The 72,089-nt window shown below is 36.9% G+C and overlaps 1 protein-coding gene and 1 non-coding gene across 2 annotated transcripts; one reads left to right on the top strand and one right to left on the bottom strand.

The window, feature by feature from the left end:
* Window positions 1-12,957: 12,957 nt before the first annotated feature.
* On the top strand, window positions 12,958-13,063 carry LOC125495290 (small nucleolar RNA R71). The gene has a single exon (XR_007271929.2). It is a non-coding gene; the product is annotated as a small nucleolar RNA R71 (small nucleolar RNA).
* Window positions 13,064-17,694: 4,631 nt separating this feature from the next.
* LOC104883570 (pectinesterase 2) lies at window positions 17,695-30,933 on the bottom strand. The gene is made up of 5 exons (XM_010668114.3): window positions 30,797-30,933; window positions 24,161-24,509; window positions 20,431-20,637; window positions 19,918-20,159; window positions 17,695-17,854 (listed from the first exon to the last, which is right to left on the bottom strand). Exons 1-5 carry the CDS (start codon window positions 30,931-30,933, stop codon window positions 17,695-17,697), a joined length of 1,095 nt encoding a protein of 364 aa, XP_010666416.1.
* Between the last annotated feature and the right edge of the window lie 41,156 nt (window positions 30,934-72,089).

Genomic DNA, 72,089 nt, shown 5'->3' with positions numbered 1-72,089 from the left:
GAATCACAAACTATGATCACTAATCTCAATTATCAATGGAAACTAAAGTGTTTTCTCTCTAATACAAAACCCTAAAATATTCTCTGAAAATAGAATGAAAGCGTAAGTCTAAAACTAAAAAGAGAAAAGGGTTTAATGAACGAATTTAATCCGAACGCAGGTGCGGGCGCACCAAAAGGAGGTGCGGGCGCACCATGCTAGGTGCGGGCGACCAGCTCAGGTGCGGGCGTACCTGAGTCTTCTGCTTTTTGTAAAAGTGCTCATAGATGGTGCGGGCGCACATGAACAGGTGCGGGGCACCATTATGGTGCGGGCGCACACATGTCAGGTGGGGCGCACCTATGTCTTCTGCCTCAGTCCAATTCCTCCGTCAAAATGTGCGGCGCACATGTAGTTGGCGGGCGCACCAGACGCAGGTGCGGGCGCACTGTGCTTGTCGCGCACCTTGTGCTTGGTGCGGGCGCACCAATGTCGTCTGTTTGTGCTCCAAAATGGTCGATGGTGCGGGCGCACCAGTAGCGTGGCGGGCGCACCATCGTGTGCGGGGCATACCAAGCGCACCTCAGGCTACTCTCATCCTCTAGCTCGTTCCCTTGTGCCATGTCTCGCATTTCCGGCCCCAAAAGGGTCATACTGCAATAGAAACACGAGCAAACATGGTGAAAGCATATGTGCTAGAAATTCGATCAAAATGATCGAAAATCTAGCAAAATTACACTATTATCAAGAATGAACAAGAATGAAATAGAAGAGAAAAGTGAGGAGAAAGAGGAAGAAAAGGGGAAAAAGGGAGCCAAAATAAGCCAAAAGAAAGTCATAAAGTGCGTTAAGAACGCACTTATCAAACTCCCCAAGCTTAGCATTTTGCTTGTCCTCAAGTAAACCAAGAATGAGAATGAAGGAAAGAAGAAGAAAAGGAGAATAAAAAGAAAGGGAAACATGCAACAAACTAACCTATATGCTCTAAATGCAAGGTTACAAGCATGACATGCAAGCTAAATGAGTTCATAGCAAGATTTAGGAGACCAACCAAACACAAGAGGGAAGATGATTAGGAAGCACAAGAGTGACTCTAAGGTCTCAATCCACCGATCAACCGAGTCTTTTTGAAAGAAAGCTTTCCAAGAATGATTTCTCACTCTTCTCCACTTCCAAGACCCAAGTTTGACTCCTCCCTAGGGATGCTCAACCATAATTGCTCGCCTCTACCACGTTTTGATGACCCTCATCATGACTTGCACAAAATCTCGCCCACTACTAAATAGATCAAGTCCAATCTAGAAGTCAAAAGGGACTTTGTTAAGGTTGTAACGGGGCTAGGTTAGGGGTGTGGATTATATTCTAGGAATGTGGTGCAAAAAGGGTAAGTGGAGTACAAACTAGGGGTAAATACTCCCCCAAGCTAGTCCTAACACTATTCTCAATTAAAGAAATCTCACACATAACCTTGAATTTCACTTGTTTCTTTTTCACTTTGTGAACTTTTTCATTTTTCTCATCAATTTGATCTTTCTTTCTTTTCATTTTCAATAATAAACCAAATCAAACAATAAGAACTTTCTTTCTTTTATTTCTTTTGTCTTTCTTTTTCACAAATTTTTTTTCAACTTTTGCTATCATACAAGCACATTAACTCACTTTCAACCAAGACTTAATATCAAAACAACTTAACTCAACACAAACTACACATGCACTCCACTTTGGGGAAAGTTTGGCCATGACTCATTATGTGGGTTAAGCAAAAATAGGATAGAAAGGCTCAGATGGGTTGAGAAGCGAATATTATGCAGGTATTCAAGCTTTTGGTTTTGTAGCTCCTATTACTAGCAAAAGAAACGCCCTAAATCATTCTCCTAGAGGCTCGTTCTTATGTAATCTTGGGGAGCTAAAATGCAAGTCACAAGTTAGGCGATCAATGGTGAGGGTTGTGAGTGAGTCTTACGAGGTTCTTGGCCCTCCTTCGGGATTCATCGCACAAGGGGCAAGGCAATCCATTCATCCAACTCGCCTAATTTCAAAGAGACTCTACCAAAAGTTATCGTTTCAAGAGACGCTTAAAGTCACAACAGGGCTTCCAAAATCATCAAGTCTAATATAAGGAAGGTCTTCAATCGAAGACAGAAACTTTAGCCACAAATCATGCATGCAACCAAGCTATCCTAAATGCAGAAAAAGAAGAAGAAAAAGAATAAAAGAGGAAAATGTTTTTTTTATTATATAAAAATTGCAAAGCAAAAGCAAAACAAAACTACCAAAGCAAAGCTTATACAGGTGAAGAGAAGTCAGCAGGGGTGGGGAAATCAAAGCCAACAGACAGGAACAATCACCAACTGATACCGAAAACCAATGAGACCCCTAATTCTAACCATCAAGACCCCAAAACTCCCAAAGATATAGACATACATGCAAGTCCCCCAAGCTTAAGCAAAACTCCGCGCTCGGAGTTGCAAAAGGAGGGAGAGGGAGGGGGTTATGAAAAGCTCCTAATAGTTCCCACCATTACCCCCATCGGGAGGGGGTAAGGAGGGAAATACCCACCAGAGTACCCATCAGGATAGTAGGATGGGTAGTGGGGTAAGGCGGAAAGAAGGCTCCTCAAACACGGCCCTTCTTGAGGGTCGAAAGAAGGAGGATAGTGGGGATGGTTAGGGAAGGGAGGCTCATGTCCGGATGGACATTGGCGAGGTGAGTGCGCCAAGCCACCCTAGACACATGGTCGAGGTCGGTGCGGATACCGGCAAGAGTAGCAGTAACCGCACGGTGATTGGCCTCCTGAGAGGCCTGCATCTGGGCTATGGCCGCCATGACGGAGCCCATGTCGAAGGATTGAGAGGAGGAAGCTTCGGCCACCTCACTCTCAGGAATGCGGTGGTCGGGCCTCGGACCTCTCGGAACGCGTGGAATGCGCTCCGTAGGGATGGGCTCAGGGATAGCCCGTGGGGTGTCATGGGAAGGGGGAACCCGCCAACGGTTTTCACAGTTAGCGGGGAGGTCCCAAACAAAGTCGGGCCCTATAAAACAGTAAGGTCGCCCCCCCACAAGCCAGATGCAGTTTTCCTTCTTATAATTGCGCAGAAATTTCATCTGCTGCAGACTCGCACCATCCAATCTGTTGGACTGACCAACAGTAGGCACGCTAGCTTCCAAGCGAGCCAGGTCATCGTCCAACTCGAGGTAGGACGCTAACTGGGTGACCATTCCACCACAAAGGATCTTCCCAGTCACCGTAGTACCCCCCGAATCTCCTGCAGTCGGTGAAGGAGGAGCGCAGCAAAGTTAATTCTGGCTCTATGGTGGGCCCCGTCAGTGGCCAACCAAAGAACCAGCAACTCGTCCTTCCTCAATTGTCCTACTTCCTGTTTAGGAAAGATGGTGTAAACCAACATCCTATGGAAGTAACGGAGAGCAAGATGGATGATCTCCGACGCTTTGGACGAATTCGTCCGAAACGGAGTCGTGCCATTGGTGATTTTGGCCCACCATTCTTGCTCATTGTATCCCTGCCAGATGGTGCCCAAAGGGGATCACAGGGAGCTCGAGAATCCATCCCGAATGCCTCACAGAATTCGTCGAAGGAGAGTGCTCTAGCTTGATTAAACATACGAAGTTGAATAGCTAGAGCACCCGTGCCCGGCTCCTTACTTATGTTCAACGTACTCAAAAATTCGAGAGTGAGTTGATCATAACTAGGTGCATGGACGTCAAGAAAGTCCGATAACCCGACATTACCTGATCTCCCTTATCATCGATTCGATGTTAAGGTAGTTGCAGGTAGTGTAGTCATAGAACTTTGTGGGACGAAACGTGCGCTCAGAAAGTTGTTGAAAAATTTGTTTATGAGCGGCATTGGGAAGTTTCACAGCATAGAGGGGAGGGGGATTAGGCTGGGAGGGTCCTTGTGAAGAGGACCCGGTCTTTGCTCTCTTAGACCTAGATGAGCTTACCACTACTTCTTCCCATGGTGGTAAAGAATTTTTGTTTTGCAAAAGAGGAAGGAGAAGTGATGATCTGCTGCAATGACAACCACAAAGCGGACTTTCCACACAAAGAAACACTCAAAAAGAAAAATCGGAAACACACAAAGAAACACACAAAAAGAAAAATCAAAAACTACTCCTAAGATCTACCAGCTAACCAAACCACAATTAGTAGCAACCAAGTTGCTAACAATCAAGAGTATCACCACTTACAAGAGACTTTCAAGACAAAATTCACCAAATCAACCACAATTGTGCACAAGAATCAACAACACTAGAAATTCATGCAATGTAGTTCAAAAAATTCAGAGAATCATGAAAAATACCACAATAACATGAAACACTTGTTCACCACCACATCAAACACAAAGAAGGGCAAAGTTCATGAATAATCAAAAATTATGGAAAACAAGCATGCAATCAAAAGAAAACACACTAGAACTCCAAACTACTAGATTATTGATGAAAAAGCAATGATTAGAAGAGAGTTACCAACATGGAGATGAAAATCCCCAATTTCGAAACCCTAGAAAGAAAATCCTTGCAAAACCCCAATTTTTGTGCTCTTGAATGGTGTAGAGAGGAAGATGATGAAGATTCTGGTGATAAAAGTCGTCGGAAGTCGCCGGAAAAGTGTCGTGGTGGCCGGATCTAGAGAGGAGCAAGAGAGAGAAAGTGAGTGAGCTTGAGTATTTTCGAAAAATATGAGGAGAAATAAGGAAGGAGGGCCGAAATTTTTTTACAAAACATGCGATTTTTTTGCCCAGCCGTGACGGTGCGGGCGCACCTCCTTCAGGTGTGGGCGCACCAATCGAAAAAAAAAATTCAGAAATCGTTTGGTGTGGGCGCACCAGGAAGAGGTGCGGGCGCACCAGACCCTTATGTTTTTTTCTAAAAAATTTCGCAGGAGACGGTGCGGGCGCACTAGTCGCATAAATAATTTCTGGATGGTTTGGTGGGGCACCTATAGAGGTGCGGGCGCACCAAAGTCTTCTGTTTTTTTCAAAAACTCGAGGATTTGGTCGGGCGCACCATAGTTTTTTTCGAAAATGTTTTCTTGGTGCGGGCGCACCTTGAGGAGGTGCGGGCGCACCAAATCTTTGTTTTTTTTCTGAAAAAGTTTAGAGAAAGTGTGGGCGCACCTACGAGATGTGCGGGCGCACCAAACTAAATTCAAAAAATTAGACATTGTGCGGGAGCACCTAACCTTCTGTTTTCTCACTCTTTCTTTTCAAACACTCATTTCACTAACTTTTCAATAAAACTCAGATTCCAATGTAGCTCTCATGGCTAACTGATAAATAAAATCTAACTAACAAAAAAGAAAAAAAAAAAAAAAAAAGGAAGAAAAGAAACGGGTTGCCTCCCGTGTAGCGCTTGTTTTAAGTCCTTAGCTTGACTAAAAAGGATACTCCATCATAAGAGTCGCTCAGGTGAGCGAAGAATCAAGCAACCAATTGAACCAACGGCATGAGAATCATGTAGAGCTTCAACTTTGACCGTTACCCAAATGGACCGTTCTCACCCATAACTTCATAAGCTCCATATGGAGTAGTCTTCAACACAGAGAAGGACCCGACCACTTGGACTTTAACTTTCCGGGGAAAAGCTTTAGTCTTGAGTTGAACAACAAGACCTTGTCCCCAACCCGGAATTCTCGTTGTTGAATCCGGTGATCGTGCCATTTCTTCGTTTGCTCTTTTATAGTCTAGAATCTCATAGCGTCAAAACGAAGTTTTCCAGCTCACTACCTTTCTTTTCGAGCTTCTCCGCCAAGTGAAGATCCATGTTGAGCTCCTTAACTGCCCACCAAGCCTTGTGCTCAGTTCAACCGGCAAATGACATGCTTTGCCATAACAAGGCGGTAGGGAGTAGTGCCTATTGGTGTCTTGAAAGCCGTGCGAAGAGCCCAAAGGGCATCATCAAGCTTCAAAGACCAATCCTTTCGTGTCCTATTGACCACTCTCTCAAGGATGTTCTTGACCTCTCGATTCGAGACCTCAACTTGGCCTTGGGTTTGGGGGTGATAAGGAAGACCTACTTTGTGATTCACCCCGTATTTCTTCAATAGAGCTTCTAATTGCTTTTTGGCGAAGTGTGAACCGCCATCACTGATCAACACCGGGGCACCCCAAATCGAGGGAAGATGATCTTCTTCAAAAGCTTGGTGACTACCTTATGGTCATTGGTAGGAGAGGCAATGGCTTCAACCCATTTTGTCACGTAGTCGACCGCAACAAGAATGTATACATTCCCACAGGAAGGAACGAATGGACCCATAAAGTCGACTCCCCAGACATCAAACGGCTCAACCTCAAGAATGTTCTGTTGAGGCATCTCGTGTCGCTTTGTGATGCCACCACTCCTTTGACATCTATCACAAGCCACCACAAATTCCCGGGCATCCTTTTGCAATGTTGGCCAGAACATACCACATTGGAGCACCTTAGCAACAGTTTTGCTTGCTCCACCGTGCCCTCCACATGCCAAAGTATGACAATGATCAAAACAGAGGTCATCTCATGATTAGGCAACACACGCCTAAACACTCCATCAGCACACTTCTTAAAAAGGAGCGGGTCATCCCATAGAACCTGAAACTCTTTGAAAAACCGCTTCCTTTGTTGGGAACTAAAACCATGAGGCTCAATCCCACAAGCCAAATAATTCGCATCGCGAACCATGGAACCTCATTATTCAGAATGGCGAACAATGCTTCTTCTCTCAAATCTTCCTCGATAGGAATCTCCTCCAGATTATCAAGAGGGAGGCGAGAAAGATGGTCAGCTACCACATTCTCCGTCCCCTTCTTCTCTTTCATCTCAAATCAAACTCCTGAAGAAGCAAACCCACCTAATGAGCCTAGGCTTGGCATCCTTCTTACTCATCAAATACCGGACCGCAGAATGATCCGTATACACCACCGCCTTATTACATGTCAAGTAGGAACGGAACTTTCAAAAGCAAAGACCACGGCCAACATTTCCTTCTCGTAGTTGCATAGTTCCTTGAGCATCATCCAGAGTCCTACTTGCATAGGCTATCACATGAAGCCTCCCTTCCTTGCGTTGCCAAGAACAACTCCCACTGAAAAGTCACTAGCATCGCACATTAGTTCAAAACAAGCTCCAATCCGGAGCTTGCACAATGGAGGCAGAAATAAGGGCTTTTTTAAGAGTTTCAAAAGCCTTAGTACAAGACTCATCAAACTCAAAATCAACATCTTTTTGGAGTAGATTCGTCAATGGTTTGGCTATTTGAGAGAAATCCTTGATGAAACGCCGTAAAAACCAGCATGTCCAAGGAAAGCACGAACTCCCGTCACCGAGTTCGGTGGCGGAAGCTTCTCAATAACCGAAACCTTTGCCGGATCTACTTCAATACCCTTTTTCGACACTTTATGCCCAAGGACAATGCCTTCCTCGACCATAAAGTGACACTTCTCCCAATTCAGGACGAGGTTCGTCTCTTGACACCTTTTTAAACACATTCAAGATTAACCAGACATGTGTCAAAAGACGAACCACACACACTAAAGTCGTCCATGAACACTTCAATGGAATCTTCTAGCATGTCAGAGAAGATTGCTGTCATACACCTTTGAAAAGTGGATGGGGCATTACACAAACCAAAGGGCATCCTTCGATATGCAAATGTCCCATACGGACAAGTAAAGGTGGTTTTCTCTTGGTCATCCGGATGAATGGGGATTTGAAAGAATCCGGAATAACCATCGAGAAAACAGAAGTGTGAATGACGAGCAAGCCTCTCCAACATTTGGTCAATGAAGGGAAGGGGGAAATGATCTTTCCGGGTGGATTTGTTCAGTTTTCTGTAATCAATACAGACTCTCCACCCAGTGAGTCCTAGTCGAGATTGTTTCTCCTTTCTCATTCTCAACTATAGTCATGCCTCCTTTTTTGGAACCACGTGAATCGGGCTCACCCACTTGCTATCTGAGATAGCATAGATGATTCCCGCGTCACGCAGTTTCAAGATCTCCTTTTTCACAACCTCTTTGAGGTTGGGATTGAGCCTTCTCTGATGCTCGATGGAGGAGGCATTACTATCGATGAGATGGATACGATGTGTTTCGGGTAAAAACTTGTAATATGATATTTAGGGAGTCGTCTCGAGCTGTGTCCCGTCCATTTCGAGCAGGTCTTTTTTGGTCGGCCATAATCCTGCAAAATAAGGAAACCTGCCCCGGGGGTGCCCCAGGAACTCCCCTCCGACGCTCAAGTCAGTAAATAACTTTGTGGAGGGAGAAAGTAGTGAGAGAAGTTCAAGTGATAGATATTAGATACCTTAGTTATGGGGATACGTTCCCTATTTATAGAGAGTTGGTTAAGATGTGAATTGCAACTTGTATTGCCTGCAGGGGTAGGTCTTTGGCCTCCATCTGGGCGTGAATTGCCCAGGGAGTTAGAGGTATGACACCGTAGCTCTTGACGGGTGTCGATCTCAGCGGCGGCGGTGGCCGAGATATCCCCCACTCGATCTGGGTGAGGTGCCTAAAGGTAGGTCTTTGGCCTCCATCTGGGCGTGAATTGCCCAGGGAGTTAGAGCTCCGGCGAGGAGAGGTTTTCGTAGTTGCGCAGTAAGTAGCTCGACCAATGGAGCGATTGAGTAGCTCAACCAAGGGAGCGAATAAGTAGCTCGACCAAGAGAGCGATTGAGTAGCTCAACCAAGGGAGCGAGTCAGTAGCTCGACCAAGGGAACGAATCAGGAGCTCAACCAAGGGAGCGAGTGATTAGCTCAACCAAGGGAGCGATTGAGTAGCTCAACCAAGGGAGCGAGTTAGTAGCTCCACCAAGGGAGAGAATCAGGAGCTCAACCAAGGGAGCGAGTGAGTAGCTCAACCAAGGGAGCGATTGAGTAGCTCAACCAAGGGAGCGAATCAGTAGCTCGACCAAGGGAGAGAATCAGGAGCTCAACCAAGGGAGCGAGTGAGTAGCTCAACCAAGGGAGCGATTGAGTAGCTCAACCAAGGGAGCGAGTCAGTAGCTCGACCAAGGGAGCGAATAAGTAGCTCAACCAAGGGAGCGAATCAGGAGTTCAACCAAGGGAGCGATTGAGTAGCTCAACCAAGGGAGCGATTGAGTAGCTCAGCCAAGGGAGCGATTGAGTAGCTCACCCAAGGGAGATAATCAGGAGCTCAACCGAGGGAGCGAGTGAGTAGCTCAACCAAGTGAGCGATTGAGTAGCTCAACCACGGGAGCGAGTCAGTAGCTTAACCAAGGGAGCAATTGAGTAGCTTAACCAAGGGAGATAATCAGGAGCTCAACCAAGGGAGCGAGTGAGTAGCTCAACCAAGGAAGCGATTGAGTAGCTCAACCAAGGGAGCAAGTCAGTAGCTCAACCAAGGGAGCAATTGAGTAGCTCAACCAAGGGAGCGAGTCAGTAGCTCGACCAAGGGATCGAATAAGTAGCTTAACCAAGGGAGCGAGTGAATAACTCGACCAAGGGATTGTAGGAGTAGCTCAACCAAGGGAGCAAGTGAATAGCTCGACCAAGGGAGCGAGTGAGTAGCTGAACCAAGGGAGCGATTGAGTAGCTCAACCAAGAAAGCGAGTCAGTAGCTCAACCAAGGGAGCGATTGAATAGCTCAACTAAGGGAGCGAGTAAGTCGCTCAACCAAGGGAGTGATTGAGTAGCTCAACCAAGGGAGAGAAGCAGGAGCTCAACCAAGGGAGCGAGTGGGTAGCTCAAGCAAGGGAGCGAGTCAGTAGCTCGACCAAGGGAGCGAACAAGTAGCTCAACCAAGGGAGTGAGACAGTAGCTCGACCTAGGGAGCGAATCAGGAGCTCAACCAAGGGAGCGAGTGAGTAGCTCAACCATAGGAGCGATTGAGTAGCTCAACCAAGGGAGCGAATCAGGAGCTCAACCAAGGGAGCCATATAACTTCGAGGGGAGTCTAATTGCCTTGTTGGAAGATCTTTTGTACTTAGAATATATTTCTTCAAGTAAGATGAATACATGGTTCTTGACCTTAACGAGGAGCTGATGGCCCAGGGGTCGAGGATCTGTCATATTGGAAGTCCTTAGTCGACTCGAGCGAGGCCATCTCGAACTTGCATGAATGTTCGAAGGCTGTATGAGGACCTCTACGAACTACGTTGAGGATGGACATACATGAACGTTCGAAGGCCATGATGAAAGGACCCTTGATGACTATATTGAGGGTGGACGTCCATGGGTATTTGAAGGTCGTATGAGGACCTTTACGAACCACGCACGTTGGAGATGACCAACCCCCGTGAGTGTTTGAAGGCCTTCATAAGAGTACCTCTTCGAACTACATTTTTTCATGTTGGCTGACTTGATAGCGGTCAACTTCGGTCTTGTATGAACGACGTGAGCACACTCAGGTAGTTTTGACCTTTTGTTTGACGATCCCCACAGACGGCGCCAACCTGTTTCGGGTAAAAACTTGTAATATGATATTTAGGGAGTCGTCTCGAGCTGTGCCCCGTCCATTTCGAGCAGGTCTTTTTTGGTCGGCCATAATCCTGCAAAATAAGGAAAACTGCCCCGGGGGGTGCCCCAGGAACTCCCCTCCGACGCTCAAGTCAGTAAATAACTTTGTGGAGGGAGAAAGTAGTGAGAGAAGTTCAAGTGATAGATATTAGATACCTGAGTTATGGGGATACGTTCCCTATTTATAGAGAGTTGGTTAAGATGTGAATTGCAACTTGTATTGCCAGCAGGGGTATTTTCATCCCTTAAGCGATTATGGGCCTAGCAAGGTTATGGACTAATATGTGAGGCTTTGTTCCCGGTGAGGGTATTTTCCCCTTGTTACATATTATTGGGATCGCCATATTTTGGGCCCAAACACGATGCATAACAAGAGAAGGGCTTATCCCCTTAAGGTCATCAATCGAATACCCAATGACATCTTTATATTTTTGCATAATTCCAATCAGTTTTGATATAGAAATGTCATCAAGACTCGAATTGACAATAACAGGATAAGTACATCATCATCAAGAAAAACATATCTAAGAGGGTGGGAAGGGGTTTGAACTCTACCTTGGGAGGAGGCTTAGAACACTCCTCTTTATCAGTGGATGATGTAGCTAGAACCTCAAACGCCTCATCTTGCGTTTCCTCTTCCATGTCCAAGCTAAGGGCGTCGGTAAAAGTAGCACATAACTCGTCCCCAGAATTATCCACACTCATGGCGTCCTCTACCTCATCTTCTACTAGGCTTACCCGACAAATTCTCTCCATCATAGGTCTCATCAATGTCTTAGAGAACTCAAACATTACCCGCTCATTAGCTACCTCAACCGTGATGGTGTCGTTTTTGCAGTTTATCACGGCACCCAAGTCTTTAGAGCTTCTCTTCCCAGAATAAGAGGAGTCTCAGGATCTTCCTCCATATCCATCACCACAAAGTCGCATGGTACAAACACATGCCCAACTTGAATCGGTATATCCTCCAACTCACCACAGGGACTCTCACAGTGCGGTCCGCCAATTGAATCGTTTTGCGCGTAGGATGAAGAGGAAATTTCAGGTTTTTTGCGATAGAAAGGGGCATCAAATTGACACTCGCTCCTAGATCGGCCAGTGCACCCTTAGGTTCTAAATCACCTATCTTCACCGGCAAGGTGAAACTCCCGGGATCTCTTTGCTTCTTGGGCATAGTTCGTTGCACAAGAGCACTCACTTGGTAAGGTAGGGAGATAAGCTCATCTTCAAGTTTTCGTTGTTGGAGAGAATCTCTTTCAAGAACTTAGCATAAGCGGCATTTGAGACATAGCCTCAAGGAATGGGATGTTGATTTGCAGGCTCTTCATCACATTAAGAAATTTAGTGAACTTGTCACTCAACTTTCTCTCTACCAACCTTGAGGATGGGAACCGGAGGCACATATGGTTTGGTTGGTGGAGGTGATGGCAATGGGTTTTTGTCACCAACTTGAACATGTGACTCATCTTTCTCCTCAACTTCCTCTTTTTCAGTTTCCTCAGCTCCATCCTCCTTCTCAACAACCTCAGCTTCTTCATCCTTCTCTAACTCCCCATTCGGCGTCTTAGGACCCGCATACTTGTTCCCGACCTCAAATTAATGGTTTTGGCTTGATGGGGGTTTGGGTTAGGAATGGTTTGCCCGAAAGTTGATTTGTAGGGGTTGAGGGATTTTTCTCAGCTACTTGGGCGATTTGGGTTTCAAGCATTTTGTTGTGGGCTTGTAACTCTTGAAACCTTTGCTCATGGTTTTGGAGAATTTGGTTCATGGATTGGAGTTGTTGGAGAATTTGGAGAGAGGTTGGATCGGAAGATGGTGTAGGTTCGGGATTTTGTTTGGGGAATGGAAGATTGGAGGGAGGTTTTGGGTTGTTGGTCCTTTGATGTGGAGCTTGGTAAGTGTTGGACCCTTGTGAGGAGGAACCACCTTGGTTATAGTTTTGGTTTTGGTTATACCCTTGCGCAAACCCTTGGTTGTGAGCTTGGTTGTACCCTTGTTGAGGTTGATTCCATCCTTGTTGAGGTTGGTTGAATCCTTGGGTGTAGTTTTGTTGAGGTTGTCTCCAACCTCCTTGTTGATTGTTCCTATACCCTTGTTTCCTTGATACCATCTCCTCTTGAATTTATTGCCGCCACATGCTCCGAATGGGTACCTCCACAATAAGAAGTATCATGGTTAGTACCACCACAAATATCACAAGAAAAAGAGTTTACCTGTGAAGGAGTAGACGATGCAAGATTGATCTTGGAGAGCTTCTTGTCGAGTTGGTCCATTTTGGCTTGAATTTGATCCATGGGGTCTAATTCAAACATCCCGCTCTTCTTAGGTTGAGCACTTCTTCGTCTTCCACCCCATGAGTAGTTCTTGATCACTTCCTCAATTGTGGACTCAAGTTGTTCTTGCGGGATCTTAGATAGTTGACCTCCGCTCCAGCATCAAGGTTGGCCCGTGAAATCGGATCAAGACCATCATAGAAAAATGCATGAGTAGATTTTGTTGAACTCATGGTGTGGGCATGAACGGATCATCTCCTTGAACCGTCCCAAGCTTCGGCAAGTGTCTCATCGTTCTCTTGCTCAAATGAGGAGATCTTCCTCCTTATGTCCGCAGTCTTCCACTCCGGGAAGTATTTCTTCAAGAAGGCCATTGTGACTTCTTCCCATGTAGTGAGGGAATTAGCAGGCAAGCTCTTGAGCCATGACTTTGCTTTTCCGGTAAGAGAGGACCGGAACAAGTGCATCTTGATGTAGTCAGGAGAGACATCATTAGTTGTTATCATGGCACAGATCTCAAGAAACCTGTCGAGATGGTCTAGAGGATCTTCATCTGACCCCCCACAAAACTGCTCTGCTTTCACCATCCGAGTATACTGAGGGTGAATGCTGAAATTTGTAGTGTTGGTGGGGAGTCGAATTCCACCTTGAAGAACATAGGAACCCGGATTTCCGAAATCCCTAAACAGTTTGGATTTGCTTCACCCATTTCTGATTCAACTTCACTTGATGTACTTGAGATTGGTGAAGATGGCTCGGAACCCAAAGTCAGATTTTCCAAATTCTTCCGAAGCTTTCGCAATGTACGGTCGATTTCAGGATCTAGAGGCAATGTGGGTGAACCGTGAGTTCTTCTTCTCATGTAACACAACAAAGCAAAGCAGAGGATTAGCAAATAACAACCACAGTCAAAAAGAAAATAAAAGAAAAATAAACTAAGCAAACTAAACTAAAATATACTTCAATCAATAGCACAATTTCCCCGGCAACGGCGCCATTTTGATAAGAGGTTTTTAGTGTGTCGTTAGAGCACTAAGAACCGCTTTCCAAACAATATTTATAATCCTAACAAGCAATTACTAAGAGAATAGTAAGGGCAAGTCAAGGGTCGATCCACAGGGAAAATGGGATTGATTAAAGTCTATCAAGTCAGACTACCTAATTGAAAGGTATTTGGGGGTTTGAAAGATGTTTGGTAACAATTAAGACTAATCTAAACTAGAACAAGCAAATATACGAGTTTAAATATCAAATAAAAGACACTAGAGTTAAGGTTACTAGTATGAATAGAACGGATGATGATTGTTAATGCGATTGTGAAGCAACAAAGAGACTATGCAAGGTTTAGTTTCCTCTAAAATACTCGAGTCCTCTCTCGAATGGTCCTCAAGAGTAATCGCTTAATCTATCAACTAAATCCTCTCTCGAATGGTCTTTAGTTAATTGATTAAGAGATTCAATAAGTTTGGAAAACCCTAATGAAGGATCCCCTTAATTTCCATCCAATATCTTGGTATAGAAATTAAGTTGATTCTTGGGGATGATAAAAGAGTTCAAAATCCGATTTAAGAACATTTGAAATCAAAATACCAAAGTATAAATGTGATCAATATCTATCCTAAGGTCTCAAAACACCAAGATCAATGCATAAGCTTCTCCATACATCACAATCACATCAACATCATATTTAAAACCCTAATTCATACTTTCACCCTAACCCTAGATTATGAAACTAGTCACTAATCATGGAGTAAAAGCAATTAAACAATGAATCTATGACTAATCTAAGACTAAACATGATTAAGTAATGATTAAAAAAACTAATGTAAATCACAATTATGGGACTAAGAGAATAAAGATCTAGAATAATCAAAAGCAAGAACAAAGACGGAAAGAGTGAAATAAAAACTAAAACTTTGAATTGAATTGAATGAAAAGTACCTTGAATGTCAATCGAATCACAAACTATGATCACTAATCTCAATTATCAATGGAAACTAAAGTGTTTTCTCTCTAATACAAAACCCTAAAATATTCTCTGAAAACTAGAATGAAAGCGTAAGTCTAAAACTAAAAGAGAAAAAGGGTTTAATGAACGAAGTTTAAATTCCGGAACGCACGGTGCGGGCGCACCAAAAGGAGGTGCGGGGGCACCATGCTCAGGTGCGGGTGCACCTGAGTCTTCTGTCTTTTTGTAAAAGTGCTCCATAGATGGTGCGGGCGCACAATGAACAGGTCCGGGCGCACCAGATATAGGTGCGGGCGCACCACATGTCAGGTGCGGGCGCACCTATGTCTTCTGCCTCAGTCTCAATTCCTCCGTCAAAATGTGCGGGCGCACATGTAGTTGGTGCGGGCGCACCTTGTGCTTGGTGCGGGCGCACCAATGTCGTCTGTTTTGTGCTCCAAAACTGGTCGATGGTGCGGGCGCACCAGTAGCGTGTGCGGGCGCACCATCGTGTGCGGGGCATACCAAGCGCACCTCAGGCTAACTCTCAGCCTCTAGCTCGTTCCCTTGTGCCATGTCTTGCATTTCTCGGCCCCGAAAAGGGTCATACCTGCAATAGAAACACGAGCAAACATGGTGAAAGCATATGTGCTAGAAATTCGATCAAAATAGATCGAAAATCTAGCAAAATGTCACTATGATCAAGTATGATCAAGTGAATGAAATAAAAGGGAAAAGTGAGGAGAAAGAGGGAAGAAAAGGGGAAAAAGGGAACCAAAACAAGCCAAAAGAAAGTCACAAAGTGCGTTAGGAACGCACTTATCAACCTGACTAAAAAAAATGGTTGTAGTTCAGCAATCCCAAAGTTTCTTTTCGATCTGAAAAATAAGGAAGAAAGCTTTTTTGTATTCTTTCAAACATAAATAGTGTCTTTTTTATGCTAAATAGCGTGGAGGTCCGAGTCCTCTTCAAGGCATAATATTGAGAATGCTCATTGAATGAGCAATTCCAAGATCTCGGAGTTATATATTTGAAAATGATAAATCACCTTGCTTCTCTCATCATATAATCCTCTTCCCAACGATCCCCCCTTGGACATCCAATTGCTTTGATTTGAATTATCCGGAGGATACCTTATACTTAAGAAGTAAAAAGCAGGTCCGATTTAGCCTATTATGAACCAGTGGTTCACTTTTTCTAAGTAACGGGGAAGAGGACCGAAACATGCCACTGAATGACTCTGCTGAGATAAAACAAAGATGGGCTGTCAAGAACATAAAGGAGGTAGGATGGGCAGTTGGTCAAATCTAGTGGATAAATTTACAATTCCAATTCGAATCAACTAATTCGACATATTTTCCACATTCATAAGGAGTCCGTCTATGTTTATACTAAACAACTCTTTTCATCTGATTTAGTCAGTATAATATTAGAATTCAGATGCAATAGTATAGCTTTGTCCATGTGGATTCGATCCTGACTTCTCTAACTACAAGCTAAGTTTGTCGACCTTAGGTTATTTTTGATGAGGTGATACGACTTTAGCCTGTCAAGTGTTGACATAGGTATGAGAGGGAGCGCACACACAAGAAAATGGGGGAAAATAGGGTGGGGAGAATGTAAAAATGGTTTGAAGAGGTCAAGTGATATTACGTGACATTAAAAAAATTTAAAAGAAAATGAGTCAATGTCGGAAACCGGCATAAGGTAGTTGTCAATAACAAAATGGTAAAAATTTGGTAGCTTGGGACAACAAGTTTTTTTATAAAATAGTTTATCGCAAAAACTTGAAAGTTAAAGGTAGTTTGTGAAAAAAAACAGCTAAACTTAATAATAAAACATTTCAGGTGCTTTCTTTTTCTCCACATAGAGAATTACTAGTAATCTTCTTTATGCTATATGGACTATACTTATATATTGTAACATTGCTTGAATATTTATTTTCAGATTTCTAAATATATAATTAGAATAGAGCCCTCAAATTGCTGAAGACAACCCTGTATAATGACATATAAAAAGTGACTTATGATTAACTGGTAAATAGAAGATGAAGAAAAGGTTAACTAAAGATATTACTAAGTATGACGTCTTAATAAATATTTATTTAAAATCTATATAAATATATTAAAAGGTGTTTCTATCAAATAAATGGTGTTATATGACACTTTTCTCAAGCTTGTAGTGAACATGTTTATAAGATTTGAACATATGACCTTTGAAATAAAATGTGGGAGTTTAACCACTAATCCATTACAATTTTAATGTTTAATGTTTCAAAGTAAAACATAATAAACTTTTATAATTACATGTAATTATAAATACATAGACAAGTTTTTTTATCTTTAACATTTTTATAAACTAACATCATTCGTTTATCCCAATTTATTGAAATTGTTATTTTTATCCCCAATTCCTTGGAATTTTTAAAGAAAAAACAATTTATCATGTCATAACGTCCATTTTGCAATTTCTTGCCAGGCATAATATTACGAAAAGCTAATAAAATTAACTATAAAATTTATGAATAATAATATATTTGATAATTGGAGTTGACCTGTGGCGTTGCTTGGGCTAAAATACTAGTTAATTATTAATTTATTGTTCTATGTTCTTCATATTTTCCTCAATATTAATGTTTTAGACAACCAAAAGAAACTAATCACTGGAGAGGTTAACGCATACAATTATACAACTTTTAATTTATAACAAAACAATAAAGTATAATGCACTGAACAAATTAAAGTTTTACAAAACTCAAGCATGCTTTATTTGTAAGGACAATCTTAATCTGGAAAACTAATTACAATACTAATTAGAATTTTCTTTGATTGTTATTCAAAGAAAAAACTAAATTACTGACTAAAAATTGCATTAAGCAGTTTACTATCGATTAACAAAAATTTAACAAACTTGTTACCCATTTCCTCGGAAAATAAAATGCGATAATTCAATATTATTGATTTCTTAAAAATCATCTCTACATTTCTTTCTTTTCTACTAGAAGGATAATGAATTTCATATCTTAGGAAGTGGAATTAGCCATTTGGCTGCATCAATGAATTCTAGACTAATGAATGGTTTAACCTCAATATCAGTCAGCTTCTTGAAATATGGCACCCTTTTCTTTATGTCTGCACCTGGACCTGTGTTCTTGTACTCTCCAAAGTATGTCGTCCTACATAGAATCAATGGATAAGATTTCAATATATTCATAGTAACTGGGCAATGATTTTGTTAAATAAAAAAACCATCTTGTTCATTAACTTTTTTATATATACACTAACGACCCGTTTGGTAATTGTTAATAAATTGCGGTAATAGAAATGAATTTTAAGTGTAATTTTATTAGGGAAGGACCCTTAAAATCTCCATGGGGAGACACTTTTTCTCTATGGGCAAACAATCTCACCTCTAAACTTGTGTTTTTGTCACAAAGGGAAGCAATTTTCATTACCACTCATTTGCACCTACAACGTGGTATTGGATGGGAATGAAAATTCAAAAAGGAAAGTGGACACTTTAGGATAAATTAGCATTACCATGGGTAAAAAAACTAATATGAACCCGGTGCACACTAATTAGTGTGCACCCGATGTATATCACGTGAGTTTAGGATAGTGTATATTGATATGACATAGTGTATGTTAAAATGATATAGTGTATGTTAAAATGATATAGTGTATCTATGTATAATATAATATATCTATTTTTGATATAGTGTATATATTTTTGATGTAGTGTATCTATTTTTGATATAGTGTATGTTTCTGTAATGCGTTTAAGTAAATCTTTTCCTATAGGATATAGTGTACCTACTTATGATATAGTGTTCCTATAAAATATAGTACAGTGTACCTCTGTATGATATAGTGTATCTATTTTTGATATAGTGTACCTATGTATCATATAGTGTATCTATTTTTGGTAATTAAAAGTGAGTACTTCTTAACTGGTCACGTGCCTGGGCCTGGTCCACACTATTTTTAATGTGAACCGGGTCCATGCAAGACGGATTGTACCATGGGAATGGACAAGGATATTTTTCACAAATTTACACACAAATTCATTCCCATTACCACCATTTATGACCAACTAACTACCAAATAGGCCGTAAATGCACCAGTCCATATATGTCCAAAAAACATTTAAAGTTATAGTATGTCATTTCCATCTTAGAAATGCAAACTATTCATGATTATTTGAGCACTTACAAATTTTGTTCTCTATATAACTATTTATCATTTTTTAAATTGTAATATATGTTCTTACCAAAGATGTTGAAGGGTTTTGACAAAGAGGAGCTCCAAATTGCAAATCTCAGACATTGTTTAGATTTAATTAAATGAAAATGTTTTATATTTACATTTTTTCATCACATAATTGGTTTAATTTTGGACATCTTTTTGTAAAAAGGATTCTTTATGAATATCTTCTTTTGAAGTTGTAAATTTCCTCCATGTTAAGGGGAGAGGCGAATCCTAAACAAATTATTGAAATTATATACTTCCTCCGTTTTTTATTAGATGTTACACTTTTCAAATCACGGACTCCTAGGTAATTTTTGGAGAGGAGAGAGATAGAGAGAATGAAAAACAATGGGTCCCATGTGAACATGTGATAGAAGAGAGATAGAGAGAAGTTATTACCCAAAATAAAAGTGTAACATCTAATTTAGAACTTCCTAAACTAGAAAGTGTAACATCTAAAACAAAACGGATGAAGTATTACATATTATGCATTATTCAGATATTAAAATCGTAGTATATATATACACACAGGATATACGATCAGAAATGCTTCTCGATAATCTTATATAGCTAGTTTTTGAGTCATTCCTAAATCAATGTCTATATATTTATTTTTGAAATATTCGTACATAAATGTAGGTATTTGTTTAGGACCAAAGAAACATATCTTGTCAAATTAATTTTTTATATATCATATTCATGTTAGTATACCCCTTTATGTTATTCCAATTGTTGACCTAAAGTATTTTAACATGAATTAATTTTATAAGTTATTTATATATTTTCATATAAATTTTATAGTCTACAGATATTATTTATTTTATTATGATATCAATTTGTAGAGATCTATCTTTTCCAATTTTCAACTAATTAATTTCACTCTTACATTGTGTTCACCAGTCTGTTTCACATAATGAAAAAAAAGCATCACAAAATTAGTAATAAGGAAAAAAATAACAAGATATATATAGATAAAAGGGAGTATTTATACTTTTGGTATTCTGGCTGTTTATTGTCAGACCAACCCTCAGGTCTAATGACATCACCAATGGCACAATAAGAGTAAACGACTCGAGCAGCTTGAAACCATGCTGTACCTAAAATTGCATTACCACCAGTCCCAGTTACTTTGCAGTGGACAAACGAGTATCCACCTTCATCATCTAGATCTTTCCTCGCATGAGCAGCAATTATGGCCTCACCATCACCCGGTATAACATGTAGTTCAGTGTTCTGTGAATATATATAATTTAACTATGATGAGATTTAAAATACCCATAAACAATATTCTAAAATTATATGTCAACAGTAGAGCCTTCATTTTCATTTCTTTTTGCACATTTGTTCATTCGAAACTCTCCTTAGTATGAGGATTTTGCTCATTTGGAGGTTCTAAATATGCAATGAGAAAAAAAAAATAGTTTTGGATGTACCATGCTCGAAGTACACTTAGGTGTATAATCAAAGTTGTATTTAATATGTGACCATAGATATTATGCTATACCAAATATAGAGATTTCGCTTCACCAAAAATAAAATCAGCAGTTCCTTCAACGTAACAATCTTTGAAGAAATGGTTTCCTTGATCGTCACAAATGGTGTTTTGGAATCCTGTAAATTTGCAATTATAAAATGCAGCTCTATCACCAGAAATTCTGATCGCAGCAGCTTGTGCTCCTTTCTTCTTGCCATCAGGTCTTGGAGCAGAATTCTACTTTTAGAAAAAGGAGATTATTAATAATTCTGTAAGCCTCTTCATGTTCGCACCCAAAAATGAAGAAGACAAATTACGTTGTTAAAGAATGGTGTTGAAGGATTTTATCATTACAATCACATTAAAAAATTATTTCTCAATCAATTCTAGTACTAACCAAAATTTCCACGAAAACAAATATGAGTATAAGATTAAAATTTATAATCATGACGAAATAATATTTTCTACATGTTCCGATTTCTAAATTGTATTTATTTTCTTCAAAATTTAGAAGTCAACTTTACTAAAAGTCCCTGTCAAAAAAAAAAAAAAAAAAAACTTTACAAAAAGTCAGAAAATTTGTTAGGAGGTATAACTCTAATAAACAAGTGTTGTAACACTAATCCAATCGTGTGGTTGAGATTCATTCTCATTTCTCACGTAAAGAACATTCTCATATATATATTCACTTTAATTGTTTCAAAAAGTAATGTTCATTATGGTAATTGTCCATTATTATAATGTATTAATAGAGTTTTAATATTTTCCCAATTGAAAAACCATCATTTCTGCACACTTCATCTTCTTTCCTTGCTTCCCAAATCTTCTAGAACACCTTGATCCCCAAGAAAACTTTATCATTAAGTAGCTATTAGTTTAATGGGGCTTTTCTTCCTAAAATTATTATCAATAGTGGGTTAATTTCAACACTCACCCACTTAAAAATTACGAACTATAATCAGAAGTCACAACCTTCATTAGCACCACCAAATAAAAATTTTAATTTCCATGGATCTGTCTTCTTCTTGTTAAATACCATGAATGACTACAAATACCCACTCTCTCCCACCTTTGAGTTTATGTTGTTTTATTGTTTTTCCTTAAAACCTTCTTCTTACAGTTGGAATTTGCACATACAAAAATTAGGTAGTATATGATTGTGTGTGAAAATGTTTATGAAATAAAACCGTTTTTAAGGGCTAGGGTAGTACAATTATTGAATTTTTCTCTCATTTTAGGTTATTTTTCGGTGTTTACCCTTTTATTTATTTTATGTAATTATTCAGGTATTATGAAGATAGCTCAAGTTTGGTTATGACATGGATGCTACTGATGGATTATGTTGAAGTGACTTTCTATAATTTGGATTTTTTTTTTATCATATTCCGTATTATAAGTAATCATTGCTATTCTACTTTAGCGTTTGTATGATTCAATAACCATTTTAAGGCTATTATTGGGCAAATAACCCACAACTTAAGTTTAGTTTCTATTGAGTCCCCTATGTTTTGAATGATGGCAAACAACTACAAGAAACAGTTGATATATTAGGTGGTTCTAAGCTGTTAGGAAACAATTGAGAAAGTAATTGTTCACGACTGTATATTAAGACATTCAAAAGAATATTTGCTATGCTATGCTATGTTCTTGTGTAGCAAGCAGGTGATTCCAAAGACTTGAAGCTAGGAGGCCCTCTCAAATATGTTTGAGAAAAGATACTTTTTTACATTGTTGATTCAAGGGAAGTTTCAAGGATTGAAGGGCATGAAGATAGTTTAGGATTCTTTATTTAATTCATCTTAGGTCTTCATGTAATATTTGCGTATGATATTCCTAGTGGAATTGTTTGTATTGTTCTTAAGTGTGAAACAATAGGATTTTGAATATGGAAACTCATTGGTTACATATTCGAGACACTACTCAGTAAGGTAACAGATCCAGGTACCTGTTACTTTACTTGGTGATTCAGTTTGTTGTTGTAGAAAAGATTTTCGTAAAAATATTATCTTAAATACTTTCCATAAGAAATGTTTGCCAGCCTTTAGAATCGTAATTCAACATTTACTTATCTTGGATAATAGCTTCCCTCTGAGAAATATATTGTTCAAGATATACTTTCCATATAACTTAGTGTTATCATATCTTTGATATATATCTTGAGTTAGGACACGCTCAAAGGTTATACTTTGGCGTATAAAGACTGAATCATGATTCTCCTTAATTCTTGATGTTCTCCCGGATTTTATTGAGTATTTTCGGTAACCTTCAGAAAGAGAACAACTAAATAGTTTCCGAAAATAGAGTACGCATCTCATATAGCTTGACATTACTCTTTGTTTGCTTTGTAAGAAAGCGTGAGTTATGAGAAATTAATTGTATTGAATCTCTAACAAAGGGGTTAGAGATTGGGTAGCATCTGTAAGTTCATTCGCGAGTGCTTGTGAGTTCAAGTGCAAAGTAGCACACTAGAGTTAGTTTGGGTTGTGGAGCAAGGGAAACAAGATAGTTCGAGAGTATTCTTGTTTTTTAGAGTTGATTAATAAGAAAGCTAGTGTAGAGCTGTCCGGAACCAACCCAACTTGTTCCCCTTTAAATCGAAAGAAATTGAAGTTCGCATCATATCGTTTAAGTACTCAATTCACCACCCTTCTTGAGTACATTGCAAGCCTTCAATTTCCGCTGTCAATTATGAGTAATCGAGGTTGTAGATATTCAAAGCTTTACATTATGAGTAGTTTATTTAGTTTTAAGACTGTGGTTAGTTTGATTTCCTTCTTAGTATTTAATTGGGTAATCTGCCTTGGAGTTGGTTGTTTTGCATTTGCTAATTCCTCTATATCCTTGTTGTATGTCCCAAGTTGGTTTGGGTTTGGATATAATTTAGTATGTACAAAAGTGCTGGTTGAAGAAGCAAAATATATGGTCTTAGACCCTACAAAAAGCGTATCAAAGTGAAGATCTATCCTGCCCCTTTCTGTTTTGGAGTAAGGAATTAGAAAAGTTGTCACCCTATCTATAGTGGCTTAGTGGTATTTGACTAAGGCTATCTTTTTATTGAATTTGCTTTGAAGGGAAGGGTGTGGGGCATAAGTTTCTTAGGACTTCAAATTATAACTAACCTTTTTAAGTTTAAAATTGTGTGGGAGGAAGGTCTTGTTTTCATGGTCTTCGGGTATTTAGTTTCGATTTCGAAATTCAGAGTTTTTGATGATGAGTTTCATTCTCATTGCTTTCAAAATTCCATATATGAAATTGTTCCCCACTTTTTGAGCGTTCAAAGCATGCTACCAAGTACAAATGTCTTTCCTTTGAAAGGAAGCATTTGAGTTTCAATTTGCCGTGCATAACCTTTCCTTTCGTTTATTGCATTTTTCTTCAAGCTCCACATGATATCTTTGGGTTATCTCATACGTTATTACACAAGTTTCCTCCATTTTAAAATGGAAAAGGAAACGTATACTTCGCAGACTTCGCATGCCCAGACTGGAGTGGAGCTTTCTACAAAGTGGAACCAATATTTGTGGGGCAACAACAATCAATCTTACTTTTATATGCATGTCGGTTTTTACGAGTTTCCCTTTTAAAAGTTAATGTTGCTCGCTTTATTATGTTACTATTTCTAAGGATCAGAAGAGACCTAGAAGTTTATGTATGTTGCATTACTTTGAACTATCCAAGCTGTTTGAGGAAGGCAATGTGAAGGAAAAAGATTTACCTACAAAAAATGAAAAGTATCTTGTAGCAAGGAAAGGTTACGTACCGAAATTATTAAATTTGCAGCAACAAAGTAATCAGACTCCACAATCAATGTTGCACTATCAACAGCTCCAAATTCAGCAGCGGTACCAGCAAATGTTATAGTTGGCCTGTTTTTAGGATCTGTACCGTAAAAAGTGATATATGATTGCATTCTTTCAAGTTGAATTTTTTCCCTGTATTCTCCTGGACCAATAGTAATAATTACTCGTTTTGTGTTTCCTACTTTTACATGCTTTACAGCATCAGATATTGTTTTAAATTTTCCGCTTCCATCTTGTCTCACATCTAGTGTTTCTACCCCGCCATTTTCCGCTTCTAGTATACTCGGTTCCAATGTTCCTTTTAGTTCACTGCACAAGAAAAGAGGTATACTACTTGAATGAGGGCTATCTTATCATCATTAGACATTAGGAAATCATGGATATCAGATATATTAAGTTTGTACTATTAACATTAATGACAACATAAATTAAACATTTTGCAATAATGGCAAACAAAAGAGATTAGTATATAAGCCTCATTTTTGAAGCTTTTGTTAAATTGTACTTTGACATCAACCAAAGATTGACCATCATAGTTCTGTAACAACCAATGCAATTCCATAACCAATGTATGGCTCTTCAAAATGATGCAGGGGTATGGTTTGCTCAACCTCAAGAAATGTTGACTTTGGTTGTTGACTTTCTTCAACATATATACTCTCCCGAGGGAACACATGCTGATGATTCTTCATTCTTCTATTTTGAATACTAGCTTTCCACCCGTGCAAAAATGCACGGGAGGTTTTATGTAGAAATGATTTGGAGCCGTGTATAATGTACGACAACATTATTTTGTATATTAAGTAGTTGTTTTTATTCGAAATATATTGAATCCGTGATTATTAGAATCCATGTCCATGTATTTAAGATTAAAAGAATATAAAAAGTAAAATTATACTTAATATATATAAAAATCCTTTGTTACAACATTTTGAACTTTAAAAATATCGTAATCGTGATATATACATTTATAATTACGTAAATGAAACAAAAAACAGTTAAAATGCGGGGGAATACTTTGCTTATAAATTTAAGATTTTAGGATGTTTCTCCTAAAATCATGATTTGAATAGTAGCTGGTTGATTTCAAGTTTTCATAATCATATCGTGTATTAAAAATAAATTTTAAAATCGACTTACGACCCGTATGTTCAGTGATTGATGTAGCTAATGTCATGATAACACATGTGACCAATCAACTTTTTTTTTGTTGCTTAGCAAAGGTTTGCTTTCTCTTAGTTGGTTTTAGGTTTAACTATTTGCTCTAATTAATTTTATTACTTGCTTAGCAAAAAAAACTTTCTTAAACAAAAAAAGTTAAAAGAAGAAGCTTTTGTTCTGCCTATCGTTTTATACAGAGGCTCATATAAAAACACAATGCGCAGCACTACTGTCACTCAATCATGCAACATCTTTCACTCCTTGCTTTCTGCAGTTTCGCTCAACTCCTCTCTCTTATTAAACTATCTTATTACAAATTTTTTTTTAATGATATGATTATCCAAATTGTATTAAAAAACAATCTCAAAGTTTATATAGCATGATTTTCATCAAAGTGAATGGGGTTATCTCTAAATTTCTAAGTGAAAAAATTAATTTAAAGATACAATCACTCAAGAAAATTATACAAATATGGTATTTTTTTTCTTGATTTGCCTTTTATTTCTTAATCACCATATGATCTGTTTTTTCCATATTCTTTTCGATTTTTAGAATTGTATTGTAGAACAATTTCAAACTTCTATATTTACATTCCAACATACTCGTGAATGAGGTGTATCTCGTAATTTTAGGTTGAAATATTTATTATGGCTTTGTGATCAAAAAATTTAGAATCTTGTAATGAGAATAGTTTAAAACTGGCTTACGACCTTGTGCTGTAAGATTATGACTTGTGAATTATCTATAATTAGTAGTATGATTGTTCTTGTTTTATTAGAACGGGCCTTATAAAAAATGGACCTGCTTAGAGTCATTTATTTAACTTTAACTAACTTTTTAGCGGTAAAACTTGTCTCGTAGATACTTTAAACTCACGTAATTTTATGCCATTGTTCCTTATATTCAATTTTAAATGTCTATATCAATTTCTTTACACACAAAAACAAAGAATAGCCCCCCTAAAACCATGGTTCTCATGTGTGAGTGGACATAATATATGCTACTAATAAATTTGTTCGAAAATTTTTAGTATAGGTTTTTGACCCCTGCGAATTACATGGGAATGATAAATATAAGATTTTATGATAGTTTCGCCAAAAATATGTTGTAAAGTTCATAAATATTTACCGAAATATTATAATTAAGCCAATGTATTAAATATTATTTAATCAAAGTAAAGAGTGATTACGTTTTCCATCATTTTTTTAAAAAAAACATGTGAGTTTATTTATCAAATAGACAATATATTTCATTTATATATCTTTCCTTAAGACGCTCCTCATGAAATTAGGATCTAGATTTCGAGCACCAAGTCAATAACTCTTGTATGATTTTTAGTACTAAAATTATGATTGGTCGTACTGTTAGATATATCCAATAAAGGGCTCTGATGAGTTAACAATATAATTTTTTTTCTTATTGTTATGTAGCACAGTCCACAAAAATATTCTTCAACTATATCTAAAAGCATACATCATATATCAAGTACGTACATTATGCATCAAAAGAGAAAACCCAATTTTTTAACCTGATAATTAGTTATGTATACATCAAAAAATAAAAACCATAGTAATATGTTTAAAAATTGTATGTTTTTTATATAACCTTAATATCAACTTATACAATAAGATATCAGACTTTATTTTCAACTCTTTATATCAAGCTTTATATACAATACTTTATAAGTTGTTACACTTTATAGCAAACTTATACAATTGTTTGTATTCAGATTATTCAGGGAACTTAAATGAGATGCATTCTTTCTTCCTATTCCTTATATTGATGTACCATATATTAAACTTTTTTTATGAACAATTATCCATTACCAACAGCCATTCTTCTTCCTCTTTGATTTTCCATCAAAACCCTCCAAAAATTAAGTCCAAAAAATACGCCTACTCATCTTCTAAAATCTAGAGCCTTCAAGCAAATCAAATTACAATCTCTCATTTATAAGTAGCTACATTTTTATACTTTAACGCTGCACAAATTATCAATCAAAATTATACTCCAACATCTTGAATTGTTATCTTCTCAAGTCATCGACTTTTGCAACAACAACAATTATAAAACTCACGCATGTGAGTTTTGTAAAGAAATTAAGCCTTTGATTATCTTTATGTTCTTTGCATTTGAAGCATGGTTACTATAATCCCTTAATGCAACCAAGGTGTACATCATTCCATCTACAAAGTGAAGAAGATTTAAAGACCGCATGCAAAATCACAAATCTGTGAAGGAGTTGGATTGAGTGGAGTTCGAAGAAATTTTCTAAATGGGTCAATATAGGTTGGAATTATTTGGTAAGTTTATTTTTAAAAAAATGATTTTTGACTAATTATGATGAAATTTCCATGATTTTATGTTTGCATGTAGTTTTTAGCAATTAGTTATACTTTATAATTATAATACTAAAATGAGTCATATAATTCCTAAAATTGATAACAGTGAGTGGGAAGAATCAAAATTCAAATTATTTGAAACAATAACATGAGGTTGAAATGAAATAGTGACTATGCCAATCTACAGAAAATATTCTAATTTATTACAGTTAGTGAGTGAGAAACCTATTGAAAAAGTCAAGATTCTAAATTTTAACAATTAGTGAAAATTAATTTAATATATTAGTAGTATAACTGTCATTTAGGAATTTAGAATTGAAATTGAAATTAGGATGAATGCACATTCTAATTTTCTGGACAATCAGTTTATATTAGGGTGTGATTACATAAACATCTTATATAATAGAGTAACATTTTTCCTTTATTATTCCGCAACTATAATAACAATTCTTGGTGGGTGAATTTTGAATTTTAAATAAAAAATATTTAATTATATTTGACCGGTAGCTATAATTTAGGTAGTTGTTTAAAACTTCGCACAGTAATATCATTGTTTGATTTCAAGGTAGTTTTTTTTGGAAGGAAATTATCACGCCATGTGACATCAGAATTTTTGTATATAATAGAGTGTCGAATTTGGCAATGATACGTGGCAGATGTAGTAGTAGCATGACACGTAGGCGAAGTGAACATTGAATAATGCTGGCTTGACACCTAAGCAAAATGAACCTTGTTTTATATATATATATATATATAGATTATAAACGAATTAGATCTTTCGTGTCACTCTATAAATAATTGTGACTCGTTACTCTCTACTCCTACCGTTGAGGAAATTAGGTCTCATTCCTTCTCTATGAATGCAAGTACTTCTCCAGGATTTGATAGGATTATTCTAAAGATTTTAAAGGTTCATTGGGATATAGTTGATTTTGATACTATTCAAAAGTCATTCAAAAAATTTTCACCCCAGATAAATTGTTGAAATCTTCGAATAATTCCATTCTGGTCATGATTCCTAAGATTGTTTCTCCTCAAAACCCTAATCACCTAACACCTATTGGGATATGTAATACTATCTATAAGTGTTTCACTAAGTGCATCATCAAAAGATTGCACTTGTTTTTTCCAGTTTTTGTTACAAATTATCAGCATTTGTGAAAGTTAGACATATGAGTGACAATATTTTACTGTCATAAACTTAGTCATAAGATTTCTTCAAGGAAGAAGCAAGGGTGTGGGTGTTTAAACAATGACTGTTTGGTGAACAATGACTTTTGTCAAAGGGGTAGATGAGGGTGTGCAAAGAGCCCAACAACATAGGCCTCCAAAATTATAAAGGCCCCAAAATATATTATTTTGAAAATTTTACTTTATATTTGAAGAAATCACCCTTGTTTTGCAGCCTCATTAATAAATTTGTCAATGATTTATCTTTAGATTTTCAACTTTCGATCTTTATAACTCTAATCTTTCATCTTTATTTTCTATAGGTATAGGGGCCCAATTTTCATGTTAGAATCGGGGTCCCAAAATCTTCAAGACGGCCCTGACTTTGGTCAACAATGACTGTTTAAACAAACACATAAAGCTCACTCCACTATTAGAGCAATTCTAATGGTGAGTATTAGGAACGACTTGCTAGCAAATAAAAAAAAAAAAGTTAAGCAATTAGCCCAATCATTGGAGTAAGTTGCTGAAATTTCATTTGCTAGCCAATGTAGCTTAACTAAGCCAAGCTATTACTGCTCGAATTTGTGAACTTATGTTAAGTTATCCTACTCCTCATTGAAATGCTCTTTGTTTCGTTAATTATGTTGTTTTAAAGATGCTCAATCCATCCTTAGTATGGAATTACTTCAAGTTAATTCCCAAATTTCATGGTTTGGACTTTGGAAGCATCATTTATCGGGTAATAATACTACTAATAATTCGTATGATTTTCTCTTGTCATCTACGTACCTACAAATCCTTAGAGTTCTTGTGCTTTGTATAAGAGGATTTGGTATCTCAACGTTTAACCTAAGCGGAAGTTACTTGCTTGTCTTCACTGCCTTCAATGGCGCGAAGGTTTTGATTCCTTACAGATCTTCAACGTTCAACCTAAGCATCATTCAATTGCTACAGACTCAAGGATAATCCTCAAATATATATCTTCAAGTTCAACACCTTATTCGGTTGGGGTGGTGCTTTGCCTTTTTACTCCTTTCGCAAAGTTTCTCGTCAGCAGTTAGCATTCATCAAATCACAAAATTTGATAGTTCTACTGTATTAAATTATTACAATAAATAATAAAAACGTATTATATCAGATATTGTATTATAGGATCAAATATAAATATGTAAAAATTTAGTAGTCACTCTGTCCTATAGTATAGTAATTGGTTTTTTTATGGTTTCTAAAATATATTACTTATTTCTTTTTTTAATACTATATATTTTTCATGATCTGCGTAAGAAAATCATATCACCATAATTTGCATTTTGGAATTAGTTTTGCTTTGTTTAATCAACCCAATAGTTGAAATGTCATATATCGAATGCTCTTTCATCCATAATTCTTCATTTTCTCTCTTAAAGTACGCATTTTACCCACAATTAGTCGTTTTTCATTTTATGTCTACTTAGCTTAATTTTTAAAAATGAAAAATAAACACTATATTATGAAATGAAGAGAGTAAAATAATGATGAAATATATGAAAAATAAAGTACACTACTTACTGCCTCTGTCTCATATAAATTAATACACTTTGACTCATACAAAATTTTAGGATTTTTTTTCTGACTTTTTATTTATAGTTGTTCTTTTATTAGTTACAATATGAGACCTCAATGTTTTTAAGGATGAGTGTAAAATACTGTTGCTATATTATGCGCCCCTCACAGAAATAGAGAAATAATATAAAATTTATGGAGATCTGCCATTTTACAAAATGTGTCTGGTGATGTGAGACTAACCAAAATTAAAAACTTTATCGATTAATATATACTGACAAAGGAAGTATTATTTTTTATATATTGTAATAAGCATAAACTACTTATATAACAAGAAAGAAAACGACACTACATTTTTTAGGATTAATATAGTATTACCTGATTGGTTTGATAACACTTTGAAACCAAGTATCAACTTCAGCTTCACTTTCTGGAATTAGAGTTTGTGCACTGGCTGTAAAAGTTATATTAACAAGAAGAAAACTTGCCAAAATAACATTAAGTTTTATTGCCATTCTTTTTTTTCCTTTACCTCAGACCTTAGTTATGTTATTGTTATGGTCACCTTGCAAAAGATGTGTTTTATATATGGTGAAGATGTAGGAAGACCTAAGGATCATAACAATTCGAGAGGAAATTTTTTCTATAAATAGCAATGGTTAAAAGTGGACAATTTAATCAGGCTAGTTTATACTAAAAATAATGTCTGATATTTCTAAGAAGTAGGCTTTTTTTAAGAAGCAACGCTGATTTCTAGAATGAATTTGAACAACACGCTTAAAAATACAACTCCTTGCACCAAAAAAAGATCAAAAAACATTCCCACACATGTGAAAAATATAGCTACCACTACAAGAATGGTTAACAAATAGAGCAAGTTATTATGAAACAAGGAGGTAACATAACATTTGCCATACAATTTGACTTGTGTGGACCTGGTTCACAGTAAAATTTTTGTGCATCAGGTTCACGCACGTGAATTGAGACACACACTACTATAATACACAAAAACCACTATATCACAAACAAAAACACTACATAAGAGAGAAATACAGTATATCACAAACAGATACACTATACACACAAAAAAACACTATCACAAATAAACACTATAACTCTTGCCCAAAAAAAAAAAAGAAATACTATAGCACATAGAAACACACTATACCACATAGAAACACATTATACCAAAACTAACAATATTATCCTAGTCTTCTATAACAGGTTCAAATGTACAATCCACTATAATACACTATATCAAATACATATACACTATATTAGAAATAAATACACTATATCACAAACAAATACGCTATAACAAAAATAAATTAAACATACTATAGCATATAAAAACACTATACACACACAATAACACTATATCGAAAGTGATAATATAATTCTAATCTTCTATAACAGGTTAATTCAATTGTACACTCAACTATGTTGAACCCTAGTTTTAATGATGACAAAGAAACAAAGATGCAAACTAAGTAGTGAACTAATGAGTTATTTAAGTGTATGATTTTTAAGGTATCAATGAAAGGAACTAGAAGAATACGAAGTCAAGGAAAAAGTCAAGAGAGGATTTCAAAGGCTAAGTAAAGAAGTTTCTAGAAGTTGATATTGGAGCAGCATTGGATCAAGAAGAATAAAAGCAAGGCGCTTTATTTTCTAGTTCTATTGTAAAGGAGCAAGGATGGTAAGGAACATTGGCAGTCTTATTTGAGAATGAGAGTTTGTTCCTTTCTAAGGAACAAACTAAAAGGCACTAAACAAATATGTTGAAAGAACTTAATATATAAGAGGAACTAGACTTAGGCGTGAATGAGCATAACGGTACAATTATGAAAATGAGTAAGTCATGCCTAAATAATAGGAAATCAGTTTTACCTAAGTGAAAATCAGTTTTAATAGAAAATCTTTTTAAAGAAAAGATTTTATTTTTCGAAAAAGATAAAAATATTTATCCGATTTTTATGAAGAGTTTATTTAAAAGATAATATTTTCTTAAAGATTAAAATTCATTTTTGATAAATAAATTTGTTTTGATGTTTAACTGATTTTCGGATAAAGCTCAAGAAACTCCTAATCTTTAGGAGTTGTGGCTAAAACATATCCACGTCCAAAATGAGATCATGGGATCATAGGACATGATGAGGAACGTGTTCCTTAGGGGAAGGAACATCATGGTATAATGGATTTAACATGAACTCGATTTTAACTCCCACGTTCTATGTGTTAGTCACTATAAATATTGACGTCTAAATAAGTTCCAAAGTGTGTCTGACTAAGTAATTAAGTGAGTTTAACTAATTAAGTGTCAGTGCCTTATTCTCTCATAATAGCATTTGTTCTTTGCTTTCTTACTCTAATTCCACTAAGCTTATTTCGATCAATTGTATTTTGGTTTTGGGGTAAGGGAACTTTGAGTGAAGTTCTGTAAGAGAGAAGCTTTGAGTAAAGCTTGTAAGAGTGAGAAAACTTCGAGTGAAGTTGAGAGGAACTACTGTTAAGGGAACAGTGGCTCAGGAACTTGAGTTTAGGAACTCAAGGTGTGGCTCGAGATTAGAATTAGGTTGTAACAAAGTTGTTTGGCCTAATTAGTGAAAGAGTTGAGTTTAAAATCCCTAGTGGTCGAGGTTGTTTCTTCTTGTTGGGCCCAAGAAGTTTTTCCTCGTAAAAATCCTTGTGTTCCTTTAGCTTGTTTATTCGTTTAAGTTTAAATTTCCGCAAAAATTACGTTTATTTCTACACATACAATTCACCCCCCCTCTTGTAGTGTTCCTAGGGAAATAACAATTGGTATCAGAGCTAGAACTCACGAATATAGGAAACCCTATTGAGAAAAAGATCCAAGGAACAATGAATACCACCGAGAAACTTGAAGAAGGTTATTCCACTCAAAGGCCTCCTATGTTCAATGGGAAGTACTACAACTACTGGAAGAACCGCATGGATATATTCATCAAAGCTGAAAACTATCAGGTATGGAGAGTCATTGAAGTTGGTGATTTCGAAGTCACAACTACAAATGACAAAAATGAGGTAACTCTAAAACCCCTCTCTGATTATGACAAATCTGATTTTGAAAAAATGGAAGTAAATGCATGGCTATTAAACTGTTGCATTGTGGACTTGGACCCCATGAACATAATAGGATCATGGGATGCAAATCCGCAAAGCAAATATGGGATTTACTAGAAGTAACCCATGAAGGAACTAATGAAGTCAAAAAACAAAATTGTTTACTTATGAATCAATATGAACTGTTCTCATGAAATCTAAGGAAAGCTTCGAGATATGTTTACTCGTTTTACTAACATTATTAATGAGTTGCTTCTCTTGGAAAGTTTATTTCATCTGAGGAACAGGTTCGAAAGGTTCTTAGGAGTCTTCCTAAGGACAGATGGATGGCTAAAGTCACTGCTCTTCAAGAAACAAAAGACTTCACTAAGTTCAACTTAGAACAGCTGGCAGGGTCATTATGACTCATGAGCTTCACCTTGATACTGAATATGGTGAAAGCTCCAAATCAAAATCATTGCTCTCAAAGAGATGATGAAGATGATTCAGGCTCAAAGAAGAAGAAGCAGCCCTCATGGTTCGAAAATTTCGAAAGATGTATAGGAACATGAAGAACGGAACTTCAAAGGTAAAACTAAGAAATTTTCTAACAAAGCTGCTTGTCATAAATGTGGTAGTACAGATCACTTCATAAGGAATGTCCCTTTGGGAAAATGACAAAACCAAAGAAAGGAACAAAGAATCTAAAGGCAACCCTTCTCTAAGCAAAGTGCGCAAAGCATGATAGCTGCTTGGGGAGATTCAGAGACGGAAGAAGAAGAGGAACAACAAACTGAAGAAACAGCAAACCTTTGCCTCATGGCAAACATGATGAAAAAAAGATGAAGAAAAAGTTGAGGTAAGTCAACATGGTCTTGATCAGACTTAGATTGTAAAACTAGGCCTGAAATATATGATCTTCTTTATGATGCAATTCTTGAATGTAGAGATGAACGTGAAAAACGTAAACAAACGAACAAGCCTTAAAGGTCTGCAAGAACACATAGAATGGCTTAAGAAAATGAGAAAGATGTTGAAACAAGATTCTTTGACCTATTTGATAAAAACTTAAAAATCAAAGAATGTTATGAAAGTTTGAAAAATGAAAATTATCTAATTAATTTAGAGATTTCACACTTGAAGGAGTTTGTCCCTGTTCTGAGTTCCTTTGATATAAGATCAACCCTTTGAAAGGATACAGATCTGAGATTGAAAATTTGAATAAAGAGAAAAATTTTTTAAAGGAACAATCGTATCTTAAAAAGGAACTGGTTGTCCAAGGAACAGAGGCAAAATATATCGAGTTCCTAAGTGGATTGAGAAACCACAGACCAGAAGGAAAGAAGGTCTTGGTTTTGAAAACTACAAGAAAAGAGAACAAGACAAGAATATGTTGATCTACCTAGTGATAAATTCTGTATGTATTGTGGAAGGTAGGTCATTACATAAATCAATGTCAACTAAAATATGAGATGGTTGGCAAGAATGTGAAAAAAAAAAGGGTTGTCAAATCAATCCTAGTCAAGAACAGGAACCCATGAAAAATGGGGTTCCTACAACTAACAACTAGTTGATTTTTGCAGGTTGGAGTGAGGGGAACAACACATGGTATCTCGATAGTGGTTGTTCCAAGCACATGACAGGAGACAAAACTAAGTTTTTCTCACTCACAACCTATGAAGGTGGAAGTGTAACATTTGGTGACAATAAGAAAGGTAACATAGTTGCCATGGGTAAGGTTGGTAAGTCACCACTACACTCCATTGAAAATGTTTTTTAGTTGAAGGTCGAAAACATAGCCTATTAGTATTTCTCAATTCTGTGACAAGGGAAATACTGTAAAATTTGATAAAGAAAAATGCTTGATCATCAACATTAAAACTAAGAAGGTTATCTTGGAAGGAACAAGGAAAGGGAACACATACATTGTGGATCTTGACCTTGTTCCTCAAATCAATTTAACTTGTCTTAGTGTTATTGAAGATGATTCACTTCTTTGGCACAAGCGTCTAGGACATGAGCTTTTCATTACTTGAGAAACTTAGATCAAAAGATCTTGTTTTAGGATTACCATCCATAAAATTTCATATTGATCAAGTTTGTGATGCATGTGCACGAGTAAGCAAGTAAGATCCTCTTTCAAATCTAAAATGATAGTAAGTACCACTAAACCATTAGAACTAATTCATATGGACTTATGTGGACCTATGACACTAGTACAATAAATGCTATTTGCTGCGGTGATATTGCTGCGGTTTTACCTATACACAGCAATATTACACGCAAAAAAAAATAAATAGAAAATAACTATATTGCTGCGGTTCCCGCCCAAAACCGCATCAATATTGTTCAACGGATACATTTTAAAAAAAATGTGGGCCCTGGAAAGACTAATATTGCTGCGGTTTTGGGCGGGAAACCGCAGCAATATAAAAAAAAATATTTTTAAAATATATTGCTGCGGTTTTCCGCCCAAAACCGCAGCAATATTGTATGCTTTTTTTTTTTAAAAAAAAGGACGCGCGCGAGTATTAAAAGTATGCTGTTAGGGTTTCTTATCTCTCAACCTCTTTTTTTTTTTTTCTCGGCCGTTTTTCAACTCTCTCTCCTCTCTCTCCTCCCACGCCTCTCTCTCTCCCCTCTCACTCTCAATTTTTCGCCTCTCATCTCAATTCTTCGAATGAATCAACACATCAATTCTCAAACTGGGTGATTTTATGAGATCTCTCTCGTTTTCTTCGTCGGATGTTCGATTTCTTTTTCGTCGGCTTTTCCATTTCTTCGTCGTTTTCATTGTGGGCTGTTCGATTTCTTCATCGGCTTTCCGAAATCTTCGTCGGCTGTTCGAATTCTTCGTTGGTCGAAGTCGTTCCTTCGTCGGCTGTTCGATTTCTTCGTCGGTCGAAGTCGTCCCCTCGTTGCCTGTTTGATTTCTTCGTCGGTCGAAGTGGTTCCGTCGTCGGCTGTTTGATTGCTTCGTCGGTCGAAGTCAATCCCTCGTTGGCCGTTCAGATCGAGACAAAGCCCCAACCTCGCGCTAGTCGACGGCCTTCTTGGGCTTTCGGTTTCTTTTTTAGATTATTTTTTCAGAATTTTGTGTTTTTTTTTTCTGTTATTATTTTCAATTGTTATTTTTGTAATTGTTGATTTTGGTTATTGTTGTTGAAATATTTTCAGATCTAGTGTTTTATTATATTATCTTATTATATTTATAGTATAAATTTGTTCTTTTATTTTTTGAAGTTACATAGCAGATTTTTTATAATCTGCCTTTAAAAAAATAATAACATAATATGTTTTTTTTTGTGTTTATTTATGTTTTTGAATTTTATATAATAACTTGTTGTCATTAGTTTCAATAAATAATGTTTTATTTTATTTCAACCTTTTTATTTTCCAAATCTGATGTCAAAATAATTTTTTTTTCTGCCCAGCGTATATTGCTGCGGTTTTAGGTAAAAAACTGTAGCAATATACGTATTTTTTATTATTAAATACAAGATATTGCTGCGGTTTTCCCTTGAAACCGCAGCAATATGTTGTACTATTTTAATATAAAATACTAATATTGCTGCGGTTTTACCTAAAACCGCAGCAATATATGTCAGATATTGCTGCGGTTTAAAACCGCAACAATATATTAATTACCTATTGCTGCGCCCTTAATTGCTGCGCGCCCAAAAACGCAGCAATAGGGCAGTTTTTAACCGCAACAAATAGCATTTATTCTACTAGTGTGAGAATTCAAAGTAGAAGTGGAAAGAGGTATGTACTAGTTATAGTAGATGACTACTCTAGGTATACTTGGGTTATTTTTCTCACTAGTAAAGATGAGACTTATGATGAGTTCCTTGTCTTTGCTAAAAGAGTTCAACACTTGAGTGGTCACAAGATAATGCATATTAGATCAGATCATGGCAAGGAATTTGAGAATTATAAATTTGATGACTTAAGCAGAGATAATGGCCTAGATCATAATTTTTCTGCCCCTAGAACACCACAACAAAATGGTGTTGTAGAAAGGAAAAATAGAAATTTGGAGGAAATGTCTAGAGCCATGCTAATTGCTAGTGAGCTTCCAAGGAACTTTTGGGCTGAAGCTGTTAATACTGCTTGTCACATAGTTAATCGTGCCATGATGAGACCTATCATTAACCAAACTCCTTATGAACTTTATTTTGGAAAGAAACCCAATATCACCTATTTTAGAACATTTGGTTGCAAATGTTTTGCGCATAATAATGGAAAAGATAATCTTGGGAAATTTGATGCAAGGAGTGATGAAGCAATATTTTTAGGATACTCATCACATAGTAAAGCTTATAGAGTATATAACAAGAGAACTATGTGTGTTGAAGAAAGTATTCACGTAATCTTTGATGAATCTGACACATAAAATCCAAGCATACAGGTTGATGACTATGAGATTGGGTTGGTACAACCAAATGAGAAAAATGCAGATCCAAATGAAGAAGAAGAGGTAAAAGAGGAAAGGAACGAAGAAATTGGAGATAATCACATCGATGATGTTCCTGTTCCTCAAGAAGGAGAGAATGTTCATGTTCCTCAAGATGAAGGAACAAAGTCCACCGAGGCTAACAGAGGAACAATTGATCAGAGTTCCTCATCTACTTAAGGAACTCATGAGAAACAACATGTTCCTACAAGAGAGTTTCAACCAAAACCTTGGAGACAACAAAAGTCACATCCAATGGAACTCATAATCAGCGACATATCCAAAGGTACGCAAACTAGATCTCAGTTAAGGAACTTTTGTGCATTTCATGCGTTCCTATCAATGATGGAACCAAAAATCATGAAGAAGCCTAACTGACTCTGATTGGATTACTACTAGCAAGCTGAATTAAATGAGTTTGAAAGAAACAAGGTATGACATCTAGTTCCCTCATCTAAACAACAAAAAGTAATTGGCTTAAAGTGGGTGTTTAGAAACAAACTAGATGAATATGGAACCATTGTAGGAAAAAGCTAGACTTGTAGTAAAAGGTTATAATCAACAAGAAGGAATAGATTATGAAGAAACCTTTGCTCCTGTAGCTAGATTAAAAGCCATTAGAAGTTTAATTGCATTTGCTGCTTACATGGGATTTAAACTACATCAAATGGATGTTAAGTGTGCATTTCTAAATGGCTATCTAAATGAAGATGTATATGTTGAACAACCCCCAGGCTTTGAAAATAATAATCTCCCAAATCATGTCTACAAGCTTGATAAAGCTCTTTATGGGTTAAAACAAGCACCTAGATCATGGTATGAGAGATTATCAAAGTTCCTTTTAGAAACAATTTTAAAAGAGGAAAGGTTGATAAAACCTTGTTCCTAAAATCTAAAGGAACTGACATTTTACTTGTTCAAATATATGTTGATGACATCATATTCGGAGCTACAAATGAAACATTATGCAAAGAATTCTAAGTCTCATGAGCAATGAATTTGAAATGAGTATGATGGGTGAGTTAAATTTCTTTACTGGACTACAAATCAAACAAACTGAAAAGGGAATACTTGTTCACCAACAAAAATACATAAAGGAATTATTGAAGAAATATGGCCTCAAAAACTCAAAGATAAATCACACTCCTATGGGAACTTCAACTAGATTAGATGAAGACTCCATAGGAACAAGTGTTGATCAAACAAAATATAGAGGAATGATTGGTTCGCTTTTGTATCTACTGCTAGTCGTCCAGACATAGCTTTCAGTGTTGGTTTGTGTGCTAGATTTCAAGCAAATCCAAAAGAGTCTCACCTTACTGTCGTGAAGAGAATTCTTAGATATCTTAAAGGAACAGATGATCTTGCACTCTACTATCCAAGAAGTGATACATTTGAGCTAAAAGGATATGCAGATGCAGATTATGCTGGAGATCTTGTAAATAGGAAAAGCACCTCAGGTATGGCACAATTCCTTAGTCATAGTTTAGTTTCTTGGAGTACCAAGAAACAAAACACAGTTGCTTTATCCATTGCTGAAGTAGAATATGTAGCAGCTGCTGCATGTTGCTCTCAAATGCTTTGGATAAAACAACAACTTAGTGACTATGGAATAACTTTGATTGTGTTCCTATTTATTGTGATAATACTAGTGCTATTAGTATTTCTAAAGATCCAGTGCATCATTCCAGAGTTAAACATATACATATCAGACATCACTTTCTAAGAGAAAATGTTGAAAAAGGTTTGATTAAACTTGAGTTTTGCAAACTGAGAATCAGATTGCTGATATACTAACTAAGCCTTTGCAAAGAGATAGATATGAAAAATTAAGGCTTGAGTTAGGGTTAATAAAAATTAAGTGATTGTTCCTATTTCATTCCCCCATGTTTGAATCAATTTGAGTGACTTTGTGTGCTAAAAATAATTGTGTTTAATTGCCTAAGACCATTGCAAATTGGAATGTTACAAAACATAAGCATGAATTCAAAGGAATCAAACAACTCACAAAGGTCACATAATACTCCCCTTACTGTTCCTAAGGTAAAGAAACATGCATGATATGAAGAACATTGATATGTAGCATTAGTTGTTCCTATAGCACAAGTTCCTTAGCATTTATTTTCCTTCCAAAAATTAAAACTCATAAAAATTCGAAAAATCCGAAAAAAAAAATCCCAAAAATATAGGAATCAGATTTAATTAAATCTTGATTCTCATTTATCGTTTTTTTTCTTTTTTCTTTTATTTGTTTTTTTTTCCCGCGTGTCCAAAACATTGTTACATGCATTTCCCTCTTTAATTCATCATACTAGAAGTCGTGTTCCTCCAACCTTTCATCTTCGCCATTAACGAAACTCCTCACACCTCTTCACAACCCATAAAAACCCAATTCTACTTCACATCATGGCAAGAACCTCACGAAATTCTCCTTTTCCAACATCAAAAACTCCCAACTCCTCTAAAATGGAAAATTCTCCTTCTCCTACCAAAACCCTAGAAATCGACCCAAATCAAGAAACCCCCATAAGTGAGCAACAGTTAGAATCTCCAAGAAGGAGTATGCGCAGAAGGAAATTAATAGGGGAAGATGATGAAGAAGAAACCCCGGAACAAACTCAGGGGGAAGAAGATGTCACGCCAGTTCCTTCCAAAGGAAGTGTTCCTTCTTCTTCCAAGAAACGAGTTGAAAGAAGCGAATCACGGTATGTACTGGGTTTTTGTGTAGATCTAGAATGGGCAAATAAAGTAAAATTTCATGAATTAACAAACATTCTAAAGGAACAGGGTATGGAATTCTTATTTGAATTTGCATTTAACAATGCACTTGTTCCTTTAGCAATGGATGAATTTTGTCCGAATTTTACTAATATTGATGGTCTTTGCACAACTTAAGTTAGGGGAAAGAAAATTAAGTTTAATCAAGCCACATTGGGAAAGGTTTGGAAAGTTCCTTGCAAAGGAACCAATTCCTACACCGGAGGAATCTAAACCAAAGAGGCGCAAACACATAGCCAAAAAGCCTACCCCTCCTGTTTCTAAGAGAGTGAGGCAGAGCACTCGCTTGAAAATAACTCATTCTGCCTCTGTTACTTCCAACAAGGACTCCCCTTTAGTCCTTTCTGATGCAGAGGAACAGGAACACCCACTCTCAAGGAACCCACTCCACCCAACATCTCCAAAGCTTTCTATTCCTTTCACAAAACTAACCTCTATCTCACCCTCATCCTTTTCTGTTCCTTCCAGTTTTGAACAGATTAAGGATGAGTTAACTGGACCTAATCCTTTTGCTTCCACCTCTACCACTCTTCCACCAACACCACCGTTTCTCCCTCCCATTTACAACACTTCTCCATCTGTTTCCACTCCCGAAACTGCTGATCCTTCAATCCAACCTACTCCAGTTCCTCCACCAAACCCTACTCCTGCCTCTGGTTCCAAGGGTAAGGAACAAGTTTCTCTGGATGACTATGGCTGGGTAAATGATGTCTGTCTTCCTACGTAACACATGATAAAATTCTATAATCACCTATACTGGACTTTGGATGCTAAAACTGACAACATGCTAGGTCTTATGAAGATTCTAAGTGATACGGTGATTGAGCAAAAAAAGAAGATGGAAACTATGGCCCTAGCTTTGGAGGAGTTGAAAAAACGAGTGGGTATCAATCATGGGGAAGTAATGAAGAAACTGGAGGATGTGGTTGAAGAAGAAATTGTCGAGGAACACCATTCCCCTTCCCTTTCTTAGTTCTTAGTTCCTGTTTCCTTTTCGAGGAACAAGACTTTTGTTTAGTTCTTTTCTTTTTCTTTCTTTGTTTTTGTTTTGGAACAAGTGTTATATAAACAATGACTTTTGCTATTATGTTTGTGTTTGTGAATATTTATGCATAATTTCTTCCTTGGAATGGCTAGTATTATGTGATTGATGTTTGAGCAAGTTTATCCTTTGTACTTCTAACTTAACCAACATTGGTGCTTGCTTATGGTCTTAAGGTGTTACAATCAATTCATCACAACACGCAGAGTCTACTCTTTTTGAGGATGACAAAGGGGGAAAAAGATTTAAGGAACAAACTGTACATAATAAAAGTGAAGGTAAAATGAAAAATCAAAAAATTAAAAATTAGGTTAAGGTAAATGAAAAATCAAAAAATTGGTTAAGGTAAATGAAAAGTCAAAATTCAAACATTAAGTAAGTTACTTAATTTTGTTTTATTTTTCATTTTCTTCTTTATTGTTTTATCGTCTTCATTCACTTATATTATTTGTTATTTCCTTAGTTTGTACCTTTGTTGTCATCATCAAAAAGGGGGAAATTGTTGAACCATACTTTTGATGATGACAAAAAAACAAAGATGCAAACTAAGTAGTGAACTAATGAGTGTATGATTTTTAAGGTATCAATGAAAGGAACTAGGAGAATACGAAGTCAAGGAAGAAGTCAAGAGAGGATTTCAAAGGCTAAGTAAAGAAGTTTCTAGAAGTTGATACTGGAGCAGCATTGGATCAAGAAGAATAAAAGTAAGGTGTTTTATTTTCTAGTTCCATTGTAAAGGAACATGTAAGGATGGTAAGGAACATTGGCAGTCTTATTTGAGAATGAGAGTTTGTTCCTTTCTAAGGAACAAACTAAAAGGCACTAAACAAATCTGTTGAAGGAACTTGATATATAAGAGGAACTAGACTTAGGCGTGAATGAGCATAACGGTACAATTATGAAATTGAGTAAGTCATGCCTAAATAATAGGAAATCAGTTTTACCTAAGTGAAAATCAGTTTTAATAGAAAATCTTTTTAAAAGAAAAGATTTTGTTTTTCGAAAAAGATAAGAAAATATTTATCTGGATTTTATGAAGAGTTTATTTAAAAGATAATATTTTCTTAAAGATTAAAATTCATTTTTAATAAATAAATCTATTTTGATGTTTAACTGATTTTTGGATAAAGCTCAAGAAACTCCTAATCTTTAGGAGTTGTGGCTAAAACATATCCACGTCCAAAATGAGATCATGGAATCATGGGACATGATGGGGAACGTGTTCCTTAGGGGAAGGAACATCATGGGATAATGGATTTAACATGAACTCGATTTTAACTCCCACGTTCTATGTGTTAGTCACTATAAATATTGAAGTCTAAATATGTTCCAAAGTGTGTCTGACTAAGTAATTAAGTGAGTTTAACTAATTAAGTGTCAGTGCCTTCATTCTCTCATAATAGCCATTTGTTCTTTGCTTTCTTACTCTAATTCCACTAAGCTTATTTCGATCAATTGTATTTTGGTTTTTGGGGTAAGGGAACTTTGAGTGAAGTTCTGTAAGAGAGAAGCTTTGAGTAAAGCTTGTAAGAGTGAGAAAACTTCGAGTGAAGTTGAGAGGAACTACTGTTAAGGAACAGTGGCTCAGGAACTTGAGTTTAGGAACTCAAGGTGTGGCTCGAGAATAGAATTAGGTTGTAACAAAGTTGTTTGGCCTAATTAGTGAAAGAGTTGAGTTTAAAATCCCTAGTGGTCGAGGTTGTTTCTTCTTGTTGGGCCTAAGAAGTTTTTCCTCGTAAAAATCCCTTGTGTTCCTCTAGCTTGTTTATTCGTTTAAGTTTAAATTTCCGCAAAAAGTAACGTTTATTTCTACACATACAATTCACCCCCTCTCTTGTAGTGTTCATAGGGAAATAACAAACTATATCACAAAAACTGAAAAATAAAATAAGAACATGAAGAGAGAAAAAATTGAAGCAGTTATGAGAAAGAAATTGAAAAGTCAAGGAAATCTGAGGAGAGAGAAAGACAAAATTGTAGAAGTTGTAATTATCGCAACCTACATAACATCTATTGGGTGCACACTAATTTGTCTACACCGGATTCATAAGAGTTTTTTTGTTTTCCTTATATAATCTTATCAAATAAGGCAACTGTCTATTGTCATATTTGATTAATAGAAACACGACAATTTACGCCCTCTTTAATAATAACAAAATGAAATAATATTAAGTTTTGCTTTCCTTGTGAAGGTAGGGAGATCAAAGAGGACGAAATTGAGTAAATTTTCCTTTTTGTGATTTTTTTAATGATAAAAATGCAGCATAACGCAAATCTGCTCAGCTTCTCAAAGTTCAATCTATCTCTTCGTTCCTCTTTCCTCTTCTCCTCCTTATTCTTCTTCCGATTTTTGAATCTGTTATCTGATCTATCGTTTCTCAAACTTTACTTTCTCTCTGATCTCATGTCCCCTCTTTTTCTCTCCAAAACCCTGGATCTACAAATATATCTGCAATTGAGGCTATTTGAATAATGGAGGACCAAGACTTTGAGATCTTCATCGCGAATGATGAGGTAAATCTCTTAACTTTTTTCATTAATAAAAATGCGCACTTATTTGATTTGAATTTGTTTGCTGTTTTTAAATTTATCAGTATGAGTTTAACTTTAGTTCTTTTTTCAGATTTAGGAGATTGAATGGTTGAATTTTTAATTTGTTTTTGTTTTATAACAATTCCAAATCAAGAAGTTGCAATAAGTTAAATTAGAGAAGAAAAAGAAGATCAAGAAGGAGACTAGCAGTACGAAAATGTGAAGCGCTCTTATTAATGTAACTATTTATTGTTTATCTTTTTGTTTTCTGTTAATTGTTTATTTCCTTTTTAAATTACATTTTGTGGTGCTACAATTTTTGCAATAAAAGGATTAAGATTTCCTGTAATTTGACAAAAAACATTGACTATTGTATGGGTTCGATTGATTAGCAACCCTATTAGGGCATGAAAAGCCTCCTAAGGCCCTGAACATGTGGCAACAGTGGGTCCCACCACTAAGTTGACCTAATCAAGAGTTTGGAGATACACTAAAGGGCATAAATCGTCAATTGCCTAAAAAGGCAACATAACCATTGACCTCAAGAAAACCCACTCAACCAATGTTTCCTGTCTGGGATTCCCCAACACTATAAATACAAGCAGCTTCATCAATGAACAGGTATTGAATTCCCACCTAACAAATTAGAGCATATCTCTCTAGACTTTCACTCTCTACCTCGATCATTAGCTGACTTGAGCGTCGGAAGGCGATCCCAGAATAACCCTCAGGATAGTTTAACCTTGTTTTGCAGGTTTCCGGTGTACGGATAATTAGCTCAGGTCAACGCTCTTGGAGCCCACTCCTACTCAGCACACATTAGCATCCTTAATTTCTACACATAAATAGTTTGGTGTCGTCTGTGTGGATAGCACAAAAAGTTACTTCCCCACCACTCAACAAGATTTCCCCGTTGCTACTCAGCAAGACTCACCTAGTTGTTACTCAGGAATGGGCCCAACCAAGAGCACCAGCAACAAACAACCTTCATCACAGGCCCAAAGATCCGAGCGGGCACCCTCATCTTCTCACCATAGGAGATTAGAACGAGCACATTCACCTCCCCCCTCGCCGGTCTCTTACAGTACAGACCATGGACCCCTACCAGGAACAATATAACAACGATCATCCGTCCCCCTCACAACAAATACAACTAGTCGACCATTCACCCCCTGTTCGCAACAAATATCACCCTCATAGCTGTTCAGCTTCACCAACCTTACAATGTAGCATAATGGATATGCTAAACGCCATTCATCAAGGTCACGCTCTGCCGAACCCCGTGCCCCGCCCCCCGGAAGATAGGGACCAAGTCCTAATATGTTATCAGAGGGAAGAGCACAATTTTTGCTCGGTCCGCGGTCAGCCTAGCCGGCAAAAATCCGATGCCTGGGAGCCCAGTCAGCATGACAGGGAGAGATGTAGACAAGACAGAGACGAGCGACACCCACCTAGGTGGGTCTGCTCGGCATGGATAGGAGACCCACATCTTCCAATACCTTAGAGGCGTTGTCGGATGCAAACTTGAGGGCGCTCGACACTTCCTAAACCAGAATCGCCTCGGCCAGGAGTATGAAGCCCGACATATCCTAAACAAGAAGGCCGCTCATCAGCGAGAATGGCAAGGCGATTGAGCTCACTCTAGACCTCCTCGGATCAACAATGGAGCGCTTAAGTTCATGCTCTCATTCAACGAAGAAATCTTGGAAGCACCTACTCTAGGAAAAATTAAAACACCCCAATGAACCATTTGCAGGCCTAACCGACTCGGATGATCATATGACCATTTAAAAATCTCATATGAGTGTTCAGACCGGCTGTCAAGCCACTTGTGCCATTTCTTCCCTACCTCACTCAAGGGCCTCACCCTAAATTGTTAATGAGAATTATAGCAAATTTTTGTAGTTAATGAGGTTTGCACCTGAAATAGTACTATTTGAGGGTTTGAAGGCCCAAAGGTTTGAGCAAGGGCAAACCTTAACCATACAAAGTAAGCTGGGAGGTAGAGCTGCTTACTTATACGGGATTGAAGGAAAAGGGCTTGAAGAGACCTATAACAACAATGGGAATAAAAAAAGTGGAGATGAGAAGCCTAAACCTAATGGTGGATTCAACCAAAATGAGAAAGAAAATAGGTACTCTATTCGGAGGCCTAATGGGAACCAAGGAAATGAGAAGAAAGCTAAGAAAACCTTTTTCTGCAAAAGGTGTGATAACAACGACACTAGAAGGATTGTGAGGGCAACTTCGTAACGTGTCATTATTGTCAGAAATTGTGGCACTAGGAGTATGATTTCTTTAGAAAAGATGGTGGATAACCTGCAGCCAAACCTGACCAGACTAGTAAAGCCTCTCAGAATGATCAACAAAAGTCAACTTCTTCGAATATTGGTATTAAAATAGGGATGAGGAATCAGTTGACAGAGTTTTGGTCATGAACTGCCGTGAGGCTGAGAATGTTTATGAGGTAGTAGTTGGAAGCTTTTTAATTAATCTGTCTGTCAAAATGTTATTTGAATCCGGAGCTTCTCATTCATTTATTTCTGGCACTTTAGTGGAAAATCTTGAGTTACCAGTGTTTATTTCATTATAAATTGCATTGCCATTAGGAGAGGTTTTTAGTTGTACTAATTTGCATAGCCAAGTACCTTTAGTGATATTTGGGGTGAAATTTTCATCCAATTTAGTTGAGTTTGGCTTGGTAGAGATGTAGTTTTGGGGATGGATTGGTTGAGAAGATTCAAGACTGAGATTGATTGTGAGGCCCAGAAAGTGTTCTTAGTCGGCCCTAAGAAAGAAAGGGTGAGTTATAGGAAGCTTGGGAAGGAGAAATGAATGAAGATAGTGTCTGCGATGAGATTTCAATCTTATCTGAAGAAGCAGAGTCTGTTTTTCTTATGTGGAATTCAGAGGATTGAAAAGGAAGATAAGTGTAATATCCTAAAATCTTAAACATGTTTAAGTTAATAATTAATTATAATAATGTAGTTAAGATATAAACAAAAACAAGTCACGACTAGTTTTCTCTCTGCCATGGCGATTCTTGGCTAGGATTTCAACCAACTTATTTCTATGGCTAGGAAGAAGAAGACTCCATCAGGACCTGCTTCTTTGATGTTGGAAGGTTGAAAAAAGGATATATAACCCCACCCTAGTGCTGGTTCTATTTCTCCTGAGTTGGAATCGGCTATTAATGCGATTCATTCACCGACTATTACACATCATCCTGGAGATCCTAGAACTGTTGTAACGGAGATTGATGAATAACCTAAACACAAAAACCTACTGAAAATGAAGATACCACCTGGAATACTTGGTTCAAGAGTAGCAGACTGACATCTAAAGGTACTGCTTTAAACTTTGTAGCACCAACAATCAAAGATGGCATTGCAATACTTGTCTAAACAAAGGTGAAATTGATAAGCTAACAGAAATATGGGCTACTTCCCTGGTAATATACATAGTGGGTAATACACCTACTATTGGTGCTCTGACGAGGTTTATTGAACAAGAATAGAATTTTGTTTCGAAGCCACAAGTTTTCTTACATGATGAAGGTTTTTTTGTGGTGAAATTTGGGTCGATTGATGATGGAAATGAAGTTCTTTATGCTAGGCCTCATAGCTTTTACAATCTACCTATGATTGTCAAACCCTAGACATCAGACTTCAGTTTCAAGGAGGAAGTTCTGAAAATCATTCCCATGTGGGTCAAGTTACCAAAAAGAAAACCCCATATTGTCTCTCTCTCTCCTCTATTCCTCCCCCCACAACACACCCCCGTCGGCCACCTCGCGCTCGCCGGCCACTCGCCGTGCTCCGTCGCACTTCCCCCCCTAATTTGCCGTCGCTCGCCGGCCACTCGCCGCACCTGCCCGCACTCGCACATTCTCCCTCCTCCTCGCACACTCTTCTCTCTCGTGCTCCTCTTCTTCGCACGTCACTGCAACCATGCCACCGACGACCGACGTCCAGCAACGTCACGTCGCACCCTCGCGCCGCTGCTTACATTCGCCGTCGATCGCCGTTTGCCGTTCGCCGGAGTCTGTTCTCCTGCTTGACGTTTGTCGCCCTTGCTCTAGTAGCAGAGGTAATTAATGCTCTCTTATGTTCTTTCTTTTTAGAATTCTGATTTCTTATTTACTAATTCTAGCCCAATTTTATAACATTTACTAGTTATTTTGGGCCTAGGAGAATACTTTTGGACTAGAACTTAAGTGTTTATAAATCTGATTTTTGTTGTTGGGCTCAATAATGAATTGGGCTTGTTATGTTTATATTCATGGACTGAAGTAGTTTGTTTAAATTAAACCACTTAGTTTATTTCCTAAAACTATGTTTAGGCTACAATTCCTAATGCCTAAGTTGCCTGAGTTAACTAAAACTAATTAAAACTATTTCAATGAGTTGTAATTTAAAATATGAGTTTAAGTTAGTACCACCTCCACTAATCCTTAAGTTAACTTATGATAACTAGTTACTTGGTTTATTAGTTTTAAGTAACTAAATAATATTATAATAATGTTAATGGTTCTATTATAGCTTTAAACTTAATTTATTTATTAATGGATGACTAATTAATGATTAACTATGAACTAGAATAATAATATACTCTTAAAAATGGTTATAGGTTATGTATTCATATAACTTTAATGTTTCGATAATTCTAAAAGTGTAACTAAAGGAGTTGTTTCACCTAATTAGTTGTTAAAGAGTCACCTTAAGAAGTTATTAACGATTATGAAATAACGATATTTAATGAGACCTTTATGACGTTAGAACGAACGCTATGACCTTAATAAGCGCCAACTAATATTTAGGCATATAAGGTAACTAACGAAACATTCATTAATAAAATTATTCTTGAATAGATTAAGGAAGATAAAGGATATTACAAGCCCCCCCGGCTATCAAGGTTATTAAGCAGAAATTCAGGTAACGTCTACTGCTAACACCGTATTCCCCTTCAAAGTATGTTTTGTGATTATGATTAATATTATATTTTATATATGGATTGCGGGAAGTGAAATATTTTATGATGATTATGATATGATGCTATAAAATAATGATGATGATGATTATTATGATAATGATGTTATGGATGAAATGAAAAGAATATAATTATTCATGATGATGATGATATGCTTAAAAGAAATGAAACATGATAAATTCAAGTGAAAGACGGTTCATGACAAGTATCCCGTTATTCTGGGTCGTGCACGTACCTCCCGGCCGGTTAACCACCTCCTGTTTAGTGAGGACTATTGTCCTCGAGTGGCACCGCGCATTCTACATTCTGGGCATTAAAACCACCTCCCGTTTAGTGAGGGATTTTGTCCTCGAGTGGCTGCCTCCCGTTTACGATGTTACTATGTTCTGGAGAGACGTCCGGTCTGTTGTACGAGCCAAGTTACCAAAGTAAAAGATATATGAAGATGAACATTATAAAGAAGATAATGTAACATCCTATGATATGTTTGTGAAATAGTTTTACTTATTCTCTCCTCCCTGTTTATAAATAAAATGATGTGAAATGAATTAATGTTGTTAGAGTAGTATGTTACTGAGCCTCGGCTCACGACGTTTTGTTTTTATGTTTTAGGTACCGATGGTGATAAAGGGATGGCGTAGCAGTGAGGATTTATTTAATATCTAGATTATATAGACTCCCATGGTTTTTAATTTAAGTTATTTTAAACTCTAGTTAGTAACTAAGGTTCTATTAATCAAGACTAATGTTGGATCCATATTATGTTTCATGTTATAAAATATTTAAGTTTATGGGTAAATTTGCCTTGTATTTTCCTTATGAAAAGTACGACGGTAACGCGCCGACTGTCTAGGTTCCGCTGCTAATAATCTATTAATTAACTTAACAACGACGATTAGAGGTTGGGGCGTTACAATAAGGATAGGAAGGTTCCAGTTATATCTGAGTATCATGAAGAGATATCAGGTTTCCTGAAGAGATATAGAGTTCACTATAGATTTAATGCCAGGAATCAGACCTATTTCAAAAGCTCCATATAGAATGACTCCAGTTGTGACGAAACAGTTAAAGGTTCAGTTGGTTGAATTGTTGGAAAAAGGGTATATAAGGCCTAGTTCGTCGCCTTGGGTTGCACTTGTATTGTTCATGAAAAAGAAAGATGGTAGTTTGAGGTTATGCATTGATTATCGAGAGTTGAATAATGGATCGATCAAGAATAAGCATCCGCATTAGAGAATAGATGATTTATTTGATCAGTTGAGTGGTGTAGGAATTTTCTCGAAAATAGATTTGAGGTCAAGTTATCACAAATTGAGTATTGCTGAGAATATGGAGGTTCCAATTGTATTTAGGTTCCTTGACGCGCTCCTAAAGAAATACTTGTATGCCACCTGTGAGAGATCTTAATGCTCCGTATAAAATGGATCCAGATGAGACGAAAGACATAAAATTTCAGTTGGAGGAGCTGTTGGACAAAGGGTATATAAGACCTAGTTCGACTCCTTGGGTTACACCTTTATTATTTGTGAAAAATAAAGATGGTAGTTTGAGGTTGTGCATTGACTATTGGCAGTTGAACAATGTAATGATCAAGAATAAGTATTCGCTTCTAAGTATAAATGTTATTTCACTATTTTGATAATGACATATAATTAAAGTTTACATGTTTTTAGTTTATTAATTCGGTTTTTAATTTTATGTTAGAAGTAATTTGTATATGTCTTAGATTTATTTCTCCAGTTTATTTTGTTATGTTTATTTTATTATTCTAGTTTTAATTAGTTTAATGATCTTCAGATTTCACAAATAACATGTTAAATAACTTATGAAGAATTGATTAGGTGTTTAATCAAGATTAAGTTGTTTATAACTTATTTGTGGTATCCGATTAATATTATGGATGTAAGAAATGAAAATATTAAGATTCCATAATATTGTTTTTAGTTAGTGTATGTGCAACATCTTTTGTTACCTACAATCTAGGAGCCGCAAAACACTAACCTAATGAGGTGCTTCAAAAAGATCGTTGAGGTAGTTCCTATAATTTAGGAACCGCAACAACCTAACTATTTGTGAGGCGTGTGAACGTGGAGAAGTGGCTGAGATCGTGGAAGTCAAACTGAACAAACTGCCAACGGTAAAAAATGCAGCGGACAGATTATGGAGAAGTAGCTGAAGCTACGTGTGATCATGGAGAAGTTTTTGGAGAAAATCGTGGATAAGTGCTTGGGAAAATAGGTCTCTACAAATAGACATTTGTAACGGATCTTTTAGATATACTTTCAGAATTTTATGTACTATTCTTAGAGAAAGTACATTCGGTTTTCTTCTTCTTAGAAATTGATGTATTATAGATTGGGTTGAGTGAATCTAAGTATGTAATCAATTTGAGAGAAAAAGAGAAAGAGAAAGAGAAGAGAGAAAAAGAAAAGGCTTTGAGTGAAGTCATGGGAGAAGTCAACTGTTCAGGGGAAACAGGCTGATAGGAAACCAGTTCCTAGAGGAACAGAGTTGGTCCGAGTTTAGGTTGTACAAAAGAGAGTCTTTTGGCCTAAAAGTATTAAGGAGAATTGAGTCAAAATCCCTCGTGGTCAAGGTTTTTTTCCTATTGGGCCTAGGAAGTTTTCCTTGTAAAAATCCCGTGTTCCTAGTTCTTTCTTACTTCATGCAATTATTTCTTTCTTACTTAATCATTATTTTATTTCCGCAAAAAGTTTGAAAATCTCTCCAACTACAATTCACCCCCCCCCCCTCTTGTAGTTGTGTAAGTGTTCGTCCAAGACTAACTGCTAGTAGGCCTGATATATCCTTTAGTGTTGGTTTATGTGCAAGATTCCAATCAAATCCTAAGGAATCCCTTTGACAGCTGTTAAAAGGATTCTTAGATATTTGAAAGGAAGTGATGACCTTTGTTTATTCTATCCTCGAAGTGACATCTTTGATCTAGTAAGCTATTCCGATGCTGAATATGTTGGGGACTTGGTGAATCGCAAAAGTACATCGGGTATTATCCAGTTCCTAGGATCAAGCCTAGTTTCTTGGAGCTCAAAGAAACAAAACACCGTTGCTCTTTCCACAGCAGAAGCTGAATACGTGGCAGCTACTGCATGCTGTTCTCAAGTATTGTGGATCAAGCAACAGGTACGTGACTTTGGCATTAAATTCAAGTGTGCTCTTATTTTTTGTGATAACACTCGTGCTATTTGTATTTCCAAGGATCCAGTTCATCACTCTAGAGTCAAGCATATTGACATAAGACATCATTTCCTAAAAGAAAATGTAAAGAAGGGATTAGTCAAAGTTGATTTTTGTCCTACAGAAAATCAAATAGCTCACATATTGACCAAACCTCTTTCTAGGGAAAGGTTTGAAAAGATACGCTTGGAACTAGGAATGATAAAAATTGTTTAAATGTACACATAATGTTGTTTCCCCCCAAATTAATTTTTATACACCTAGGGTCAAGTGTAAGGACTCACAAATGTCTCAAAATATTACCCTTAGTGTCCTTGCACATATTTGGTATGTATGTAGTTTGTATATTATGGACACATTTTTATCATATGGAAGAGTAAATTTTTTTTATTTCTCTAATTTACCTCCAAATTTCCTTGTTTCTTTTTCTTTTCACACCTTTCCGTCCAAAAATAAAAACATTAATCTGAATTATACCTAAAATTAAGCGTTCAATTAATCTAAGGTTAAGTGAAGTAACTTCAATAATTGCCTTCCGAAAACCCATAAACCGTTTCATTAAACTTATCTTTCCACTTCTTTTCACACGGGTTCATGATTACTTAATAAACCTAACACACCAAATCAGTTACCCCTCATAATTTCTCACACATCAATTCACAAGTCTCTCTCTCTCTCTCCTAATTCTCATCTTGACCTCACCAAAACTCTGTCAACATGTCTTCCAAAACTCAAAATTCTGATGCTCACGCAAATTTCCCGAAAGAGAAAACACCATCTCCTAAGGAATTAAGTGCTCAAGAATCGTCCAAGAATGACGCAGATTCTTCTGGGTCAAAATCGGCATCCTCTGCATCAGGATCTCTCTCCCCGAAAAAGGAAGACGGTGATCATGAGATTGACAGCGAACAAGAACAAGAAATCGATGTACCTACAAAACGAGGTAAGAAAATAAAATCTTCACAATTTCTGGTGGGCTTTTGTGTAGACATTGCATGGTGCAAAAAGTCTAAGTGGAATGAGTTGTTGAAAATTTTAAAATTTCAGAAGTGGTTAAAAATTGTTAGCATAGATGAGGGTCTTTATGAGAAGGAGATGAAAGCCTTTTGTTCTGGGTTTACTATAACAGAGGGTGTGTGTGTGTGTCAATTGTTAGGGAACGTTTGGTTCACATGATTCTGGTATCAGGTATGGGTTTAGAATGAGCAAAACCCATACCTAGTGTTTGTTTTATTTTTTGATAGATTTAAAACCCATACCTCTAACCCATAAGGTATAGGTTTAGAAACCCAAGGGGGGAGGTGGGTTTGGCTCATACCAATACCTCTAGGTATTAAATAGAAGAAAAAATTTGATTCCCAAATAAAAACCAAACACATAGTATTAGGTATCAAGTTCCAAACCTATACCACCTTGATTTCATTCCTCATTCCAAACTTATACCACCTTAATAAGTCTGTAGTTACCATTACTGAGAAGAAACTGGGGGAATGGTTTGATGTTCCGAATGAGGGTTACAAGGACTACATTAAGGGTAGGGCTATGTTGAACATAAATGGAGTCACCAATGCTAGTATTCTTGCTTTCTTTAACGACAATTCTAATGCTTTATCTTTAGATCAAAAAGAATTGTCTCCATTTCATAAGCTGTTGTTTCAGTTGGTTTGGCGTTTTATCTTACCCCGTTCCTCCAAAAGAACCCAGGCAAGTCTAATGGATCTTTCCATTATGTATTACGTTGCTGAAAACAAAAAAATCAACCTTCCCTCCCTGATAATTTCACATCTCTCTCACTGCATTACCCATAACACCAAAGTGGGTTATGGAAATCTTCTTTCCTCTGTTTTCAAACAATGCAAGGTTAAACTTCCTTCTAGTCCCTCCTTTTCCCTTGAGTTAGAAAACTATCTTACAAAAGAAACTTTGACTAGTCTGAGCTTGAGGTTGGTGAATGGGAAGATAGATTTTGAGAGAGAAGAAACTCCGGTTAAGCTTGAAGTGGGGAGTAAGAGAAAGTTGGATGAAGAAGGGGTTCCTAGTGGGTCTGTCAGAAAAAGCCAAAGGTTGGTGGGCCAAGTTCAGAAGGAGCGGATAAGGTGACAAATCTTTATTCACCTAGATTCTGATCCTGTCCCTTCTACTGCAGTGGATTTTCCCTTACTTCTACAACTGGGCTTAACAAGCTACTCCGGGAAATTCAGGACTCCTTGACCCTCCTACACACCAAGATCAATGCCATTGACGCTACTGTTCATGTTCTGGAGTCTCAGCAGCATGATCAAATGCTTGCAATCAAGAATGCTGATACTGGGATCAGGAACAAGGTGGATGGTGTGCTCTCCAAGATAGATTATGTGGTCTCCTCTCTCTTCAAAAGAACCAAATCCTAACTTCTCTTATCTTTGGATAATTTGAACAAATTTTTTTTGGGGCAGTAATTATTAAACAATCTTTTGGATTCCTCTTCTTGTGTCCTTCTGAGACATATGAAGTACTTTTAATATTCTCTTTGCTTCCTTCACTTTCTTTTTGCCTTACTCTTCATATTGACTGATTATTGCTGTCTCTAATATACTCTCTGCCTGCATATTATGTTTGTGTGTTTGGATGGCTAATATTATTAGATGTCTGTTTGAGCAACTTGCCTGTTGCCAAGACTGTTGACTCTCTAGTGCTGTAGGTACAATATTTGGTTTTGATAATGACAAAGAGGGAAGAGATAGTGTGTAAAAAAACAAAAAAATTTATCATAGTTCCTTTTATATTTTTCTTATCTCTGTTCCTAATCATGTATGATCCTGTTGCAAGTCTCAGAAGAGTTTTTAACTAGGTTAGATTGTGGATAGTTTGTGTAGTTTATTTTCTGTGTAGTTTAGCGTTTTAATCTTTGTTTTTCTTAAAACATAAAAAACTTAAAAAAATTTAATTAATTGTCATAATAAAAAAGGGGAATATTGTTATTTCACTATTTTGATAATGACATATAATTAAAGTTTACATGTTTTTAGTTTATTAATTCGGTTTTTAGTTTTATGTTAGAAGTAATTTGTATATGTCTTAGATTTATTTCTCCAGTTTATTTTGTTATGTTTATTTTATTATTCTAGTTTTAATTAGTTTAATGATCTTCAGTTTTCACAAATAACATGTTAAATAACTTATGAAGAATTGATTAGGTGTTTAATCAAGATTACGTTGTTTATAACTTATTTGGGGTATCCGATTAATATTATGGATGTAACAAATGAAAATATTAAGATTCCATAATATTATTTTAGTTGGTGTTGTGCAACATCTTTGTTCCTACAATCTGGAGCCGCAAAACACTAACCTAAGGAGCGCTTACAAAAAGAACGTTGAGGTAGTTCCTATAATTTAGGAACCGCAACAACCTAACTATTTGTGAGGCGTGTGAACGTGGAGAAGTGGCTGAGATCGTGTAAGTCAAATTGAACAAACTTCCAACGGTGAAAAATACAACGGACAAATTATGGAGAAGTAGCTGAAGCTACGTGTGATCATGGAGAAGTTTTTGGAGAAAATCGTGGAGAAGTGCTTGGGAAAATAGGTCTCTACAAATAGACATTTGTAACGGATCTTTTAGATATACTTTCAGAATTTTATGTAATATTCTTAGAGAAAGTACATTCGGTTTTCTTCTTCTTAGAAATTGATGTATTATAGATTGGGTTGAGTGAATCTAAGTCTGTAATCATTTGAGAGAAAAGAGAAAGAGAAAGAGAAGAGAGAAAAGAAAGGCTTTGAGTGAAGTCAAGGGATAAGTCAACTGTTCAGGGGGAACAGTCTGACAGGGAACCAGTTCCTAGAGGAACAGAGTTGGTCCGAGTTTAGGTTGTACAAAAGAGAGTCTTTTGGCCTAAAAGTTATTAAAGAGAATTGAGTCAAAATCCCTCGTGGTCAAGGTTTTTCTTCCTATTGGGCCTAGGAAGTTTTCCTTGTAAAAATCCTGTTCCTAGTTCTTTCTTAATTCATGCAATTATTTCTTTCTTAGTTAATCATTCTTTTATTTCCGCAAAAAGTTTGAAAATCTCTCCATCTACAATTCACCCCCCCTCTTGTAGTTGCTTAAGTGTTCATCCAAGACTAACAATAAATGATCTATTTGATTAGTTGAAAGGAGTAGAAATTTTTTGGAAAATAGATATGAGGTCAAGTTATCACCAAGTTAGGATTGCTGAGATTGATATTCCTTCAGACGCGTTATGATCACTATGAGTTCATCGTGATGTCGTTTGATCAGACCAACGAACCTGCCACGTTTATGGATTTGATACATAGGATTTTTCAAGCTATATGTGGACAAATACGTGGTTGTGCTTATAGATGATATCTTGATATATTCGAAGGATCAAAGTAGTCATGAGTTGCACTTGAGGGAAATTCTATCCATCTTGTGAGAGCATAAGTTGTAGGTCAAACTCTCTAACTGTGGGTTTTAGTTAGATGAGGTTGCCTTTTTAGGACATGTTATCTCAAAGGAAGAAATTTCAGTAGATCCTGAGAAGATTCAAGCATTGTATAAGTGGCCAATACCGAAGATAGTGTCTGATATAAGGAGTTTTCTTGGGTTAGCCGGTTATGATCGAAGATTTGTAAAGGATTTCTTGAAGATCTCGAGACCATTACTAGTATGATGAAGAAAGAATGTAAATTTATCAGGACTTCATAGTGTGTGGAAGCTTTTTCGGCGTTGAAGGAAATATTGACTACAACACTTGTTTTAGCTCTATCTAATAAGAGTCAACAATATGAGATTTACAGTGATGCTTCAAATTTTGGGTTAGGGTGCATATTGATGCATAACATGAAGGTCATCGCTTATGCTTCTTGAGAGTTAAAACCATATGAGGTAAATTATCCAACCCATTATATTGAATTAGCTGCAATAGTGTTTGCTTTGAATATATTACAACACTACTTGTATGGGGCAACGTGTAAGTTATACACGAATCATAAGAGCTCGAAGTATATTTTCACTCAGAAGGAGTTGAACATGAGGTAGAGACGGTGGTTGGAGTTGATCAAGGATTATGATTTGGAGATCTAGTATCACGAGGGGAAAGCTAATGTTGTTGCCCATGCATTGAGTCAAAGTCAAGTCATTCGATTAATATGCTGCTGCATAGTATGTTATGTGTAGAGTTTCATAAATTATCATATGAGGTATTGGAAGTGGGATGTGCTGAAGAGTTGTTGAGTTCTTTTAGTTCAACTCTCGATCTATGGTGTGATTAGGGAGGGTGAATTAAAGGATGAAAAGTCAGAAAAGATTCGAGAGAAGATCTAGGAGGGTTAGGTGTTGGATTTTCAAATAGTTGATGATGGAAGTGTCTAGTTCAAGCGGAGGTGGTGTGTACCAAGTAATAGAGAAGAGTTGAAGCGAAATTTAATGGAAAAAGATCATAGCTCACCTTATTCGATACACTCATGTGGTGATAAGTTGTATAGGGACATGAATTAGATATTTTTGTGGCCAAACATGAAGTGAGAGGTAGCATAGTTCGTGGCTAAGTGTTTCACCCGCCAAAATATCAAGTTTGGGCATAAAAGGCTGCAAGTGAAGGTTCAAACTTTGGTTATTCCTAGTTAAAAATGGGATTATATGTCAATGGATTTTATGGTTGCCGTACCAAGGACTATGGATGGAAATTATACGGTTTGGATAGTGGTAGATAGTTTAACTAAATCCACGACTTTCACAAATATGAAGAGTACTTAGTCGATGGATTCATTGGCTAAAGCGTATGTGAAGTGGGTGGTGAGATATCATGGTGTGCCTAAGTACATTTTCGAGATCGTGATTCACGGTTCTTTTCCAACTTTTGGTAAAGTTTGGAGAAGGCTTTGGGCACTAATCTATTAATGACCACAACTTTTCAAGCTGCTACAAAAGGGCAAACAGAGCGAACGATTCAAACTTTGGAGGATATGCTACTATCTTTTGTCATGGAGTATCAGGGTTTGTGGGAAGATTTATTGGATTTGATATAACTTTCCTACAACTGTCATCATATAGGTATTGGAATGGCTCCATTTGAAGCTTTATATCACTTTGGTCAAAGATAACATATCTATCTTAACAGTTAATTTCACAACTGTTATCTTTGATCTAAATTAACATTTTATGACGAAAAGTGTTATCTTTAGTTGGACAAATGATCCAAAAAAAAAGTAGACTTAACGTCTTACAAGTTAGATGTTATCTTTTCTCATAGCATATGCTTCACTATTTCTCACTTTAACACTTATATCACTTGACTATTATCTTTTCTAAATTTTTATAAAATTAATTATAATATGCTATCCTTTAATTACAATAACTAATTCATCCCACATTCCACAAACTGCTCCTCTTTCTTAGCCCCATGTGCCCATCAACCCCCACTTTCACATCTTTCTTCTCTCTAAAATGTTGTTAGCTAACCATCCCATATTCTGCACAACAAGAACAACAACAAAAGGCTAAAAGAGAGGTAAGTTTTTTAGCTATTGTTAATTCTAATATTCAATCCAATATATGAATGATATGTTATTTTTTATTTTATCTTAGAAAAACTAGCCGATCAAATGTTCCTTCTCTAGTTCTTTTTCTTCTCCATATTTCTTATGTACCCAAATCATTTCTTTAAACAAAAATTTGTATTTGATTGTAATTTTGCTTCTTAAGTCTGATTATTTTAACTATGGTGTAATTCTTAATTTGTTATACTTATTTAATTATTTTTAAACAATTTTTTTTTTTGTTATTATATAACCTATACAGGTGGAGGGGAGGTGGAAGGGGTAGTGTGGAGGTGGGACTGCGACGGAGAATGGATGATGGAGTCGGACAGAGAGATTCATAAACCGGTGGCCTTTGAAAGCGTTCGCGGGTATACTGGGACTTGCTTCTTCTGTGCTTCTCTTTTTCTTTCAACGTTATCCTTTTTTTATTCAGTCATCCTCTTTCTTTAATCTGATTTGTATAGTTGAAGATTTCTTTTGGTGAAGTTGGGGAGGAAAATAATCTATTGTTAGTTTGGTCTCCTCAATCCATATCTACTTATATATGTAAATAGTAAATGTATTTGATAGATCCTTTTCTTTTCTCTATGAACTCCATTTTTTTTAAATACATTTATGCATTTACACCAACTTTAAGTTGTATTAGATATGAATTTGCTTATGATCTAATTATAAGGACTTGTTTTTTGTATATTCGTCGGTATTTTTACAACAATGTATTTTTGTATTTGTCATGTATTTTAAGTGTAATTGGATTCTAATTTCTTTTTTTAGAATGTATGACAAGCTATTGGTGACATCAAGATTTGTATTCTGAAATATATTTTTTTCCTTTGAAAAAAATAGAGGCCAAAGATAACAGTCGTCAATTATAGGTGATTACTTTTTATGATAAAACATAACACCTATTTCAAAGAGATGTTATTTTTGACTCCGCGGACATAACACCTATTCCGAAGGAATGTTACCTTTGCCTACAACAATAGTTAACAATTGTGAGAGATAAGCGTTACCTTTGATATGGAAAGATAACACCATCAACAATTGTTATCTTTATTTTACATTACACTGACTTAGAAAATGCCTCAAAGGTGTTATGTAAAGCCTTATTTAACAGATATCCTTCGCTTTTTTTGTAGTAGTCATGGTTGGAAGTGTAGGAGTCTAGTCTGCTGGAATGATATTATTGAGATTGTTGTTAAATAGGTGAAAGTGATTCAGGATAAGATCAAGGCATCTCAAGATGGACATAAGAATTATGTTGACTTGAAGAGAATGGGTGAAGAGCTTTATGTTGGGGAAAAGGTGTTGTTGAAAATATCTCCAATGAAAAGAGTGATGCGTTTTGGGAAGAATTGAAAGTTGGGCCTAAAGTTTATCGGGCCATATGAGGTGTCAAAGAAGATCGGGAAAGTGGTATATAAGTTGGTTAAATGACTTTAGCTGATTCCACGATGTTTTCTATATATCTCAATTAAGGAGGTATAATCTAGATGTGTCCTATGTGTTGCAAGTTAATATCATTGAGTTAGATGATGGCTTGACTTATGAGGAAAGACATGTAATAATCCTTGATAGTCCCTACTTTGTTCCACGGTCCAATTTAAAGCTACATGCGCTTCAAGTACCTAGCGGAGGTTATCGTGGACAAGTAGTGCATCACAGGTAGTTGTGGACCAATGTGTTGTCGCTGCTGGCCCACAACTGCCAGTGTTGTACTGCTGGTCCATGGTTGCTACCGACAACTTCTTCGGAGGCTAGTCGATTTTTTTTTTTGGATTTCATGGCATCCATTTTTCTCTTGTTGGTTCTGGATCGGATTGAAAGAAAAGGAGACAGCCGGTGATTTCACTCCTACCACACACAAGGATGCTTGGTAGGAAACTTTAGAAAACGACCATAATGGTTGTGTGAGGAGTGTAGGAGGTGTCCGCTTCTATGTGAGAGGGTCATATGGTGAACAATACACCAAAACAACAAATTAAGTGCAAGTAGTGTGAATTCAATGTCGTTAGATTTGGACGCTAGCAAATCTACAATTCGGGAGGATCATAGGGAGGAGATGACACATAACTTCAATGACATGTTGGAGCAAATGGGTTTAGCGATCTTTCCATTGAAGAAGGGTAGTGATGTTCCATCTAGCCAGTGGACCAATGTTCCATGAACATCGGATGATCAATTGATACCTTTACCTGATCCACCAATACCCGAGTTGAAGCTAATCACTTTAGTTGATTAAATTTATCACACTTGATCAATTTGCTTTATTAAACAACTATATATTGTCCCTAAATAGATGCAAGTCTGACCGTAATGGTGTTTCATCGCCTAACTATTAATGATGTGTTTTTATTTAAAGGAGGAGACCCCATGTCGACTATTAGTTTAATAAAATGATTATGATAGTCTAACTAGTGGCCATGCACAATCTCCTCGTGCTCGAGTACGAGTGCATCACCAGATAGTGAAGAATGACCACAAACGAGTGCATCACTAGATAGTGAAGAATGATCATTATGTGGTGAGCATCGATGAAATTGAGCCTGTATCGAAAACTTAGGTTCTCCGATGCCGAAATCGAGGGTTAGTCTAGATAGACTGAGTGATGCCCATGGTAGTTATGTTCTATGGTCGTGGGTGCGATTTTTAGATGAGTTACACCGAGAAACATACACTAGTGGAAAAAACCTTATATGTCACTTAGTAACAGATGCGGTTTTTACAAATAAAAAATAGGAAGGAAATCTAGGAGATTGTGGACCGCATCAGATTAAAAACTGATACGGTACCTAGGACCGCGTCAGACTTTCTCATTTTTCTTTTTTATTAAAAAAACCATAAGCTCGTGGCCCAGTACGCTCGTGGACCATTTCTTTCCCTTATAACCCCAGTCCATTTCCCTTATGCGCCCTCTCTCTCTCCTCACTCAACCCTAATCCCTCCTCCCTCTCAAACCCACGGCGCCCTCCTCTCTCTCTCCTCACTCAACACTCAACCCTAATCCCTCCTCTCTCTCCTCTTCAGATCTCCTCTTCCTTTCTCCCTCTCAAACCTACGACACCCTCAACGAACACTACACCAACTTCATCGCCTTCTCGTCGATTTCATCGTCGTTCATCGTCGAATCCATCGTCGTTCATCGTCGAATCCGTTGCCGAAAGGACAAACTATGAACGTCGAATTCATCGTCGAATCGAAGACATCATCTTCACCAGATATTTTCATTTCCATTTTTTCGATTTTTTTATCACGAACCACCATCAATTTATCGATTTTTTATTCCATTTGTTCATCTTTGTAATTCTTATATTGTATAATGAAATTGGTTTTTAATTTCCATAATATAATTTATTTATTTCTGTATAATATTTGTTCTTTAGTTTAGTTTGCAGATCTAGTTTTTTCGAATTTTAATTGATTTTGTTAATGTTTAATTGCTCTAAATTCGTCCTTTTTTATTGATTAATTTCATAATGTTGATATCTCATTGTTGATTGTCGCTATTTTTTAAAAAGACCCTTCCCATACTCTTTGATGCGGTCCTGTTCAAAACCGCATCAGTATCTAACGAATCTATATATACATATGTATATATACATACATATATGTATATATATATATATATACATATATGTATATGCGTGAACTTTGATTATGTTCGCTTTTCTATGTAATATAGTAATCAGTAATATTCTTATTTTTACTTTTTACGAGGTTTCGAGGAAGGTCGGTTCACATGACAAGAAAGCTAAAAAGGTCGGTTCACCTAATAAGATGGCTAGGGAGGCAATTGGACATGATGAAGGTGAACCAAAAGTGTTGGATGACAATTATAGTATGACAAAAAAATCAAATTCTCGAGTTGTTGGTGTTGCAAGGCTTTACTAGAGCATGTTTTTTATGAGTGTGTTAGCAATTTGCCCGTGAATACTCCAATAAATGTTCCTTTGGGAACAGGACAATTCAACTACATTGAGGAGTCATCTACATGTATTTCCAAAGATGATACCAAAGAACTCTTAAGTGGGAAAATGTTGAGTGGAACAATGATACAAGCTTTATGAGGTGATACATATCTTACTTTTATAAGTTTGTGATAGTTTTGAACTTCCATGATAAGTAAGTTTACTTATCATTATTATGCTTTCCAAGGTTATTGCATACTGAATTGAATGAAAGAGCGAGTGAGAAGAAGATTGGTTGGTTATGTCCAAGCATGATACGAGATGCAATTGCTTAAAACACAAAGTCGATGTGAAAGAATATTTTGATAGTAGTTTCAACAAATCATATCGGTTATCAGAGAAATTAATCCTTGTTCCATATATTGAAACGTAAGCTTATTACACCAAACTTGAGGCATTACTTTATTTCCTGTTCAGGGGAAAAGTTCATTCTTGTTCCATATATCGATAACAAAACTCACCCAATTGGTTAATAACTAACTTTATATTGTTTCCTTATGACGCTCATTATGATATGTTTGTCAAATAATCAAGTCTACCACTTTGATTCTCTCCGCCGACAATCACCACGAACCATACTAGTCAAGTCACTGTTGAATAGCCAACTTAACTGGAACAATATGCGTACCTAATATTACACATTCATATATAATAAACATCTTATAATGTATGAACTATTGATTGCCCATATTGATGTAGTGTGATGAAGTAGCATTTTTGACTTGGACTTGGAGTAGGAAAAGCTCCTCTGTGGATATAAGTTGAGGTAACTAATTTAGTGAATCTTGTATTGAACCATTTATTTTCATATACCCGAAATTTAACATGCATGAATGTTTTTGATGTTTAAATTTGGTGAATTTCAGTGTTCACAACAAAAGAACGGTGTTGATTGTGGGTATTACGTGCTGAGGTACATGTTTAGTATAGTTAACCGTTACAGTGACATCAATTATCTTCCAAAGGTATATAACTAATTAGTTTATGTGTATTTAGATTAGATTGATGGGTAAGAATTAGTTTATTTTGGAAACTAATTGTAGCACAAATTAAACAAAATTGACCCTGAAACGAACCCAAAACTTGAACTTCTAATCTAAAGCACCCAAATTCCACAATAACACTCAAGTATGCATAAACAAATCAGTCTGTGTGTTAGTTTTTCTTCTATATGTATGATGTTATGGTTTTACATAGAGTTTTTCCTCCTGCTTATAAGCTAAAAAGGATGTCAATGGTGCTCTTAGGAGTCGTTTTGTACTAACTTTCACTAGTGGAAAAATGAAGAAGGGCTGCGCTAAAAAAGGCATGTAGGGCTGCGCTTTTTGACAGCAGCCCTTTCAGTCGCAGCCCTTCACTTTTTAAGTAGGGCTGCGCTAGAAAAGCGCAGCCCTTAAGCTAGAAGGGCTGCGCTAGTTAGGAAAAAGCGCAGCCCTTCTAGCCCAGAAGGGCTGCGCTAGTTAGGAAAAAGCGCAGCCCTTCTGGGCTAGAAGGGCTGCGCTTTTCCTAACTAGCGCAGCCCTTCCTACCAAAAAAAAAAATAAAAAAAAAAATAAAATTTTTTCGTCATTTTTTTACTCATAATCTCACATTTTCTGAAATGAAACAGAAGAGAAGAGAAACGAAACGAAAATACTAAACCCAAAACAATAAAAAGAATGAAAAAAAGGAATAAAAACTAATATACAAAGAGAAGTATACAATAAGTATACAAGAACATTAATCAAAACAAAGATGAAAATACAAGAAAATATATACAAAGAGAAGTATACAAGAACATTAATCAAAATAAACAAAGAGAAGTATACAAGAATAACATTAATCAAAATAAACAAAGAGAAGTATACAAGAACATTAATCAAAACAAAGAGAAGTATACAAGAACATTAATCAAAATATATAAACAAAGAGAAGTATACAAGAACATTAATCAAAATATATAAACAAAGAGAAGTATACAAGAACATTAATCAAAATATATAAACAAAGAGAAGTATACAAGAACATTATAGATCTGAAAATACAAGAACTACAACCTAATAATGTTTAAATACATAAAACAAAACCCAAATACATAATTTAAGGGAAAAAAAAAATTTCGGAAAAACTTAAAATGGGTATTTGGAGGCTAAAAACGAACTCGGATGGCTTAAAAAGCCTAAACGTCACAGCGTAGCGGTGAGTTTGACTCGTTGGCTCGTTCCGCTTCCGAAAAGGTATCACAATAGGCAATCGGACTCCGTCGCCATGTTTAGTGCAAATCATTTCAAGGTTTTTGTCGCAAATGTTAATGGGAGTTTTTGAGAGAGAAGAGAGGATGAGAGAGAAGAGAGGATGAGAGAGAAGAGAGGATGAGAGAGAAGAGAGGAAAGGAATAATGAGGGAGTGAGAGAAGAGAGAGAATATGAGGGATAATTATATGACGAATCCCGCTCAATATTTCAAAGCCCGCGATTCCGAAATTTCGAATTTTTCAGGAAGGGCTGCGCTTATTTAAAAAAGCGCAGCCCTACTAAGCAGAAGGGCTGCGCTTTTTAAAAAAGCGCAGCCCTTCACTTAGTAGGGCTGCGCTTTTTTAAAAGCGCAGCCCTTCTTACCTACAGAAGGGCTGCGCTTATTTAAAAAAGCAGCCCTACTAGTGAAGGCTGCGCTTTTTAAAAGGCGCAGCCCTACTTGCTTAGTAGGGCTGCGCTTTTTTAAATAAGCGCAGCCCTTCACTAGTAGGGCTGCGCTTTTACAAAAAGCGCAGCCCTTCCTGCGCAGCCCTTTATGTTTTTTCCCCTAGTGTTTCTCCATCTAGTTGTGGTTTTCTGTTTTTGTGTTGAATTGCAGGTTTTAGGGAATTATTCCCTATTTTCTACTGTTATATTACCACTACATTGGATTGGAGAGGTTTCATGCTAAGTCCCAAGGTCCCGAGGATACTTTCCGGCACCCTTGAGCAAAAGAAGAGTTGAAGACTTGGCACTTGGAGCCACAAACGAAGACAAGTGGCCAGGCCCGGTCCAATCGGGCAGCCTAGCCTGATTAAGAGCCCATGTGACACAATAATCAATTGGTTGCGGGCCTGATCCAGCACTTACACCTTGTTGTTAGTTGTTGTTAAAGCTTGATCGGGAAGTTGGGCCAGATTGCATTAGGCATCCATGAGATGTTGTTGTGTGCACTGCTGAGGATGGTAGGCGGCCCAATGACATCGGGCAGGTCGGCCCGATTACATCGGATGTTGGTGATTTTTGGACTATTTCCCGCTTATTGAGCCTGATTTCATCAGGCATGCTTTGCCCGATCGATGGGTTAGGCTGACACAAGCGTTGAATGATTTTCGGGCAATTTTTTATAAGACTTTTCCTAATTATTTTAGAGCTAGTATAAATAGCCAAATCAGAATATCTTTTATTCATGTTTGTTTTAGTCTTTGTTTTCAAAGTTTTTCTCAAGAGAGTAATTCAAGCACCCTAGTTTATTGCTTTTTGCTTTGAATTCAAGATCAAACCTTTGAATAATTCACAAGTTCAATATAATTCTTCAGTTTGGTAATCTTCTTTTATTACTTCTTCTATTATTGATTAGATTAATTTCTTAGTTGTTTGTAATGTTCAAAGTTTGACTTTTTATATTGATTTTGTTGTTCTTTTCATAGATATAAGTGAGTAGTTCTATTTCTAGGATTGTGAGAATCTATGTATGCAATGAGGGATTGATAGATTAATTTAATTGCCTTGTATTTCAGTTGTTTCGTGTGGTTAAATAGTTAATGCTACATTTATAAATCAGGCATGATTTGTATTTTTAATATCGCCATACTGAATATGCTTCGAGAGGAAAGATGTTGTATATGCTTTCAATCATTACGCAAAGTGATCGTTGACCATCACTAGTGGAAAAAAGAAGAAGGGCTGCGCTGAAAATGGCATGTAGGGCTGCACTTTTTGACAGCAGCCCTTTCCATAGCAGCCCTTCACTATATAAGTAGGGCTGCGCTAGTAAAGGACCCACAATCCCTTGAATTATACTACCTTCTGGTTGTGCAGGATTCCGAACTTTATCCTTCAAAGTTCCCATATATCTCTCAAAAGGATAGCACCACCTCAAAAACACTGGACCACACAGCTTAATTTCTCGAACTAGATGGACAATGAGATGGACCATAATGTCAAAGAATGCGGGGGGGGTACATCTCAAATTTGCATAGAGTTTCAACTACTCTGCTGCAAGGAATCGAGGGTCGACGGGTCTAGGACTTTGCTGCAGATTGAATGAAAAAATGAACACAGTTCTGTAATGGTGTGCCTCACATGCTTTGGAAGTATCCCACGAATTGCAATCGGTAAGAATACTTGCATCATGACATGACAATCGTGCGATTTCATACTCGATAACTTCAACTCACCATTTAAGGTAACAAAGCGCTTCATATTCGATGAGTAGCCAGTAGGGACCTTAATGCCATACAATGACTCGCAAAAAATCCGTTTCTCTGCACGCGACATCGTGTAGCAAGCTGGTGGCAAATAATTCTTCTCCGAATCCTCCACCTTTTTACTTTTCTGAGTTTCATCATCAACCCTTTCCTCCCCTCTTTTCTTCTTCCTTCCGTCCCTTTTCTGAGCCCACAACTCTGGTCGAATCCCCTCTTTTTCCAAGTAAAGTCGTGACGCCTTAACATCTTTTGTCTTGCCCGGAATATTCATAAGTGTCGCGATAATAGCTTCACAAACATTCTTCTCTATGTGCATGACATCCAAACAATGTCTGACCTTTAGATCTTTCCAATATGGGAGTTTCCAAAAAATGGACTGTTTTTTCCATAATCCTGTAGGTCTATCAACCTCACTAGCAGGTTTACCAAAGACTGTTTCAATGCCCTTCACCTGATTATAAACTTCAGTACCAGTTAATGGTCTATGAGCAACTCTTCTTCAACCGTCCCATCGAATGCCTTCTTCTTAAACCGATAGGGATGGTCGCGGCTGAGGAGCCTTCGTGTGCGCATATACACATGTTTGCAGCCCTTAAGGTGTGTAGATTTCATGTCATCTAAACAAATCGGGCAAGGTTGTTTTCCTTTAGTCTTATACCCAGATAAGTTCCCATAAGCTGGATAATCGTTCATAGTACAAAAAGCATGGCACGCAGAGTGAACATCTCATTAGCATACACATCAAATACTAACACTCCTTCGTTCCACATCTTCTGTAAATCTTCAACAAGCGGCTGAAGGTATACATCTATGTCATTTCCAGGTTGTTTGGGCCCCGATATAAGAAGCGACAACATCATGTACTTGCGTTTCATGCACAACCAAGGAGGCAAGTTGTAAACCACTAAAACTACTGGCCATGTACTATGCTGCGAGCTGAGATTGCCAAAAGGGTTCATGCCATCTGTACATAATCCAAGCCTCAGATTCCTATCCTCATTACCAAATGACTTATGCACCCTGTCGATAGTTTTCCACTCAGGCGAATCAGCCGGATGCTTGAGCAGACCGTCTTTCTTCCTACGATCTGCATGCCACCTCAAATTCTTCGCATCTCCTTTAATTGAGAACATGCGCTTAAATCTAGGTATTATGGGTAGATACCACAACACCTTGGCTGGTGGTCCTTCACTACCTCCAGCTCCTTCACGCTTGTACCTCGACAATCCACAACGTGGACACTCATGTAAATGCTCATACTCATTACGATAAAGCACACAATCGTTAGGACAAGCATGTATCCGCTCGTACTCTAAACCCAAAGGACACATCAGCTTCTTCGCATAATAGTACGACTTTGGCAGTTCATTTCCATCAGGGAGCATCTCAGCTAAAACTTCCAACAACGATGTGAAACTAGAGTCCGTCCAACCAGCGTTCGACTTAATGTTGAACAGTGTTACCACCGCGAAAGTTTGGTGTACTTTGTACAACCTGGATACAACGGCTTTTCAGCAGCCTGAGACATAGACTCAAAAATACGAGGTCGTCTACACGACTGATCTTCAACCTCGTGTATCATCTCGTCTACCCGATCCCTATCATCATCTCCAAATTCATCATCCAAATTCTCATCCCCTAACTCATCATCATCCTTCTTTTTTTCTTCACATACATCATTCTTTACTCCAGAGCTTCCCATATACCTCCCCTGCTCACCATGCCAAATCCATACGTGGTATTGAGGCCTAAACCCAGGCGAAAGACATGCTCCCTAACCACATGTATACTACTAACCTTGCTCACATTTCTACAATCCAAACAAGGACAATAAAAGTCGACTGCTCCAGAGGATGTTTGATATTCTAATGCACTTCTACAGAATTCCAAGACCCCATTCACAAACTCAATCGATTCACGACTACCATACATCCAAGTACGATCCATCTCATTCAAGAAGACCACCTCTAATAATTAAACACAACATTCATTATAATGCATCAATCATTATTAAAGTACACACACTCACATATTCAAATCACACACGTATATAACAAGCTAAGATAGTCACATGTTCAATTGTATGCATGCAGTCAAAGGTCCTTATCACTCCAACCTAACCCATCCTTGGACGTCTAATCTCACCAGTGAATATATGCCAACTTTTCAATTCTAAGGAAAATCCGGCAGCATTTCCCTACAGTTCTCCAAGTACACAATGTAGATAATTGCTTATCTACATATGTACCCAGAGAACAATGTAGCGAAACGATAATCCAAGATTTTCCTCAGAATTGAAAAGAAGACACACATTCACCACCTAAGTGAGATCAAACGTCCAAGAACTGTCCCAAACTGGGGACTATTCAAGAGTTACCTAATGAGTAAGTCTTGAACGGGTATCTAGGCATATATGATGATGATTCAAACAACTTGTAGATTTCATATATATATCTAAATCACATTGCGTTTTCATACAATCTTATATCAACAAATAATATATATATATACATTATAAAAAATACATATACATTCAATAAATTATCAACTTTGTCTACATGTTAAACTATCTATTAGTTACCACTTAACACCAACGACGAGCAATGAAGAGAAAAGAGCTACTTGGACTTTATTTGCCTTCCTTAGCCTCTTCTTCCTACAATTGACAAAACCCACATTGCACATTAATCATTTAATTCAATTAAGAAAAACAAAAGTAACTTAAAAACAAAATTAATTCATACCTAATTAACCACTCAAATGGTGGAGAAGAAATGAGAAGAGAAGAGAAGAGAAGGGTAGTGGTGATGGTGGAGAAGAGAAGAGAAGGGTCGCGCAATGTGATGGTGGACCCATAATGTGGTGGAGAAGAAATGGAAGAAATGGCGCGCAAGGTGATGGTGGAGAAGAAATTGTTGTGGGCGGCAGTGGTGGAGAAGAAATGTTGTGGTGGTGGTGGTAGTGGTGTCGCGCAAAGTGGTGGAGCAATGTGGGTGGTGGTGGTGTGTCGAATTAGGGCTCGCAAGGTGGTGGTGGTGCACTCGGTTTTTTGCACAATGTGGTGAAAGAATTGAAAGACGGAAGGTGGGAAGGACTATAGGGCGCGCATAGTAAATATCGAAAAAAAAACACAGCTAGTAGGGCTGCGCTAGTTTCAAAAAAGCGCAGCCCTAGCTTGAGAAGGGCTGCACTTTTTTAAAAGCCGCAGCCCTTCTCAAGGTGAAGGGATGCGCTTTTTAAAAAGCGCAACCCTTCCAATTGAAGGTCTGCGCGTTTATGAAAAGGCGCAGCCCTTCTTATTTGTAGGGCTGCGCCTTTTTACAAAAGCGCAACCCTTCTTGCGCAGCCCTTCTGTTTTTTCCCCTAGTGCATGCGAGAACGGTTAGGTGATCTTTGAGAGAGGTAATTTCGAGAGAAATTACATGCGCCCTTGATAAATTTACTTATTAGGTAGTTATTTTTCGTCCCTGATTTCCCCAATTGTATGCATAGGGATCCATAATCCTAGTTCTCTATTAATTGATTCATACCTTTGTGTTTAATTCTGTTATTTGCTTAGTTTAGTAATACAATCATGTTCATCTGATTTAGTTAGTATAATACTAGAATTCAGATATGATAGTGTAACTTTCTCCCTGTGGATTCAATCCTGACTTACCTGACTACTAGTTAATGGACCATAGGTTATTTTTGTTAGGTGATATGACTTTAGCCAATCAGTGTAAGATCTAGTTAGTTTGGAAAGTGAAACAGCTCAAATTTACAAAAAATGGACAAAATAAACCCAAAATTTGGTAGTTTGACCAATTCCAACTATTGATATATATAGTTGGAATATGTATAGATTAAGTAATATATGTTTATTTTAGTTAGAGTTGTAATAGAATGCTCATTTTGGGAGTGAAAGTGGATTTTTCACCAAAATCGACCCGTAAAAGGACCCAAAACTTGAACTTCTATTCAAAATAACCTAAATTTCACATTAATACTTCAAGTATTCACAAACTAAGTGGTATGTGTTAGTTTTGCTCCTATATGTAAGATCTAATTAGTTTTGGGAAGTGAAGTAGCTCAACTTCACAAAAATCGACAAAATGAACCCGAAACTTGATAGCTTGACCAATTCCAGCTAATTCTCACATATATAGTTCAAATATGTATAGATTAAGTAATATATATTTGGTGTAGTTAGAGTTGTAATAGTAACTTCATTTTGGGTAAGAAGGTGGATTTTTCATCAAAATCGACCCCTGAAACGAACCCGAAATTGGAACTTCTGATTAATTACACCTAATTTTCGTATTAAGAAAACGATCCCAAAACTTGGTACTTTGACCAGTTGCACCCAAATTTAAGACAAGGTATTGTGTCAGACTGTCCGACCATAATTTTTGGTCAGACGACTTTCAGTTGGTTTCAAAAATTTTCAGTTGGTTTCAAATTTTTTTCAGTTGGTTTCAAATTTTTTTCAGTTGGCTTCAAATTTTTTTCAGTTGGTTTCAAATTTTTGTCAGTTGGTTTCAATTTTTGTTCAATTGGTTTTAATTTTTGTTCATTTGGTTTCAACTGAAAGAATACATTAATCAACTGAAAACATCAAAACATCAAAGAAAAACAAAAACAAAAATACCAAATGAAATGTAGAAATGTCTAAATGAAAGAAAAAAAAAACATCAAATGGAAGGATAAACCAACCAACT

The sequence above is a fragment of the Beta vulgaris genome, chromosome 2 (genome assembly GCF_026745355.1).
Source record: "Beta vulgaris subsp. vulgaris cultivar EL10 chromosome 2, EL10.2, whole genome shotgun sequence".
NCBI lineage: Eukaryota > Viridiplantae > Streptophyta > Magnoliopsida > Caryophyllales > Amaranthaceae > Beta > Beta vulgaris.
This window is presented reverse-complemented; position numbering and strand designations above follow the sequence as displayed.

Bases quoted from the DNA above. Each gene is read 5' to 3' on its own strand.
- LOC104883570 (XM_010668114.3), bottom strand. From the start codon at position 30,933: ATGGCAATAAAACTTAATGTTATTTTGGCAAGTTTTCTTCTTGTTAAT. The intron at 24,510-30,796 runs GTAATACTATAT...TTTCTTGTGCAG, and splicing joins AGTGTTATCAAACCAATCAG to TGAACTAAAAGGAACATTGG. The intron at 17,855-19,917 runs GTATAAATACTC...GATTCTATGTAG, and splicing joins AAACAGCCAGAATACCAAAA to GACGACATACTTTGGAGAGT.